Consider the following 70,398-nt stretch of genomic DNA (forward strand, 5'->3'; position numbering starts at 1 on the left):
GAGGGGTTGGGAACTGCTTGTACACCTTTGGGGCCTGCGTCTGCGCGGGGCGGTGGGGGTTGGGGGGTTGGAGCTGGTTTTAACCTTTCGGGCTTGCATCTGGAGGGGGTTGGGGCCTGCCTTTGGGGGGGTGGTTGTGAGCTGCTTGTATACTGTAGGGGCCTGCTTGTACACCTTTGGGGCCTGCGTCTGGGGGGGGGGGTTGGAGCTGCTTGTACACTGTTAGGGCCTGCCTTGGGGGAGGGGTTGAGGCATGTGCCTTGGGGGCATGGGGTTGGGAGCTGCTTCTACGCTGTCGGGGTCTGGGTCTTGGGGGGTTGGGGCTGTTTGTACACCTTTGGGGCGTGCCTCTGGGGAGGATGGGGAGTTGCTTGTACACCTTTGGGGCCTGTGTCCGGGGGGGGGTTGGGGCCTGTGCCGGGGGGGTTGGAAGCTGCTTGTACGCTCTAGGGTCCTCTGGCAGGCTTTGGGGCCTCCCTTTGAGGGGGGCAGTTGGGAGCTGGTTGTACACCTTTGGGGCCTGAGTCTGGGGTGTGGGGGCTGGGGCTGAGGCCTGGGGCCTGGGGCATGCATCTGGGTGGTGGTGGGGGGGGGTCCAGTTCATGGGGGGGGTGGGTTGGGAGCTGCTTGTGGACAGTTGGGGTCTGCATCCGGGTGTGGCTGGGGCCCGCTTGTAGACTTCTGCAGCCTGTGTCTGGTGTTTGGGGGCTTTTCTGTAGTGTTTGGGGATCGCATTTTGGCTTTGGGATGTGTCTAGAGCTTCTGGGGCCTAGCTGTAGTGCTTGGGGCCTGCGTCTGGGGCTTTTCTGTAGCATTTTGGTAGCGTGTTTGTGATTTGGGGTCTGTATCCAGGGTTTTGCCTTTTTTGTAGTTTTCAGCTTTGTGTCTGTTTCTTTGTTGGTTGCCTGGGGTTTGGGGTTTGGATCATTAGTCAGTGTCATTAGCGTCGGGGGGTTGATATGAAGGGTTAGGGTTGTGGTTAGAGTTGTTAGGGTTAAAGAGAATAAGGATTTTAGGGTAAGGGGATCAAGGTTGTGGGAATAAAAATGTTTTTGCACAGAGTTACATCGTTTAGAGGGAAGGAAGGTGGTATTGATATATGCTTGCAGTGATAAGAAAGCTTAACAGACAACCTTGTAAAATGCAGACAACCAGAATCCTTAGAGCAATTGGGTGGAAATCACGGTGTAAGAAACATTACCACCTCAAAGAGGAAAACAGTCAAGAAAAAAAATAAAATTGACTAGTAACAGGCCAGCAGCTGTGTATTTTCTGTGAAGCACTGGATAGATTGTGAACATGGATTACCCAGTCAATGGGGAAACTGGGGAGGGTCCTGGTCACCGAGAGGAAAAAAAAAAATTATATAAACTGTGTTATGGAACTAGTAGGTGGCTTGTGGGACGCCTGCCATTGCAATCGTGAATAAAAATGCTACCTCACTGAGATACTTGCCTGAGCCTATGGTATTGGTTACAGAGTGTTTCTAATAAGGTGTTAGGGTTTTAAGGTTTCAGGGCTAAGGCACTAGGGTTGGGTTTCAGGGTTAGGATTTCCAGGGTTTAGGGTTAGGATTTTAAGGTTGTTAGGGTTGGAGTTATAAGGGTTAGGGTTTGGGGGTTAGTGTGTTAAGGTTTTAAAGTATTTTGTGGTTTTAGTGTTGATAGGGTTTTTAGGGTTAGGGTCTTAGGGTTTTAGTTATGGTCAGGTATTTAGGGTTAGGGTTTTAAGGTCTTATTTTTTTTTTTTTAAGGTTAGGGTCTCCAGCGTTAGGGCTTTGAGAATCTTTACGTTTTGGGTTAGGGTTTAGAGGGTCTTAATTTTTAGGGTTAGGGCTTTTAGGCGTAGGTCTAGTGTGGTAAATTTTATCGGGTTAGGACTGTAAGGGTTTTTAGGGTTAGGGTTTCTAGGGTTTTTTGGGGTAGGGGTTAGGGTTAGATCCGTGGGAGCCGTAGTGTTAGGGGTCAGGGTTCTTAGGGGTAAGGCCCAATATTAGGGTGGAAGGCCAAACTAAGGGGGGAGCCCCCCCCAAAATTGAAGGGTCGAAGCCCCAATTTAGGGGAAGAAACGTCAAAATTGTGGGGTCCCCCAAAATTGGGCGGAAGAGCTCTTAATATTGGGGGAAACCCAAAAAAGGAGGGTGGAGGACTCTAAAATTGGGGGGACCCCCCCAAATTGGTTGTGTCCCCCCCCAAATTGGTTGTGTCCCCCCCAAAATTGGTTGTGTCCCCCCCAATTAGGGGAGGAACCCCCAAAATTGGGTGGGCGAACCCCCATATTGGGGGGGCAGAACACTTAAATGGAAGTGTGAAATTCCAGAATTGAATGTGGACCCCCCAGAACAGTCTTCAGGGGTTTAGTGTGGTAAATTTTATCGGGTTAGGGCTGTAAGGGTTTTTAGGGTTAGGGTTTCTAGGGTTTGTTGGGGTAGGGGTTAGGGTTAGATCCGTGGTTGCCATAGCGTTAGGGGTCAAGGTTCTTAGGGGTTAGGCCTAATATTAGGGCGGAAGGCCAAAATAAGAGGGTGGGAGCCCCCCCCAAAATTGAAGGGTTGAAGCCCAAAGTTAGGGGAAGGAACGGCCAAATTGTGGGGTCCCCCAAAATTGGGCGGAAGAACTTTTAATATTAGGGGGGAACCCAAAAAAGGAGGGTGGGGGACTCTAAAATCGGTTGTGTCCCCCCCAAATTAGGGGAGGAACCCCCAAAATTGGGTGGGAGAACCCCCAAATTGGGGGGAAGAAGACTTAAATGGAAGTGTGAAATTCCAGAATTGAATGTGGACCCCCCAGAACAGTCTTCAGGGGTTTAGTGTGGTAAATTTTATCGGGTTAGGGCTGCAAGGGTTTTTAGGGTTAGGGTTTCTAGGGTTTGTTGGGGTAGGGGTTAGGGTTAGATCCGTGGTTGCCATAGGCTTAGGGGTCAAGGTTCTTAGGGGTTAGGCCTAATATTAGGGCGGAAGGCCAAAATAAGAGGGGGGGAGCCCCCCCCAAAATCGAAGGGTTGAAGCCCAAAGTTAGGGGAAGGAACGGCCAAATTGTGGGGTCCCCCAAAATTGGGCAGAAGAACTCTTTAATATTAGGGGGGAACCCAAAAAAGGAGGGTGGGGGACTCTACAATTGGGGGGGACCCCCAAAATTGGTCGGGTCCCCCCAAATTAGGGGAGGAACCCCCAAAATTGGGTGGGTGAACCCCCAAATTGGGGGGAAGAAGACTTAAATGGAAGTGTGAAATTCCAGAATTGAATGTGGACCCCCCCCAGACCTGGGGAGGAATCCCCAAACTTGGGGGGGACCCCCAAAATTGGGGTTAAAGCCCCAGATCCCGGGGAGCTAAGCCCCAAATTAAGGGAAGGAACCTCAAACATGTGGTGAGAACCCCAACATTGGGGGAAAGAACCTTAATATTAGGGTGGCAGGCCAAGAAAGGATGGTGGGGGCCTCCAAAATTGTGGGGGGCTTGGAATTGGGGGGAATCCCCAAAATGGAGGGGGAACCCCAAAAGTGGGGGGGGGGCGAAGCACCAAATTAGGGGAAGGAACCCCAAAATTGCGGGGAAGAACTCTGAAATGGAGAGCTGAAAACCCGAAATTGAGGGGAAACCCCCCAAAACGGCGGGAAAACCCTCCATAAACACGAAACCGGTAATGTAACAGAGCAAAAAATGGCGTCCTACGGCAAGGTGCGAGGCTCAATTTTCTGGGGAGTGCTGGGAAATGTAGTTCTTGGCCACCGGGTTTCCGGGAGTCCATATTGTTTTCCCAGAGCATGCCGGGAGATGTAGTTCTCGGACACTGGGCTTCCGGGAGGCCATGTTGGTTTCCCATCTTTGCTAGACTCCGGGTGCTCTGGCTTCACAGAGAAACCCCCAAACTGAAAAATGTACCTGCTAATATATTGGGCTCTAAATGTAGCCCTGGGTTAATTGAATAACAATCCCTGGGTAAGATTGAAGTGCAGGAGGGGTTGGCTACGGTTTTAAGAGCCGGTTTGCAGAAAAGGGATTTCCCGTTAAGAAATGGCATATACTGATTGTTCTCTTCCTTGCTCTGCCAAGACCTCAAGCACATCTTGGAAGCCAGGCAGAATCCGTGGAGCCAATGGAGTTCTCAAGCTCGACTTCAGCTTCTTCCCAGCTAGAAGAAGCAAGGACACGCCGGCTGAGTTCCACAGGCAACGCGCCCGTATCTGTAGAGGAGGATTTAGAGATGCTACTTTGGGAACTCTCAGACGGCATACTGGAAGCCGAGCTCGACTTGGACCCAGGGAAGGATGAGGATGACCTCCTCCTTGAGCTTTCCAAGATGATTGATGATTGAACTGCATAGTCCTATGGTATATTAAAAAAAAAAAAAAAAAAAAAAACAACTCTTCTTCTTGTTGGATACCCTGAGGTGATCCTTTTTCTAACTGAGGCTTTGCAATGAGACTTAAAGCACAGTTGGAACTGGTAGAAATTGGCAGGATCTGCACTCAGTTGTCCTAAGTTTTCCTGCTGGTCAGAGTTAAGGTCTTGTGCATAGTTCCGTAAGTATAGGTGGCTACCTTTGATATCAAGAGGACAAAACACTTGTTTCTTTTGGCACAGAAAGATGTCCATCGGCACGCTGTGGTGGCTGTGAATTGACGTAGTGATGGAGCGATGCTCTGAAGGCTTAAACGGAAAGCTTCTTCCTTCCGCCCCCCCTTGGCACAGCTCGATGTTGGGCACATTGTGAAGCCTGGGTGTTCTGATTTCTCGGACAGTTGATACCCAAATCCCGGAGTTACTATGTCAACTCTTGACTTTTATTTGTGTATGCCATTGTTTTGACTGTAATCTTTTCAGATGATGAAGCTGTAAGGGCGGGAGGGAGCAAAATAATTATTCTAGCGTTGTGGACCAAACATGCTGCCAGGAGTGGTGGTGGTGGGGTCAGCCCACCCGGCCTTACTTTCAATTATCAGGGATGATAAAATGGTGTGAAAAGCAGCAGCTCTGCGATACGGCTACGCTACCCCCACTCCCTTCTCTTGTGCTGTACCAAAGTTCCCCCAAGCTTTGGTTGGTGCTTTTTGCTGGTGACAGTAGGACTCCAGGGCGAGTAGTCGGGACTCTCCTGCAGTAACTGGGTCAATTAAGGGTTGGTTTAAGTGCCTCCTGGTTTTTAAAATTGCTCCCCTGAGCTGCTGGCTCTGCTGCCTGCTACAGCAAATGTTCGGGTGCCATCAGCGTCGCACTTGGGCGTGGGCACTGACCCTGCGGAGGAGAGCTGAGACTCGCGTGTATTGTGTACCCTGCCGCCAGTGATCGTTTTCCCCTAGCAGATCTATTTTGAATCATTTCCCTAAATTTTAGAGGAACTTTAGGCTCTTTGTGCTATGATTTGTGAAGCTGTAGGGGCCCTCAGGCATTTGCTGCTGGCAGAGGAAAACCGCTTATCGAATTTGTTGTAAATACTTTCTGTTTGGACAACAACGCCTGTGTGTGTGTGTGTGTGTGTGTGTGTGTGTGTGTGCGTGCTTTGACGACCCCCTGCGACGCCCCAGCTCCGCGAGGGAAGCTTTGAAGCGGCTCTGGGAAAACCTCTGCGGAAGAAACCGCTGCTAGTGACTTGCGGAAAAGGGACTCCACAATCAGTGAGATTGTAAAGTCGGTATGTTTATTCAGCGCTGGGCAGCACGGGAGGTCGTGGGCATGAAGATTGATGACTCTTCCTCGTCACCGCTAGTTGACCTCTTGTCTTTGCGCAGACTCAGTTGCTCCTTGGCTCTTGTCCATCTGCAGGACCAGTTTCTCCCAGTTTCTTAAGACAGGCTCACTCTCTTATTAGGAGACTGACCTTGGTAAGGGGCCCAAGGCTTCTTGCTTTAGTTAATTGGCACAATGCACCATAGTTAGCAAAGACGCTAAGTAGCATCCTAGTTTAACGCCGTCAGCGCTCTATCTCTACTTGATAAGATTCTCCTAACTCCCTCTCTCACTGGAGCCCACGCAGCCCTCCGTCCTGCCGAAGGACTTCACGGGGACTTCTGCCGGCTCCGGGTGCCCGCACACAGACAGAAATGGCTTTGAGAGAAAACAATCAGGAGGAGGAGAGCTCAGAGACTGCGGCCGGCTTCGGCCACCTTCCCCTCGCTTTCCCTCTCCGTGTTCAAACCGAGCACTGTTCTGCCGTCAATAAAGCTGGCGCAGGGGCTAAGGGATTTGAAGGGCCTGCTTGTACACCTAATGGATTTGAGGGATTGCTTGTACACCTTTGGGGACTGCCTCTTTGGGGGGGGGGGGGGGTGTTAGGAGCTGCTTGTATACTTTTTTAGGCATTCCTCTGAGAGGGGGTTGGGAGCTTCGTGTATACTGGGGGGGGAGGGCCTCCCTCGAGATGGAAGCGGGGGGGGTTGGAGCGTTTCTACACTGTAGGGGCCTGCCTGTACACTTTTGGGGCCTGCCTTGGAGGGGTTGGGAACTGCTTGTACACCTTTGGGGCCTGCGTCTGCGCGGGGCGGGGGGGGTTGGGGGGTTGGAGCTGGTTTTAACCTTTCGGGCTTGCATCTGGAGGGGGTTGGGGCCTGCCTTTGGGGGGGTGGTTGTGAGCTGCTTGTATACTGTAGGGGCCTGCTTGTACACCTTTGGGGCCTGCGTCTGGGGGGGGGGTGGGAGCTGCTTGTACACTGTTAGGGCCTGCCTTGTGGGAGGGGTTGAGGCATGTGCCTTGGGGGCATGGGGTTGGGAGCTGCTTCTACGCTGTCGGGGTCTGGGTCTTGGGGGGTTGGGGCTGTTTGTACACCTTTGGGGCGTGCCTCTGGGGAGGATGGGGAGTTGCTTGTACACCTTTGGGGCCTGTGTCCGGGGGGGGGTTGGGGCCTGTGCCGGGGGGGTTGGGAGCTGCTTGTACGCTCTAGGGTCCTCTGGCAGGCTTTGGGGCCTCCCTTTGAGGGGGGCAGTTGGGAGCTGGTTGTACACCTTTGGGGCCTGAGTCTGGGGTGTGGGGGCTGGGGCTGAGGCCTGGGGCCTGGGGCATGCATCTGGGTGGTGGTGGGGGGGGGTCCAGTTCATGGGGGGGGTGGGTTGGGAGCTGCTTGTGGACAGTTGGGGTCTGCATCCGGGTGTGGCTGGGGCCCGCTTGTAGACTTCTGCAGCCTGTGTCTGGTGTTTGGGGGCTTTTCTGTAGTGTTTGGGGATCGCATTTTGGCTTTGGGATGTGTCTAGAGCTTCTGGGGCCTAGCTGTAGTGCTTGGGGCCTGCGTCTGGGGCTTTTCTGTAGCATTTTGGTAGCGTGTTTGTGATTTGGGGTCTGTATCCAGGGTTTTGCCTTTTTTGTAGTTTTCAGCTTTGTGTCTGTTTCTTTGTTGGTTGCCTGGGGTTTGGGGTTTGGATCATTAGTCAGTGTCATTAGCGTCGGGGGGTTGATATGAAGGGTTAGGGTTGTGGTTAGAGTTGTTAGGGTTAAAGAGAATAAGGATTTTAGGGTAAGGGGATCAAGGTTGTGGGAATAAAAATGTTTTTGCACAGAGTTACATCGTTTAGAGGGAAGGAAGGTGGTATTGATATATGCTTGCAGTGATAAGAAAGCTTAACAGACAACCTTGTAAAATGCAGACAACCAGAATCCTTAGAGCAATTGGGTGGAAATCACGGTGTAAGAAACATTACCACCTCAAAGAGGAAAACAGTCAAGAAAAAAAATAAAATTGACTAGTAACAGGCCAGCAGCTGTGTATTTTCTGTGAAGCACTGGATAGATTGTGAACATGGATTACCCAGTCAATGGGGAAACTGGGGAGGGTCCTGGTCACCGAGAGGAAAAAAAAATTATATAAACTGTGTTATGGAACTAGTAGGTGGCTTGTGGGACGCCTGCCATTGCAATCGTGAATAAAAATGCTACCTCACTGAGATACTTGCCTGAGCCTATGGTATTGGTTACAGAGTGTTTCTAATAAGGTGTTAGGGTTTTAAGGTTTCAGGGCTAAGGCACTAGGGTTGGGTTTCAGGGTTAGGGTTTCCAGGGTTTAGGGTTAGGATTTTAAGGTTGTTAGGGTTGGAGTTATAAGGGTTAGGGTTTGGGGGTTAGTGTGTTAAGGTTTTAAAGTATTTTGTGGTTTTAGTGTTGATAGGGTTTTTAGGGTTAGGGTCTTAGGGTTTTAGTTATGGTCAGGTATTTAGGGTTAGGGTTTTAAGGTCTTATTTTTTTTTTTTAAGGTTAGGGTCTCCAGCGTTAGGGCTTTGAGAATCTTTACGTTTTGGGTTAGGGTTTAGAGGGTCTTAATTTTTAGGGTTAGGGCTTTTAGGCGTAGGTCTAGTGTGGTAAATTTTATCGGGTTAGGACTGTAAGGGTTTTTAGGGTTAGGGTTTCTAGGGTTTTTTGGGGTAGGGGTTAGGGTTAGATCCGTGGGAGCCGTAGTGTTAGGGGTCAGGGTTCTTAGGGGTAAGGCCCAATATTAGGGTGGAAGGCCAAACTAAGGGGGGAGCCCCCCCCAAAATTGAAGGGTCGAAGCCCCAATTTAGGGGAAGAAACGTCAAAATTGTGGGGTCCCCCAAAATTGGGCGGAAGAGCTCTTAATATTGGGGGAAACCCAAAAAAGGAGGGTGGAGGACTCTAAAATTGGGGGGACCCCCCCAAATTGGTTGTGTCCCCCCCCAAATTGGTTGTGTCCCCCCCAAAATTGGTTGTGTCCCCCCCAATTAGGTGAGGAACCCCCAAAATTGGGTGGGCGAACCCCCATATTGGGGGGGAAGAACACTTAAATGGAAGTGTGAAATTCCAGAATTGAATGTGGACCCCCCAGAACAGTCTTCAGGGGTTTAGTGTGGTAAATTTTATCGGGTTAGGGCTGTAAGGGTTTTTAGGGTTAGGGTTTCTAGGGTTTGTTGGGGTAGGGGTTAGGGTTAGATCCGTGGTTGCCATAGGCTTAGGGGTCAAGGTTCTTAGGGGTTAGGCCTAATATTAGGGCGGAAGGCCAAAATAAGAGGGTGGGAGCCCCCCCCAAAATTGAAGGGTTGAAGCCCCAAGTTAGGGGAAGGAACGGCCAAATTGTGGGGTCCCCCAAAATTGGGCGGAAGAACTTTTAATATTAGGGGGGAACCCAAAAAAGGAGGGTGGGGGACTCTAAAATCGGTTGTGTCCCCCCCAAATTAGGGGAGGAACCCCCAAAATTGGGTGGGAGAACCCCCAAATTGGGGGGAAGAAGACTTAAATGGAAGTGTGAAATTCCAGAATTGAATGTGGACCCCCCAGAACAGTCTTCAGGGGTTTAGTGTGGTAAATTTTATCGGGTTAGGGCTGCAAGGGTTTTTAGGGTTAGGGTTTCTAGGGTTTGTTGGGGTAGGGGTTAGGGTTAGATCCGTGGTTGCCATAGGCTTAGGGGTCAAGGTTCTTAGGGGTTAGGCCTAATATTAGGGCGGAAGGCCAAAATAAGAGGGGGGGAGCCCCCCCCAAAATCGAAGGGTTGAAGCCCAAAGTTAGGGGAAGGAACGGCCAAATTGTGGGGTCCCCCAAAATTGGGCAGAAGAACTCTTTAATATTAGGGGGGAACCCAAAAAAGGAGGGTGGGGGACTCTACAATTGGGGGGGACCCCCAAAATTGGTCGGGTCCCCCCAAATTAGGGGAGGAACCCCCAAAATTGGGTGGGTGAACCCCCAAATTGGGGGGAAGAAGACTTAAATGGAAGTGTGAAATTCCAGAATTGAATGTGGACCCCCCCCAGACCTGGGGAGGAATCCCCAAACTTGGGGGGGACCCCCAAAATTGGGGTTAAAGCCCCAGATCCCGGGGAGCTAAGCCCCAAATTAAGGGAAGGAACCTCAAACATGTGGTGAGAACCCCAGCGTTGGGGGAAAGAACCTTAATATTAGGGTGGCAGGCCAAGAAAGGATGGTGGGGGCCTCCAAAATTGTGGGGGGCTTGGAATTGGGGGGAATCCCCAAAATGGAGGGGGAACCCCAAAAGTGGGGGGGGGGCGAAGCACCAAATTAGGGGAAGGAACCCCAAAATTGCGGGGAAGAACTCTGAAATGGAGAGCTGAAAACCCGAAATTGAGGGGAAACCCCCCAAAACGGCGGGAAAACCCTCCATAAACACGAAACCGGTAATGTAACAGAGCAAAAAATGGCGTCCTACGGCAAGGTGCGAGGCTCAATTTTCTGAGGGGTGCTGGGAAATGTAGTTCTTGGCCACCGGGTTTCCGGGAGTCCATATTGTTTTCCCAGAGCATGCCGGGAGATGTAGTTCTCGGACACTGGGCTTCCGGGAGGCCATGTTGGTTTCCCATCTTTGCTAGACTCCGGGTGCTCTGGCTTCACAGAGAAACCCCCAAACTGAAAAATGTACCTGCTAATATATTGGGCTCTAAATGTAGCCCTGGGTTAATTGAATAACAATCCCTGGGTAAGATTGAAGTGCAGGAGGGGTTGGCTACGGTTTTAAGAGCCGGTTTGCAGAAAAGGGATTTCCCGTTAAGAAATGGCATATACTGATTGTTCTCTTCCTTGCTCTGCCAAGACCTCAAGCACATCTTGGAAGCCAGGCAGAATCCGTGGAGCCAATGGAGTTCTCAAGCTCGACTTCAGCTTCTTCCCAGCTAGAAGAAGCAAGGACACACCGGCTGAGTTCCACAGGCAACGCGCCCGTATCTGTAGAGGAGGATTTAGAGATGCTACTTTGGGAACTCTCAGACGGCATACTGGAAGCCGAGCTCGACTTGGACCCAGGGAAGGATGAGGATGACCTCCTCCTTGAGCTTTCCAAGATGATTGATGATTGAACTGCATAGTCCTATGGTATATTAAAAAAAAAAAAAAAAAAAAAACAACTCTTCTTCTTGTTGGATACCCTGAGGTGATCCTTTTTCTAACTGAGGCTTTGCAATGAGACTTAAAGCACAGTTGGAACTGGTAGAAATTGGCAGGATCTGCACTCAGTTGTCCTAAGTTTTCCTGCTGGTCAGAGTTAAGGTCTTGTGCATAGTTCCGTAAGTATAGGTGGCTACCTTTGATATCAAGAGGACAAAACACTTGTTTCTTTTGGCACAGAAAGATGTCCATCGGCACGCTGTGGTGGCTGTGAATTGACGTAGTGATGGAGCGATGCTCTGAAGGCTTAAACGGAAAGCTTCTTCCTTCCGCCCCCCCTTGGCACAGCTCGATGTTGGGCACATTGTGAAGCCTGGGTGTTCTGATTTCTCGGACAGTTGATACCCAAATCCCGGAGTTACTATGTCAACTCTTGACTTTTATTTGTGTATGCCATTGTTTTGACTGTAATCTTTTCAGATGATGAAGCTGTAAGGGCGGGAGGGAGCAAAATAATTATTCTAGCGTTGTGGACCAAACATGCTGCCAGGAGTGGTGGTGGTGGGGTCAGCCCACCCGGCCTTACTTTCAATTATCAGGGATGATAAAATGGTGTGAAAAGCAGCAGCTCTGCGATACGGCTACGCTACCCCCACTCCCTTCTCTTGTGCTGTACCAAAGTTCCCCCAAGCTTTGGTTGGTGCTTTTTGCTGGTGACAGTAGGACTCCAGGGCGAGTAGTCGGGACTCTCCTGCAGTAACTGGGTCAATTAAGGGTTGGTTTAAGTGCCTCCTGGTTTTTAAAATTGCTCCCCTGAGCTGCTGGCTCTGCTGCCTGCTACAGCAAATGTTCGGGTGCCATCAGCGTCGCACTTGGGCGTGGGCAATGACCCTGCGGAGGAGAGCTGAGACTCGCGTGTATTGTGTACCCTGCCGCCAGTGATCGTTTTCCCCTAGCAGATCTATTTTGAATCATTTCCCTAAATTTTAGAGGAACTTTAGGCTCTTTGTGCTATGATTTGTGAAGCTGTAGGGGCCCTCAGGCATTTGCTGCTGGCAGAGGAAAACCGCTTATCGAATTTGTTGTAAATACTTTCTGTTTGGACAACAACGCCTGTGTGTGTGTGTGTGTGTGTGTGTGTGTGTGTGTGCGTGCTTTGACGACCCCCTGCGACGCCCCAGCTCCGCGAGGGAAGCTTTGAAGCGGCTCTGGGAAAACCTCTGCGGAAGAAACCGCTGCTAGTGACTTGCGGAAAAGGGACTCCACAATCAGTGAGATTGTAAAGTCGGTATGTTTATTCAGCGCTGGGCAGCACGGGAGGTCGTGGGCATGAAGATTGATGACTCTTCCTCGTCACCGCTAGTTGACCTCTTGTCTTTGCGCAGACTCAGTTGCTCCTTGGCTCTTGTCCATCTGCAGGACCAGTTTCTCCCAGTTTCTTAAGACAGGCTCACTCTCTTATTAGGAGACTGACCTTGGTAAGGGGCCCAAGGCTTCTTGCTTTAGTTAATTGGCACAATGCACCATAGTTAGCAAAGACGCTAAGTAGCATCCTAGTTTAACGCCGTCAGCGCTCTATCTCTACTTGATAAGATTCTCCTAACTCCCTCTCTCACTGGAGCCCACGCAGCCCTCCGTCCTGCCGAAGGACTTCACGGGGACTTCTGCCGGCTCCGGGTGCCCGCACACAGACAGAAATGGCTTTGAGAGAAAACAATCAGGAGGAGGAGAGCTCAGAGACTGCGGCCGGCTTCGGCCACCTTCCCCTCGCTTTCCCTCTCCGTGTTCAAACCGAGCACTGTTCTGCCGTCAATAAAGCTGGCGCAGGGGCTAAGGGATTTGAGGGCCTGCTTGTACACCTTTGGGGACTGCCTCTTTGGGGGGGGGGGGTGGTGTTAGGAGCTGCTTGTATACTTTTTTAGGCATTCCTCTGAGAGGGGGTTGGGAGCTTCGTGTATACTGGGGGGGGAGGGCCTCCCTTGAGGTGGAAGCGGGGGGCGTTGGAGCGTTTCTACACTGTAGGGGCCTGCCTGTACACTTTTGGGGCCTGCCTTGGAGGGGTTGGGAACTGCTTGTACACCTTTGGGGCCTGCGTCTGCGCGGGGCGGGGGGGGTTGGGGGGTTGGAGCTGGTTTTAACCTTTCGGGCTTGCATCTGGAGGGGTTTGGGGCCTGCCTTTGGGGGGGTGGTTGTGAGCTGCTTGTATACTGTAGGGGCCTGCTTGTACACCTTTGGGGCCTGCGTCTGGGGGGGGGTTGGAGCTGCTTGTACACTGTTAGGGCCTGCCTTGGGGGAGGGGTTGAGGCATGTGCCTTGGGGGCATGGGGTTGGGAGCTGCTTCTACGCTGTCGGGGTCTGGGTCTTGGGGGGTTGGGGCTGTTTGTACACCTTTGGGGCGTGCCTCTGGGGAGGATGGGGAGTTGCTTGTACACCTTTGGGGCCTGTGTCCGGGGGGGGGTTGGGGCCTGTGCCGGGGGGGTTGGGAGCTGCTTGTACGCTCTAGGGTCCTCTGGCAGGCTTTGGGGCCTCCCTTTGAGGGGGGCAGTTGGGAGCTGGTTGTACACCTTTGGGGCCTGAGTCTGGGGTGTGGGGGCTGGGGCTGAGGCCTGGGGCCTGGGGCATGCATCTGGGTGGTGGTGGGGGGGGGTCCAGTTCATGGGGGGGGTGGGTTGGGAGCTGCTTGTGGACAGTTGGGGTCTGCATCCGGGTGTGGCTGGGGCCCGCTTGTAGACTTCTGCAGCCTGTGTCTGGTGTTTGGGGGCTTTTCTGTAGTGTTTGGGGATCGCATTTTGGCTTTGGGATGTGTCTAGAGCTTCTGGGGCCTAGCTGTAGTGCTTGGGGCCTGCGTCTGGGGCTTTTCTGTAGCATTTTGGTAGCGTGTTTGTGATTTGGGGTCTGTATCCAGGGTTTTGCCTTTTTTGTAGTTTTCAGCTTTGTGTCTGTTTCTTTGTTGGTTGCCTGGGGTTTGGGGTTTGGATCATTAGTCAGTGTCATTAGCGTCGGGGGGTTGATATGAAGGGTTAGGGTTGTGGTTAGAGTTGTTAGGGTTAAAGAGAATAAGGATTTTAGGGTAAGGGGATCAAGGTTGTGGGAATAAAAATGTTTTTGCACAGAGTTACATCGTTTAGAGGGAAGGAAGGTGGTATTGATATATGCTTGCAGTGATAAGAAAGCTTAACAGACAACCTTGTAAAATGCAGACAACCAGAATCCTTAGAGCAATTGGGTGGAAATCACGGTGTAAGAAACATTACCACCTCAAAGAGGAAAACAGTCAAGAAAAAAAATAAAATTGACTAGTAACAGGCCAGCAGCTGTGTATTTTCTGTGAAGCACTGGATAGATTGTGAACATGGATTACCCAGTCAATGGGGAAACTGGGGAGGGTCCTGGTCACCGAGAGGAAAAAAAAATTATATAAACTGTGTTATGGAACTAGTAGGTGGCTTGTGGGACGCCTGCCATTGCAATCGTGAATAAAAATGCTACCTCACTGAGATACTTGCCTGAGCCTATGGTATTGGTTACAGAGTGTTTCTAATAAGGTGTTAGGGTTTTAAGGTTTCAGGGCTAAGGCACTAGGGTTGGGTTTCAGGGTTAGGGTTTCCAGGGTTTAGGGTTAGGATTTTAAGGTTGTTAGGGTTGGAGTTATAAGGGTTAGGGTTTGGGGGTTAGTGTGTTAAGGTTTTAAAGTATTTTGTGGTTTTAGTGTTGATAGGGTTTTTAGGGTTAGGGTCTTAGGGTTTTAGTTATGGTCAGGTATTTAGGGTTAGGGTTTTAAGGTCTTATTTTTTTTTTTTAAGGTTAGGGTCTCCAGCGTTAGGGCTTTGAGAATCTTTACGTTTTGGGTTAGGGTTTAGAGGGTCTTAATTTTTAGGGTTAGGGCTTTTAGGCGTAGGTCTAGTGTGGTAAATTTTATCGGGTTAGGACTGTAAGGGTTTTTAGGGTTAGGGTTTCTAGGGTTTTTTGGGGTAGGGGTTAGGGTTAGATCCGTGGGAGCCGTAGTGTTAGGGGTCAGGGTTCTTAGGGGTAAGGCCCAATATTAGGGTGGAAGGCCAAACTAAGGGGGGAGCCCCCCCCAAAATTGAAGGGTCGAAGCCCCAATTTAGGGGAAGAAACGTCAAAATTGTGGGGTCCCCCAAAATTGGGCGGAAGAGCTCTTAATATTGGGGGAAACCCAAAAAAGGAGGGTGGGGGACTCTAAAATTGGGGGGACCCCCCAAATTGGTTGTGCCCCCCCCCAAATTGGTTGTGTCCCCCCCAAAATTGGTTGTGTCCCCCCCAATTAGGGGAGGAACCCCCAAAATTGGGTGGGCGAACCCCCATATTGGGGGGGCAGAACACTTAAATGGAAGTGTGAAATTCCAGAATTGAATGTGGACCCCCCAGAACAGTCTTCAGGGGTTTAGTGTGGTAAATTTTATCGGGTTAGGGCTGCAAGGGTTTTTAGGGTTAGGGTTTCTAGGGTTTGTTGGGGTAGGGGTTAGGGTTAGATCCGTGGTTGCCATAGGCTTAGGGGTCAAGGTTCTTAGGGGTTAGGCCTAATATTAGGGCGGAAGGCCAAAATAAGAGGGGGGGAGCCCCCCCCAAAATCGAAGGGTTGAAGCCCAAAGTTAGGGGAAGGAACGGCCAAATTGTGGGGTCCCCCAAAATTGGGCGGAAGAACTCTTTAGTATTAGGGGGGAACCCAAAAAAGGAGGGTGGGGGACTCTACAATTGCGGGGGACCCCCAAAATTGGTCGGGTCCCCCCAAATTAGGGGAGGAACCCCCAAAATTGGGTGGGTGAACCCCCAAATTGGGGGGAAGAAGACTTAAATGGAAGTGTGAAATTCCAGAATTGAATGTGGACCCCCCCCCAGACCTGGGGAGGAATCCCCAAACTTGGGGGGGACCCCCAAAATTGGGGTTAAAGCCCCAGATCCCGGGGAGCTAAGCCCCAAATTAAGGGAAGGAACCTCAAACATGTGGTGAGAACCCCAACATTGGGGGAAAGAACCTTAATATTAGGGTGGCAGGCCAAGAAAGGATGGTGGGGGCCTCCAAAATTGTGGGGGGCTTGGAATTGGGGGGAATCCCCAAAATGGAGGGGGAACCCCAAAAGTGGGGGGGGGGCGAAGCACCAAATTAGGGGAAGGAACCCCAAAATTGCGGGGAAGAACTCTGAAATGGAGAGCTGAAAACCCGAAATTGAGGGGAAACCCCCCAAAACGGCGGGAAAACCCTCCATAAACACGAAACCGGTAATGTAACAGAGCAAAAAATGGCGTCCTACGGCATGGTGCGAGGCTCAATTTTCTGGGGAGTGCTGGGAAATGTAGTTCTTGGCCACCGGGTTTCCGGGAGTCCATATTGTTTTCCCAGAGCATGCCGGGAGATGTAGTTCTCGGACACTGGGCTTCCGGGAGGCCATGTTGGTTTCCCATCTTTGCTAGACTCCGGGTGCTCTGGCTTCACAGAGAAACCCCCAAACTGAAAAATGTACCTGCTAATATATTGGGCTCTAAATGTAGCCCTGGGTTAATTGAATAACAATCCCTGGGTAAGATTGAAGTGCAGGAGGGGTTGGCTACGGTTTTAAGAGCCGGTTTGCAGAAAAGGGATTTCCCGTTAGAAATGGCATATACTGATTGTTCTCTCCTTGCTCTGCCAAGACCTGAGGCACATCTTGGAAGCCAGGCAGAATCCGTGGAGCCAATAGGAGTTCTCAAGCTCGACTTCAGCTTCTTCCCAGCTAGAAGAAGCAAGGACACGCGGCTGAGTTCCACAGGCAACGCGCCCGTATCTGTAGACGAGGATTTAGAGATGCTACTTTGGGACTCTCAGACGGCATACTGGAAGCCGAGCTCGACTTGGACCCAGGGAAGGATGAGGATGACCTCCTCCTTGAGCTTTCCAAGATGATTGATGATTGAACTGCATAGTCCTATGGTATATTAAAAAAAAAAAAAAAAAAAAAAAAAAAAAAAAAAAAAGAAAACAACTCTTCTTCTTGTTGGATACCCTGAGGTGATCCTTTTTCTAACTGAGGCTTTGCAATGAGACTTAAAGCACAGTTGGAACTGGTAGAAATTGGCAGGATCTGCACTCAGTTGTCCTAAGTTTTCCTGCTGGTCAGAGTTAAGGTCTTGTGCATGGTTCCGTAACTATAGGTGGCTACCTTTGATATCAAGAGGACAAAGCACTTGTTTCTTTTGGCACAGAAAGATGTCCATCGGCACGCTGTGGTGGCTGTGAATTGACGTAGTGATGGAGCGATGCTCTGAAGGCTTAAACGGAAAGCTTCTTCCTTCCGCCCCCCTTGGCACAGCTCGATGTTGGGCACATTGTGAAGCCTGGGTGTTCTGATTTCTCGGACAGTTGATACCCAAATCCCGGAGTTACTACGTCAACTCTTGACTTTTATTTGTGTATGCCATTGTTTTGACTGTAATCTTTCAGATGATGAAGCTGTAAGGGCGGGAGGGAGCAAAATAATTATTCTAGCGTTGTGGACCAAACATGCTGCCAGGAGTGGTGGTGGTGGGTCAGCCCACCCGGCCTTACTTTCAATTATCGGGGATGATAAAATGGTGTGAAAAGCAGCAGCTCTGCGATACGGCTACGCTACCCCACTCCCTTCTCTTGTGCTGTACCAAAGTTCCCCCAAGCTTGGTTGGTGCTTTTGCTGGTGACAGTAGGACTCCAGGGCGAGTAGTCGGGACTCTCCTGCAGTAACTGGGTCAATTAAGGGTTGGTTTAAGTGCCTCCTGGTTATTAAAATAGCTCCCCTGAGCTGCTGGCTCTGCTGCCTGCTACAGCAAATGTTCGGGTGCATCAGCGTCGCACTTGGGCGTGGGCACTGACCCTGCGGAGGAGAGCTGAGACTCGCGTGTATTGTGTACCCTGCCGCCAGTGATCGTTTTCCCCTAGCAGATCTATTTTGAATCATTTCCCTAAATTTTAGAGGAACTTTAGCTCTTTGTGGTATGGTTTGTGAAGCTGTAGGGCCCTCAGGCATTTGCTGCTGGCAGAGGAAAACCGCTTGTCGAATTTGTTGTAAATACTTTCTGTTTGGACAACACGCCTGTGTGTGTGTGTGTGCGTGTGTGTGTGTGTGCGTGCTTTGACGACCCCCTGCGACGCCCCAGCTCCGCGAGGGAAGCTTTGAAGCGGCTCTGGGAAAACCTCTGCGGAAGAAACCGCTGCTAGTGACTTGCGGAAAAGGGACTCCACAATCAGTGAGATTGTAAAGTAGGTATGTTTATTCAGCGCTGGGCAGCACGGGACGTCATGGGCATGAAGATTGATGACTCTTCCTCGTCACCGCTAGTTGACCTCTTGTCTTTGCACAGACTCAGTGCTCCTTGGCTCTTGTCCATCTGCAGGACCAGTTTCTCCCAGTTTCTTAAGACAGGCTCACTCTCTTATTAGGAGACTGACTTGGTAAGGGGCCAAGGCTTCTTGCTTTAGTTAATTGGCACAATGCACCATAGTTAGCAAAGACGCTAAGTAGCATCCTAGTTTAACGCTGTCAGCGCTCTATCTCTACTTGATAAGATTCTCCTAACTCCCTCTCTCACTGGAGCCCACGCAGCCCTCCGTCCTGCCGAAGGACTTCACGGGGACTTCTGCCGCTCCGGGTGCCCGCACACAGACAGAAATGGCTTTGAGAGAAAACAATCAGGAGGAGGAGAGCTCAGAGACTGCGGCCGGCTTCGGCCACCTTCCCCTCGCTTTCCCTCTCGTGTTCAAACCGAGCACTGTTCTGCCGTCAACCTTCGCTGCCTCTGCCCGCGGCGCTGGCTTTCGCGTGTGCCATTGCTCCTCCGCGTGTGCCATTGCTCCTCTACATATTTTATCCTTCCTTTTGTAAGGAATGGTCCAGCAATTCGTGTCACTAAGGGATTTGAAGGGTTACCATCGAGGCCCGGGTCTAGGTGATAAGAGAACAAAGGGGTTTTAGGGAAAAGTGCTGACTACTGCAGGGGATGTTGCTAGAGTTTCTGAAATCCGGCGCAGAGGCTCCCAAACGAGGAGGAAGGGGGAGCTGAAGGACAATTGAAGGACAAAAGCCTGAGAGGAAGACAACCAGCATTCAGCCCGAGCAAGCCCCGAGAGACCACCAGAGACTGGTACGCAGGCGCCCCTGGGAGGGGTTTCGGATTCCGGAAACCAATTCTAATAACCCTGCCTCTTCTCGAAGTAGTAATGAATATGTATTAGCCTGGGAGCATCAAAACCAGCCGCCTTACGTAACAGGCGTGCGTCCTGGGGGAGCAGAGACTCCCGGCGCACCCAGCGCTGCTTGCTTGCCTCTATTCGTTTAATAAATTGTAAACTTTGATTGTAATCCTATTTGGATTTATAACAGCCATTTATAACACTTTTTATATTTGTATTTTATTTAAGGCTGTCTTGCCCCCCTCCCCCCCCAGCCTCGCTGCTCGCCAATAAAGCTGGCGCAGGGGCTAAGGGATTTGAAGGGCCTGCTTGTACACCTAAGGATTTGAGGGCCTGCTTGTACACCTTTGGGGACTGCCTCTTTTGGGGGGGGGGGGGGGTGTTAGGAGCTGCTTGTATACTTTTTTAGGCATTCCTCTGAGAGGGGGTTGGGAGCTTCGTGTATACTGGGGGGGGAGGGCCTCCCTCGAGGTGGAAGCGGGGGGGGTTGGAGCGTTTCTACACTGTAGGGGCCTGCCTGTACACTTTTGGGGCCTGCCTTGGAGGGGTTGGGAACTGCTTGTACACCTTTGGGGCCTGCGTCTGCGCGGGGCGGGGGGGGGGTTGGGGGGTTGGAGCTGGTTTTAACCTTTCGGGCTTGCATCTGGAGGGGGTTGGGGCCTGCCTTTGGGGGGGTGGTTGTGAGCTGCTTGTATACTGTAGGGGCCTGCTTGTACACCTTTGGGGCCTGCGTCTGGGGGGGGGTGGGAGCTGCTTGTACACTGTTAGGGCCTGCCTTGGGGGAGGGGTTGGGGCATGTGCCTTGGGGGCATGGGGTTGGGAGCTGCTTCTACGCTGTAGGGGTCTGGGTCTTGGGGGGTTGGGGCTGTTTGTACACCTTTGGGGCGTGCCTCTGGGGAGGATGGGGAGTTGCTTGTACACCTTTGGGGCCTGTGTCTGGGGTGTGGGCGCTGGGGTGAGGCCTGGGGCCTGGGGCATGCATCTGGGTGGTGGTGGTGGTGGGGGGTCCAGTTCATGGGGGGGGTGGGTTGGGAGCTGCTTGTGGACAGTTGGGGTCTGCATCCGGGTGTGGCTGGGGCCTGCTTGTAGACTTCTGCAGCCTGTGTCTGGTGTTTGGGGGCTTTTGTGTAGTGTTTGGGGATTGCATTTTGGCTTTGGGATGTGTCTAGAGCTTCTGGGGCCTAGCTGTAGTGCTTGGGGCCTGCGTCTGGGGCTTTTCTGTAGCATTTTGGTAGCGTGTTTGTGATTTGGGGTCTGTATCCAGGGTTTTGCCTTTTTTGTAGTTTTCAGCTTTGTGTCTGTTTCTTTGTTGGTTGCCTGGGGTTTGGGGTTTGGATCATTAGTCAGTGTCATTAGCGTCGGGGGGTTGATATGAAGGGTTAGGGTTGTGGTTAGAGTTGTTAGGGTTAAAGAGAATAAGGATTTTAGGGTAAGGGGATCAAGGTTGTGGGAATAAAAATGTTTTTGCACAGAGTTACATCGTTTAGAGGGAAGGAAGGTGGTATTGATATATGCTTGCAGTGATAAGAAAGCTTAACAGACAACCTTGTAAAATGCAGACAACCAGAATCCTTAGAGCAATTGGGTGGAAATCACGGTGTAAGAAACATTACCACCTCAAAGAGGAAAACAGTCAAGAAAAAAATAAAATTGACTAGTAACAGGCCAGCAGCTGTGTATTTTCTGTGAAGCACTGGATAGATTGTGAACATGGATTACCCAGTCAATGGGGAAACTGGGGAGGGTCCTGGTCACCGAGAGGAAAAAAAAAATTATATAAACTGTGTTATGGAACTAGTAGGTGGCTTGTGGGACGCCTGCCATTGCAATCGTGAATAAAAATGCTACCTCACTGAGATACTTGCCTGAGCCTATGGTATTGGTTACAGAGTGTTTCTAATAAGGTGTTAGGGTTTTAAGGTTTCAGGGCTAAGGCACTAGGGTTGGGTTTCAGGGTTAGGGTTTCCAGGGTTTAGGGTTAGGATTTTAAGGTTGTTAGGGTTGGAGTTATAAGGGTTAGGGTTTGGGGGTTAGTGTGTTAAGGTTTTAAAGTATTTTGTGGTTTTAGTGTTGATAGGGTTTTTAGGGTTAGGGTCTTAGGGTTTTAGTTATGGTCAGGTATTTAGGGTTAGGGTTTTAAGGTCTTATTTTTTTTTTTTTAAGGTTAGGGTCTCCAGCGTTAGGGCTTTGAGAATCTTTACGTTTTGGGTTAGGGTTTAGAGGGTCTTAATTTTTAGGGTTAGGGCTTTTAGGCGTAGGTCTAGTGTGGTAAATTTTATCGGGTTAGGACTGTAAGGGTTTTTAGGGTTAGGGTTTCTAGGGTTTTTTGGGGTAGGGGTTAGGGTTAGATCCGTGGGAGCCGTAGTGTTAGGGGTCAGGGTTCCTAGGGGTAAGGCCCAATATTAGGGTGGAAGGCCAAACTAAGGGGGGACCCCCCCCCAAAATTGAAGGGTCGAAGCCCCAGTTTAGGGGAAGAAACGTCAAAATTGTGGGGTCCCCCAAAATTGGGCGGAAGAGCTCTTAATATTGGGGGAAACCCAAAAAAGGAGGGTGGGGGACTCTAAAATTGGGGGGACCCCCCAAATTGGTTGTGTCCCCCCCCAAATTAGTTGTGTCCCCCCCAAAATTGGTTGTGTCCCCCCCAATTAGGGGAGGAACCCCCAAAATTGGGTGGGCGAACCCCCATATTGGGGGGGAAGAACACTTAAATGGAAGTGTGAAATTCCAGAATTGAATGTGGACCCCCCAGAACAGTCTTCAGGGGTTTAGTGTGGTAAATTTTATCGGGTTAGGGCTGTAAGGGTTTTTAGGGTTAGGGTTTCTAGGGTTTGTTGGGGTAGGGGTTAGGGTTAGATCCGTGGTTGCCATAGCGTTAGGGGTCAAGGTTCTTAGGGGTTAGGCCTAATATTAGGGCGGAAGGCCAAAATAAGAGGGTGGGAGCCCCCCCCAAAATTGAAGGGTTGAAGCCCCAAGTTAGGGGAAGGAACGTCAAAATTGTGGGGTCCCCCAAAATTGGGCGGAAGAACTTTTAATATTAGGGGGGAACCCAAAAAAGGAGGGTGGGGGACTCTAAAATCGGTTGTGTCCCCCCCAAATTAGGGGAGGAACCCCCAAAATTGGGTGGGCGAACCCCCAAATTGGGGGGAAGAAGACTTAAATGGAAGTGTGAAATTCCAGAATTGGATGTGGACCCCCCAGAACAGTCTTCAGGGGTTTAGTGTGGTAAATTTTATCGGGTTAGGGCTGTAAGGGTTTTTAGGGTTAGGGTTTCTAGGGTTTGTTGGGGTAGGGGTTAGGGTTAGATCCGTGGTTGCCATAGGGTTAGGGGTCAAGGTTCTTAGGGGTTAGGCCTAATATTAGGGCGGAAGGCCAAAATAAGAGGGGAGGAGCCCACCCAAAATTGAAGGGTTGAAGCCCAAAGTTAGGGGAAGGAACGTCAAAATTGTGGGGTCCCCCAAAATTGAGCGGAAGAGCTCTTAATATTGGGGGAAACCCAAAAAAGGAGGGTGGGGGACTCTAAAATTGGTTGTGTCCCCCCCAAAATTGGTTGTGTCCCCCCCAAAATTGGTTGTGTCCCCCCCAATTAGGGGAGGAACCCCCAAAATTGGGTGGGCGAACCCCCATATTGGGGGGGAAGAACACTTAAATGGAAGTGTGAAATTCCAGAATTGAATGTGGACCCCCCAGAACAGTCTTCAGGGGTTTAGTGTGGTAAATTTTATCGGGTTAGGGCTGCAAGGGTTTTTAGGGTTAGGGTTTCTAGGGTTTGTTGGGGTAGGGGTTAGGGTTAGATCCGTGGTTGCCATAGCGTTAGGGGTCAAGGTTCTTAGGGGTTAGGCCTAATATTAGGGCGGAAGGCCAAAATAAGAGGGGGGGAGCCCCCCCCAAAATCGAAGGGTTGAAGCCCAAAGTTAGGGGAAGGAACGGCCAAATTGTGGGGTCCCCCAAAATTGGGCGGAAGAACTCTTTAATATTAGGGGGGAACCCAAAAAAGGAGGGTGGGGGACTCTACAATTGGGGGGGACCCCCAAAATTGGTCGGGTCCCCCCAAATTAGGTGAGGAACCCCCAAAATTGGGTGGGTGAACCCCCAAATTGGGGGGAAGAAGACTTAAATGGAAGTGTGAAATTCCAGAATTGAATGTGGACCCCCCCCAGACCTGGGGAGGAATCCCCAAACTTGGGGGGGACCCCCAAAATTGGGGTTAAAGCCCCAGATCCCGGGGAGCTAAGCCCCAAATTAAGGGAAGGAACCTCAAACATGTGGTGAGAACCCCAACATTGGGGGAAAGAACCTTAATATTAGGGTGGCAGGCCAAGAAAGGATGGTGGGGGCCTCCAAAATTGTGGGGGGCTTGGAATTGGGGGGAATCCCCAAAATGGAGGGGGAACCCCAAAAGTGGGGGGGGGGCGAAGCACCAAATTAGGGGAAGGAACCCCAAAATTGCGGGGAAGAACTCTGAAATGGAGAGCTGAAAACCCGAAATTGAGGGGAAACCCCCCAAAACGGCGGGAAAACCCTCCATAAACACGAAACCGGTAATGTAACAGAGCAAAAAATGGCGTCCTACGGCAAGGTGCGAGGCTCAATTTTCTGGGGAGTGCTGGGAAATGTAGTTCTTGGCCACCGGGTTTCCGGGAGTCCATATTGTTTTCCCAGAGCATGCCGGGAGATGTAGTTCTCGGACACTGGGCTTCCGGGAGGCCATGTTGGTTTCCCATCTTTGCTAGACTCCGGGTGCTCTGGCTTCACAGAGAAACCCCCAAACTGAAAAATGTACCTGCTAATATATTGGGCTCTAAATGTAGCCCTGGGTTAATTGAATAACAATCCCTGGGTAAGATTGAAGTGCAGGAGGGGTTGGCTACGGTTTTAAGAGCCGGTTTGCAGAAAAGGGATTTCCCGTTAAGAAATGGCATATACTGATTGTTCTCTTCCTTGCTCTGCCAAGACCTGAAGCACATCTTGGAAGCCAGGCAGAATCCGTGGAGCCAATGGAGTTCTCAAGCTCGACTTCAGCTTCTTCCCAGCTAGAAGAAGCAAGGACACGCCGGCTGAGTTCCACAGGCAACGCGCCCGTATCTGTAGACGAGGATTTAGAGATGCTACTTTGGGAACTCTCAGACGGCATACTGGAAGCCGAGCTCGACTTGGACCCAGGGAAGGATGAGGATGACCTCCTCCTTGAGCTTTCCAAGATGATTGATGATTGAACTGCATAGTCCTATGGTATATTTAAAAAAAAAAAAAAAAAAGAAAAAAAAGAAAACAACTCTTCTTCTTGTTGGATACCCTGAGGTGATCCTTTTTCTAACTGAGGCTTTGCAATGAGACTTAAAGCACAGTTGGAACTGGTAGAAATTGGCAGGATCTGCACTCAGTTGTCCTAAGTTTTCCTGCTGGTCAGAGTTAAGGTCTTGTGCATGGTTCCGTAACTATAGGTGGCTACCTTTGATATCAAGAGGACAAAGCACTTGTTTCTTTTGGCACAGAAAGATGTCCATCGGCACGCTGTGGTGGCTGTGAATTGACGTAGTGATGGAGCGATGCTCTGAAGGCTTAAACGGAAAGCTTCTTCCTTCCGCCCCCCTTGGCACAGCTCGATGTTGGGCACATTGTGAAGCCTGGGTGTTCTGATTTCTCGGACAGTTGATACCCAAATCCCGGAGTTACTATGTCAACTCTTGACTTTTATTTGTGTATGCCATTGTTTTGACTGTAATCTTTTCAGATGATGAAGCTGTAGGGACGGGAGGGAGCAAAATAATTATTCTAGCGTTGTGGACCAAACATGCTGCCAGGAGTGGTGGTGGTGGGGTCAGCCCACCCGGCCTTACTTTCAATTATCAGGGATGATAAAATGGTGTGAAAAGCAGCAGCTCTGCGATACGGCTACGCTACCCCCACTCCCTTCTCTTGTGCTGTACCAAAGTTCCCCCAAGCTTTGGTTGGTGCTTTTTGCTGGTGACAGTAGGACTCCAGGGCGAGTAGTCGGGACTCTCCTGCAGTAACTGGGTCAATTAAGGGTTGGTTTAAGTGCCTCCTGGTTTTTAAAATTGCTCCCCTGAGCTGCTGGCTCTGCTGCCTGCTACAGCAAATGTTCGGGTGCCATCAGCGTCGCACTTGGGCGTGGGCACTGACCCTGCGGAGGAGAGCTGAGACTCGCGTGTATTGTGTACCCTGCCGCCAGTGATCGTTTTCCCCTAGCAGATCTATTTTGAATCATTTCCCTAAATTTTAGAGGAACTTTAGGCTCTTTGTGCTATGATTTGTGAAGCTGTAGGGGCCCTCAGGCATTTGCTGCTGGCAGAGGAAAACCGCTTGTCGAATTTGTTGTAAATACTTTCTGTTTGGACAACAACGCCTGTGTGTGTGTGTGTGTGTGTGTGTGTGTGTGTGTGCACGCGTGCGTGCTTTGACGACCCCCTGCGACGCCCCAGCTCCGCGAGGGAAGCTTTGAAGCGGCTCTGGGAAAACCTCTGCGGAAGAAACCGCTGCTAGTGACTTGCGGAAAAGGGACTCCACAATCAGTGAGATTGTAAAGTAGGTATGTTTATTCAGCGCTGGGCAGCACGGGAGGTCGTGGGCATGAAGATTGATGACTCTTCCTCGTCACCGCTAGTTGACCTCTTGTCTTTGCGCAGACTCAGTTGCTCCTTGGCTCTTGTCCATCTGCAGGACCAGTTTCTCCCAGTTTCTTAAGACAGGCTCACTCTCTTATTAGGAGACTGACCTTGGTAAGGGGCCCAAGGCTTTTTGCTTTAGTTAATTGGCACAATGCACCATAGTTAGCAAAGACACTAAGTAGCATCCTAGTTTAACGCTGTCAGCGCTCTATCTCTACTTGATAAGATTCTCCTAACTCCCTCTCTCACTGGAGCCCACGCAGCCCTCCGTCCTGCCGAAGGACTTCACGGGGACTTCTGCCGGCTCCGGGTGCCCGCACACAGACAGAAATGGCTTTGAGAGAAAACAATCAGGAGGAGGAGAGCTCAGAGACTGCGGCCGGCTTCGGCCACCTTCCCCTCGCTTTCCCTCTCCGTGTTCAAACCGAGCACTGTTCTGCCGTCAACCTTCGCTGCCTCTGCCCGCGGCGCCGGGCTTTCGCGTGTGCCATTGCTCCTCTACATATTTTATCCTTCCTTTTGTAAGGAATGGTCCAGCAATTCGTGTCACTAAGGGATTTGAAGGGTTACCATCGAGGCCCGGGTCTAGGTGATAAGAGAACAAAGGGGTTTTTAGGGAAAAGTGCTGACTACTGCAGGGGATGTTGCTAGAGTTTCTGAAATCCGGCGCAGAGGCTCCCAAACGAGGAGGAAGGGGGAGCTGAAGGACAATTGAAGGACAAAAGCCTGAGAGGAAGACAACCAGCATTCAGCCCGAGCAAGCCCCGAGAGACCACCAGAGACTGGTACGCAGGCGCCCCTGGGAGGGGTTTCGGATTCCGGAAACCAATTCTAATAACCCTGCCTCTTCTCGAAGTAGTAATGAATATGTATTAGCCTGGGAGCATCAAAACCAGCCGCCTTACGTAACAGGCGTGCGTCCTGGGGGAGCAGAGACTCCCGGCGCACCCAGCGCTGCTTGCTTGCCTCTATTCGTTTAATAAATTGTAAACTTTGATTGTAATCCTATTTGGATTTATAACAGCCATTTATAACACTTTTTATATTTGTATTTTATTTAAGGCTGTCTTGCCCCCCTCCCCCCCCAGCCTCGCTGCTCGCCAATAAAGCTGGCGCAGGGGCTAAGGGATTTGAAGGGCCTGCTTGTACACCTAAGGGATTTGAGGGCCTGCTTGTACACCTTTGGGGACTGCCTCTTTTGGGGGGGGGGGGGGGGGGGGTGTTAGGAGCTGCTTGTATACTTTTTTAGGCATTCCTCTGAGAGGGGGTTGGGAGCTTCGTGTATACTGGGGGGGGAGGGCCTCCCTCGAGGTGGAAGCGGGGGGGGTTGGAGCGTTTCTACACTGTAGGGGCCTGCCTGTACACTTTTGGGGCCTGCCTTGGAGGGGTTGGGAACTGCTTGTACACCTTTGGGGCCTGCGTCTGCGCGGGGCGGGGGGGGTTAGGGGGTTGGAGCTGGTTTTAACCTTTCGGGCTTGCATCTGGAGGGGCTTGGGGCCTGCCTTTGGGGGGGTGGTTGTGAGCTGCTTGTATACTGTAGGGGCCTGCTTGTACACCTTTGGGGCCTGCGTCTGGGGGGGGGTGGGAGCTGCTTGTACACTGTTAGGGCCTGCCTTGGGGGAGGGGTTGGGGCATGTGCCTTGGGGGCATGGGGTTGGGAGCTGCTTCTACGCTGTAGGGGTCTGGGTCTTGGGGGGTTGGGGCTGTTTGTACACCTTTGGGGCGTGCCTCTGGGGAGGATGGGGAGTTGCTTGTACACCTTTGGGGCCTGTGTCTGGGGGGGGGTTGGGGCCTGTGCCGGGGGGGTTGGGAGCTGCTTGTACGCTCTAGGGTCCTCTGGCAGGCTTTGGGGCCTCCCTTTGAGGGGGGCAGTTGGGAGCTGGTTGTACACCTTTGGGGCCTGAGTCTGGGGTGTGGGGGCTGGGGCTGAGGCCTGGGGCCTGGGGCATGCATCTGGGTGGTGGTGGTGGGGGGGGTCCAGTTCATGGGGGGGGGTGGGTTGGGAGCTGCTTGTGGACAGTTGGGGTCTGCATCCGGGTGTGGCTGGGGCCTGCTTGTAGACTTCTGCAGCCTGTGTCTGGTGTTTGGGGGCTTTTCTGTAGTGTTTGGGGATCGCATTTTGGCTTTGGGATGTGTCTAGAGCTTCTGGGGCCTAGCTGTAGTGCTTGGGGCCTGCGTCTGGGGCTTTTCTGTAGCATTTTGGTAGCGTGTTTGTGATTTGGGGTCTGTATCCAGGGTTTTGCCTTTTTTGTAGTTTTCAGCTTTGTGTCTGTTTCTTTGTTGGTTGCCTGGGGCTTGGGGTTTGGATCATTAGTCAGTGTCATTAGCGTCGGGGGGTTGATATGAAGGGTTAGGGTTGTGGTTAGAGTTGTTAGGGTTAAAGAGAATAAGGATTTTAGGGTAAGGGGATCAAGGTTGTGGGAATAAAAATGTTTTTGCACAGAGTTACATCGTTTAGAGGGAAGGAGGGTGGTATTGATATATGCTTGCAGTGATAAGAAAGCTTAACAGACAACCTTGTAAAATGCAGACAACCAGAATCCTTAGAGCAATTGGGTGGAAATCACGGCGTAAGAAACATTACCACCTCAAAGAGGAAAACAGTCAAGAAAAAAATAAAATTGACTAGTAACAGGCCAGCAGCTGTGTATTTTCTGTGAAGCACTGGATAGATCGTGAACATGGATTACCCAGTCAATGGGGAAACTGGGGAGGGTCCTGGTCACCGAGAGGAAAAAAAAAATTATATAAACTGTGTTATGGAACTAGTAGGTGGCTTGTGGGACGCCTGCCATTGCAATCGTGAATAAAAATGCTACCTCACTGAGATACTTGCCTGAGCCTATGGTATTGGTTACAGAGTGTTTCTAATAAGGTGTTAGGGTTTTAAGGTTTCAGGGCTAAGGCACTAGGGTTGGGTTTCAGGGTTAGGGTTTCCAGGGTTTAGGGTTAGGATTTTAAGGTTGTTAGGGTTGGAGTTATAAGGGTTAGGGTTTGGGGGTTAGTGTGTTAAGGTTTTAAAGTATTTTGTGGTTTTAGTGTTGATAGGGTTTTTAGGGTTAGGGTCTTAGGGTTTTAGTTATGGTCAGGTATTTAGGGTTAGGGTTTTAAGGTCTTATTTTTTTTTTTTTAAGGTTAGGGTCTCCAGCGTTAGGGCTTTGAGAATCTTTACGTTTTGGGTTAGGGTTTAGAGGGTCTTAATTTTTAGGGTTAGGGATTTTAGGCGTAGGTCTAGTGTGGTAAATTTTATCGGGTTAGGACTGTAAGGGTTTTTAGGGTTAGGGTTTCTAGGGTTTGTTGGGGTAGGGGTTAGGGTTAGATCCGTGGGAGCCGTAGTGTTAGGGGTCAGGGTTCTTAGGGGTAAGGCCCAATATTAGGGTGGAAGGCCAAACTAAGGGGGGAGCCCCCCCCAAAATTGAAGGGTCGAAGCCCCAATTTAGGGGAAGAAACGTCAAAATTGTGGGGTCCCCCAAAATAGGGCGGAAGAGCTCTTAATATTGGGGGAAACCCAAAAAAGGAGGGTGGGGGACTCTAAAATTGGGGGGACCCCCCCAAATTGGTTGTGTCCCCCCCAAAATTGGTTGTGTCCCCCCCAATTAAGGGAGGAACCCCCAAAATTGGGTGGGCGAACCCCCATATTGGGGGGGCAGAACACTTAAATGGAAGTGTGAAATTCCAGAATTGAATGTGGACCCCCCAGAACAGTCTTCAGGGGTTTAGTGTGGTAAATTTTATCGGGTTAGGGCTGTAAGGGTTTTTAGGGTTAGGGTTTCTAGGGTTTGTTGGGGTAGGGGTTAGGGTTAGATCCGTGGTTGCCATAGCGTTAGGGGTCAAGGTTCTTAGGGGTTAGGCCTAATATTAGGGCGGAAGGCCAAAATAAGAGGGTGGGAGCCCCCCCCAAAATTGAAGGGTTGAAGCCCCAAGTTAGGGGAAGGAACGTCAAAATTGTGGGGTCCCCCAAAATTGGGCGGAAGAACTTTTAATATTAGGGGGGAACCCAAAAAAGGAGGGTGGGGGACTCTAAAATCGGTTGTGTCCCCCCCAAATTAGGGGAGGAACCCCCAAAATTGGGTGGGCGAACCCCCAAATTGGGGGGAAGAAGACTTAAATGGAAGTGTGAAATTCCAGAATTGGATGTGGACCCCCCAGAACAGTCTTCAGGGGTTTAGTGTGGTAAATTTTATCGGGTTAGGGCTGCAAGGGTTTTTAGGGTTAGGGTTTCTAGGGTTTGTTGGGGTAGGGGTTAGGGTTAGATCCGTGGTTGCCATAGGGTTAGGGGTCAAGGTTCTTAGGGGTTAGGCCTAATATTAGGGCGGAAGGCCAAAATAAGAGGGGAGGAGCCCACCCAAAATTGAAGGGTTGAAGCCCAAAGTTAGGGGAAGGAACGTCAAAATTGTGGGGTCCCCCAAAATTGAGCGGAAGAGCTCTTAATATTGGGGGAAACCCAAAAAAGGAGGGTGGGGGACTCTAAAATTGGTTGTGTCCCCCCCAAAATTGGTTGTGTCCCCCCCAATTAGGGGAGGAACCCCCAAAATTGGGTGGGTGAACCCCCAAATTGGGGGGAAGAAGACTTAAATGGAAGTGTGAAATTCCAGAATTGAATGTGGACCCCCCCCAGACCTGGGGAGGAATCCCCAAACTTGGGGGGGACCCCCAAAATTGGGGTTAAAGCCCCAGATCCCGGGGAGCTAAGCCCCAAATTAAGGGAAGGAACCTCAAACATGTGGTGAGAACCCCAACACTGGGGGAAAGAACCTTAATATTAGGGTGGCAGGCCAAGAAAGGATGGTGGGGGCCTCCAAAATTGTGGGGGGCTTGGAATTGGGGGGAATCCCCAAAATGGAGGGGGAACCCCAAAAGTGGGGGGGGGGCGAAGCACCAAATTAGGGGAAGGAACCCCAAAATTGCGGGGAAGAACTCTGAAATGGAGAGCTGAAAACCCGAAATTGAGGGGAAACCCCCCAAAACGGCGGGAAAACCCTCCATAAACACGAAACCGGTAATGTAACAGAGCAAAAAATGGCGTCCTACGGCAAGGTGCGAGGCTCAATTTTCTGGGGAGTGCTGGGAAATGTAGTTCTTGGCCACCGGGTTTCCGGGAGTCCATATTGTTTTCCCAGAGCATGCCGGGAGATGTAGTTCTCGGACACTGGGCTTCCGGGAGGCCATGTTGGTTTCCCATCTTTGCTAGACTCCGGGTGCTCTGGCTTCACAGAGAAACCCCCAAACTGAAAAATGTACCTGCTAATATATTGGGCTCTAAATGTAGCCCTGGGTTAATTGAATAACAATCCCTGGGTAAGATTGAAGTGCAGGAGGGGTTGGCTACGGTTTTAAGAGCCGGTTTGCAGAAAAGGGATTTCCCGTTAAGAAATGGCATATACTGATTGTTCTCTTCCTTGCTCTGCCAAGACCTGAAGCACATCTTGGAAGCCAGGCAGAATCCGTGGAGCCAATGGAGTTCTCAAGCTCGACTTCAGCTTCTTCCCAGCTAGAAGAAGCAAGGACACGCCGGCTGAGTTCCACAGGCAACGCGCCCGTATCTGTAGACGAGGATTTAGAGATGCTACTTTGGGAACTCTCAGACGGCATACTGGAAGCCGAGCTCGACTTGGACCCAGGGAAGGATGAGGATGACCTCCTCCTTGAGCTTTCCAAGATGATTGATGATTGAACTGCATAGTCCTATGGTATATTAAAAAAAAAAAAAAAAAAAAGAAAAAAAAGAAAACAACTCTTCTTCTTGTTGGATACCCTGAGGTGATCCTTTTTCTAACTGAGGCTTTGCAATGAGACTTAAAGCACAGTTGGAACTGGTAGAAATTGGCAGGATCTGCACTCAGTTGTCCTAAGTTTTCCTGCTGGTCAGAGTTAAGGTCTTGTGCATGGTTCCGTAACTATAGGTGGCTACCTTTGATATCAAGAGGACAAAGCACTTGTTTCTTTTGGCACAGAAAGATGTCCATCGGCACGCTGTGGTGGCTGTGAATTGACGTAGTGATGGAGCGATGCTCTGAAGGCTTAAACGGAAAGCTTCTTCCTTCCGCCCCCCTTGGCACAGCTCGATGTTGGGCACATTGTGAAGCCTGGGTGTTCTGATTTCTCGGACAGTTGATACCCAAATCCCGGAGTTACTATGTCAACTCTTGACTTTTATTTGTGTATGCCATTGTTTTGACTGTAATCTTTTCAGATGATGAAGCTGTAAGGGCGGGAGGGAGCAAAATAATTATTCTAGCGTTGTGGACCAAACATGCTGCCAGGAGTGGTGGTGGTGGGGTCAGCCCACCCGGCCTTACTTTCAATTATCAGGGATGATAAAATGGTGTGAAAAGCAGCAGCTCTGCGATACGGCTACGCTACCCCCACTCCCTTCTCTTGTGCTGTACCAAAGTTCCCCCAAGCTTTGGTTGGTGCTTTTTGCTGGTGACAGTAGGACTCCAGGGCGAGTAGTCGGGACTCTCCTGCAGTAACTGGGTCAATTAAGGGTTGGTTTAAGTGCCTCCTGGTTTTTAAAATTGCTCCCCTGAGCTGCTGGCTCTGCTGCCTGCTACAGCAAATGTTCGGGTGCCATCAGCGTCGCACTTGGGCGTGGGCACTGACCCTGCGGAAGAGAGCTGAGACTCGCGTGTATTGTGTACCCTGCCGCCAGTGATCGTTTTCCCCTAGCAGATCTATTTTGAATCATTTCCCTAAATTTTAGAGGAACTTTAGGCTCTTTGTGCTATGATTTGTGAAGCTGTAGGGGCCCTCAGGCATTTGCTGCTGGCAGAGGAAAACCGCTTGTCGAATTTGTTGTAAATACTTTCTGTTTGGACAACAACGCCTGTGTGTGTGTGTGTGTGTGTGTGTGTGTGTGCGTGCTTTGACGACCCCCTGCGACGCCCCAGCTCCGCGAGGGAAGCTTTGAAGCGGCTCTGGGAAAACCTCTGCGGAAGAAACCGCTGCTAGTGACTTGCGGAAAAGGGACTCCACAATCAGTGAGATTGTAAAGTAGGTATGTTTATTCAGCGCTGGGCAGCACGGGAGGTCGTGGGCATGAAGATTGATGACTCTTCCTCGTCACCGCTAGTTGACCTCTTGTCTTTGCGCAGACTCAGTTGCTCCTTGGCTCTTGTCCATCTGCAGGACCAGTTTCTCCCAGTTTCTTAAGACAGGCTCACTCTCTTATTAGGAGACTGACCTTGGTAAGGGGCCCAAGGCTTCTTGCTTTAGTTAATTGGCACAATGCACCATAGTTAGCAAAGATGCTAAGTAGCATCCTAGTTTAACGCTGTCAGCGCTCTATCTCTACTTGATAAGATTCTCCTAACTCCCTCTCTCACTGGAGCCCACGCAGCCCTCCGTCCTGCCGAAGGACTTCACGGGGACTTCTGCCGGCTCCGGGTGCCCGCACACAGACAGAAATGGCTTTGAGAGAAAACAATCAGGAGGAGGAGAGCTCAGAGACTGCGGCCGGCTTCGGCCACCTTCCCCTCGCTTTCCCTCTCCGTGTTCAAACCGAGCACTGTTCTGCCGTCAACCTTCGCTGCCTCTGCCCGCGGCGCCGGGCTTTCGCGGGTGCCATTGCTCCTCTACATATTTTATCCTTCCTTTTGTAAGGAATGGTCCAGCAATTCGTGTCACTAAGGGATTTGAAGGGTTACCATCGAGGCCCGGGTCTAGGTGATAAGAGAACAAAGGGGTTTTTAGGGAAAAGTGCTGACTACTGCAGGGGATGTTGCTAGAGTTTCTGAAATCCGGCGCAGAGGCTCCCAAACGAGGAGGAAGGGGGAGCTGAAGGACAATTGAAGGACAAAAGCCTGAGAGGAAGACAACCAGCATTCAGCCCGAGCAAGCCCCGAGAGACCACCAGAGACTGGTACGCAGGCGCCCCTGGGAGGGGTTTCGGATTCCGGAAACCAATTCTAATAACCCTGCCTCTTCTCGAAGTAGTAATGAATATGTATTAGCCTGGGAGCATCAAAACCAGCCGCCTTACGTAACAGGCGTGCGTCCTGGGGGAGCAGAGACTCCCGGCGCACCCAGCGCTGCTTGCTTGCCTCTATTCGTTTAATAAATTGTAAACTTTGATTGTAATCCTATTTGGATTTATAACAGCCATTTATAACACTTTTTATATTTGTATTTTATTTAAGGCTGTCTTGCCCCCCTCCCCCCCCAGCCTCGCTGCTCGCCAATAAAGCTGGCGCAGGGGCTAAGGGATTTGAAGGGCCTGCTTGTACACCTAAGGGATTTGAGGGCCTGCTTGTACACCTTTGGGGACTGCCTCTTTTGGGGGGGGGGGGGGGTGTTAGGAGCTGCTTGTATACTTTTTTAGGCATTCCTCTGAGAGGGGGTTGGGAGCTTCGTGTATACTGGGGGGGGAGGGCCTCCCTCGAGGTGGAAGCGGGGGGGGTTGGAGCGTTTCTACACTGTAGGGGCCTGCCTGTACACTTTTGGGGCCTGCCTTGGAGGGGTTGGGAACTGCTTGTACACCTTTGGGGCCTGCGTCTGCGCGGGGCGGGGGGGGGGGGGGGGCGTGGTTGGAGCTGGTTTTAACCTTTCGGGCTTGCATCTGGAGGGGGTTGGGGCCTGCCTTTGGGGGGGTGGTTGTGAGCTGCTTGTATACTGTAGGGGCCTGCTTGTACACCTTTGGGGCCTGCGTCTGGGGGGGGGTGGGAGCTGCTTGTACACTGTTAGGGCCTGCCTTGGGGGAGGGGTTGAGGCATGTGCCTTGGGGGCATGGGGTTGGGAGCTGCTTCTACGCTGTAGGGGTCTGGGTCTTGGGGGGTTGGGGCTGTTTGTACACCTTTGGGGCGTGCCTCTGGGGAGGATGGGGAGTTGCTTGTACACCTTTGGGGCCTGTGTCTGGGGGGGGGTTGGGGCCTGTGCCGGGGGGGTTGGGAGCTGCTTGTACGCTCTAGGGTCCTCTGGCAGGCTTTGGGGCCTCCCTTTGAGGGGGGCAGTTGGGAGCTGGTTGTACACCTTTGGGGCCTGAGTCTGGGGTGTGGGGGCTGGGGCTGAGGCCTGGGGCCTGGGGCATGCATCTGGGTGGTGGTGGGGGGGGGTCCAGTTCATGGGGGGGGTGGGTTGGGAGCTGCTTGTGGACAGTTGGGGTCTGCATCCGGGTGTGGCTGGGGCCCGCTTGTAGACTTCTGCAGCCTATGTCTGGTGTTTGGGGGCTTTTCTGTAGTGTTTGGGGATCGCATTTTGGCTTTGGGATGTGTCTAGAGCTTCTGGGGCCTAGCTGTAGTGCTTGGGGCCTGCGTCTGGGGCTTTTCTGTAGCATTTTGGTAGCGTGTTTGTGATTTGGGGTCTGTATCCAGGGTTTTGCCTTTTTTGTAGTTTTCAGCTTTGTGTCTGTTTCTTTGTTGGTTGCCTGGGGTTTGGGGTTTGGATCATTAGTCAGTGTCATTAGCGTCAGGGGGTTGATCTGAAGGGTTAGGGTTGTGGTTAGAGTTGTTAGGGTTAAAGAGAATAAGGATTTTAGGGTAAGGGGATCAAGGTTGTGGGAATAAAAATGTTTTTGCACAGAGTTACATCGTTTAGAGGGAAGGAAGGTGGTATTGATATATGCTTGCAGTGATAAGAAAGCTTAACAGACAACCTTGTAAAATGCAGACAACCAGAATCCTTAGAGCAATTGGGTGGAAATCACGGTGTAAGAAACATTACCACCTCAAAGAGGAAAACAGTCAAGAAAAAAATAAAATTGACTGGTAACAGGCCAGCAGCTGTGTATTTTCTGTGAAGCACTGGATAGATTGTGAACATGGATTACCCAGTCAATGGGGAAACTGGGGAGGGTCCTGGTCACCGAGAGGAAAAAAAAAATTATATAAACTGTGTTATGGAACTAGTAGGTGGCTTGTGGGACGCCTGCCATTGCAATCGTGAATAAAAATGCTACCTCACTGAGATACTTGCCTGAGCCTATGGTATTGGTTACAGAGTGTTTCTAATAAGGTGTTAGGGTTTTAAGGTTTCAGGGCTAAGGCACTAGGGTTGGGTTTCAGGGTTAGGGTTTCCAGGGTTTAGGGTTAGGATTTTAAGGTTGTTAGGGTTGGAGTTATAAGGGTTAGGGTTTGGGGGTTAGTGTGTTAAGGTTTTAAAGTATTTTGTGGTTTTAGTGTTGATAGGGTTTTTAGGGTTAGGGTCTTAGGGTTTTAGTTATGGTCAGGTATTTAGGGTTAGGGTTTTAAGGTCTTATTTTTTTTTTTTTTAAGGTTAGGGTCTCCAGCGTTAGGGCTTTGAGAATCTTTACGTTTTGGGTTAGGGTTTAGAGGGTCTTAATTTTTAGGGTTAGGGATTTTAGGCGTAGGTCTAGTGTGGTAAATTTTATCGGGTTAGGACTGTAAGGGTTTTTAGGGTTAGGGTTTCTAGGGTTTGTTGGGGTAGGGGTTAGGGTTAGATCCGTGGGAGCCGTAGTGTTAGGGGTCAGGGTTCTTAGGGGTAAGGCCCAATATTAGGGTGGAAGGCCAAACTAAGGGGGGAGCCCCCCCCAAAATTGAAGGGTCGAAGCCCCAATTTAGGGGAAGAAACGTCAAAATTGTGGGGTCCCCCAAAATAGGGCGGAAGAGCTCTTAATATTGGGGGAAACCCAAAAAAGGAGGGTGGGGGACTCTAAAATTGGGGGGACCCCCCCAAATTGGTTGTGTCCCCCCCAAAATTGGTTGTGTCCCCCCCAATTAAGGGAGGAACCCCCAAAATTGGGTGGGCGAACCCCCATATTGGGGGGGCAGAACACTTAAATGGAAGTGTGAAATTCCAGAATTGAATGTGGACCCCCCAGAACAGTCTTCAGGGGTTTAGTGTGGTAAATTTTATCGGGTTAGGGCTGTAAGGGTTTTTAGGGTTAGGGTTTCTAGGGTTTGTTGGGGTAGGGGTTAGGTTTAGATCCGTGGTTGCCATAGCGTTAGGGGTCAAGGTTCTTAGGGGTTAGGCCTAATATTAGGGCGGAAGGCCAAAATAAGAGGGTGGGAGCCCCCCCCAAAATTGAAGGGTTGAAGCCCCAAGTTAGGGGAAGGAACGGCCAAATTGTGGGGTCCCCCAAAATTGGGCGGAAGAACTTTTAATATTAGGGGGGAACCCAAAAAAGGAGGGTGGGGGACTCTAAAATCGGTTGTGTCCCCCCCAAATTAGGGGAGGAACCCCCAAAATTGGGTGGGCGAACCCCCAAATTGGGGGGAAGAAGACTTAAATGGAAGTGTGAAATTCCAGAATTGGATGTGGACCCCCCAGAACAGTCTTCAGGGGTTTAGTGTGGTAAATTTTATCGGGTTAGGGCTGTAAGGGTTTTTAGGGTTAGGGTTTCTAGGGTTTGTTGGGGTAGGGGTTAGGGTTAGATCCGTGGTTGCCATAGGGTTAGGGGTCAAGGTTCTTAGGGGTTAGGCCTAATATTAGGGCGGAAGGCCAAAATAAGAGGGGAGGAGCCCACCCAAAATTGAAGGGTTGAAGCCCAAAGTTAGGGGAAGGAACGTCAAAATTGTGGGGTCCCCCAAAATTGAGCGGAAGAGCTCTTAATATTGGGGGAAACCCAAAAAAGGAGGGTGCGGGACTCTAAAATTGGTTGTGTCCCCCCCAAAATTGGTTGTGTCCCCCCCAAAAAAGTGCACTCTCTGCTGGGGTCAGAGAATAAAGTCTCTGACTCCAGAGAGTGCACTGGCACCACTGGGGATGCACTGCAGTGATTCCAGAGAGTGCACTGGCACCACTGGGGATGCAGAGCAGTGAGTCCAGAGAGTGCACTGGCACCACTGGGGATACAGTGCAGTGAGTCCAGAGAGTGCACTGGCACCACTGGGGATGCACTGCACTGAGCCCAGAGAGTGCACTGGCACCACTGGGGATGCAGTGCACTGAGCCAAGAGAGTGCACTGGCACCACTGGCGATGCAGTGCAGTGAGTCCAGAGAGTGCACTGGCACCACTGGGGAGGCAGTGCAGTGAGTCCAGAGAGTGCACTGGCACCACTGGGAATGCCGCGCAGTGACTACAGAGAGTGCACTGGCACCACTGGGGATACAGTGCAGTGAGTCCAGAGAGTGCACAGGCACCAGTTGGGATGCAGTGCAGTGAGTCCAGAGAGTGCACTGGCACCACTGGAGATGCACTGCAGTGAGTGCAGAGACTGCACTGGCACCACTGGGAATGCACTGCAGTGAGTCCAGAGAGTGCACTGGCACCACTGGGGATGCACCCCGGTGAGTCCAGAGAGTGCACTGGCACCACTGGGGATGCAGTGCAGTGAGTCCAGAGAGTGCACTGGCACCACTGGGGATGCATTGTAGTGAGTCCAGAGACTGTATAGGCACCACGGGGGATTCAGTGCAGTTGAGTCCAGAGAGTGCACTGGCACCTTGGGGATGCAGTGCAGTGAGTCCAGAGAGTGCACTGGCACCACTGGGGATGCAGTGCAGTGAGTCCAGAGAGTGCACTGGCACCAGTGGGGGTGCACTGCAGTGAGTCCAGAGAGTGCACTGGCACCACTGGGGTTGCAGTGCAGTGAGTCCAGAGAGTGCACTGGCACCACTGGGGATGCACTGCAGTGAGTCCAGAGAGGGCACTGGCACCACTGGCGATGCACTGCAGTGAGTCCAGAGAATGCACTGTCACCACTGGGGATGCAGTGCAGTGAGTCTGGAGAGTGCACTGGGACCACTAGGGATGCAGCGCAGTGAGTCCAGAGAGTGCACTGGCACCACTGGGGATGCAGCGCAGTGAGTCCAGAGAGTACACTGGCACCACTGGGGATGTACTGCCGTGAGTCCAGAGAGTGCACTGGCACCACTGGGGATGCAGTGCCGTGACTCCACAGAGTGCACTGGCATCACTGGGTATGCACTGCCGTGCTTCCAGAGAGTGCACTGGCACCACTGGGGATGCAGTGCAGTGAGTCCAGAGAGTGCAGTGGCACTACTGGGGATGCAGTGCAGTGAGTCCAGAGAGTGCACTGGTACGATTGGGGATGCAGTGCAGTGAGTCCAGAGAGTGCACTGGCACCACTGGGGATGCACTGCAGTGACTCAAGAGAGCGCACTGGCACCACTGGGGATGCACTGCAGTGAGTCCAGAGAGTGCACTGGCACCACTGGGGATGCAGTGCACTGAGTCCAGAGAGTGCACTGGTACGATTGGGGATGCAATGCAGTGAGTCCAGAGAGTGCACTGGCACCACTGGGGATGCACTGCAGTGACTCAAGAGAGTGCACTGGCACCACTGGGGATGCAGTGCAGTGAGTACACAGAGTGCACTGGCACCACTGGGGATGCAGCGCAGTGAGTCCAGAGAGTGCACTGGCACCACTGGGGGTGCAGTGCAGTGAGTCCAGAGAGTGCGCTGGCACCACTGGGGATGCAGTGCAGTGAGTCCAGAGAGTGCACTGGCACCACTGGTGATGCACTGCAGTAAGTGCAGAGAGTGCACTGGCACCACTGGGGATGCAGTTCAGTGACTCCAGAGAGTGCAGTGGCACTACTGGGGATGCAGTGCAGTGAGTCCAGAGAGTGCACTGGTACGATTGGGGATGCAGTGCAGTGAGTCCAGAGAGTGCACTGGCACCACTGGGGATGCACCCCGGTGAGTCCAGAGAGTGCACTGGCACCACTGGCGATGCACCCCGGCAAGTCCAGAGAGTGCACTGACACCACTGGGGATGCACTGCAGTGAGTCCAGAGAGTGCACTGGCACCACTGGGGATGCACTGCAGTGAGTCCAGAGAGTGCACTGGCACCACTGGGGATGTGGTGCAATGAGTCAAGAGAGTGCACAGGCACCACTGGGGATGCACTGCAGTGAGACGAGAGATTGCAGTGGCACCACTGGGGATGCAGTGCAGTGAGTCCAGAGAGTGCACTGGAACGATTGGGGATGCACTGCAGGGAGTCCAGAGAGTGCACTGGCACCACCTGGGATGCAATGCAGTGAGTCCAGGGAGTGCACTGGCACCACTGGGGATGCACTGCAGTGACTCAAGAGAGCGCACTGGCACCACTGGGGATGCAGTGCATTGAGTAGAGAGAGTGCTCTGGCACCACTGGGGATGCAGTGCAGTGAGTCCAGAGAGTGCACTGGTACGATTGGGGATGCAATGCAGTGAGTCCAGAGAGTGCACTGGCACCACTGGGGATGCACTGCAGTGACTCAAGAGATTGCACTGGCACCACTGGGGATGCAGTGCAGTGAGTACACAGGGTGCACTGGCACCACTGGGGATGCAGCGCAGTGAGTCCAGAGAGTGCACTGGCACCACTGGGGGTGCAGTGCAGTGAGTCCTGAGAGTGCACTGGCACCACTGGGGATGCAGTGCAGTGAGTCCAGAGAGTGCACTGGCACCACTGGGGATGTGCTGCAGTGAGTCCAGAGAGTGCACTTGCACCACTGGGGATGCAGTGCAGTGACTCCAGAGAGTGCACTGGCACCACTGGGGATGCACTGCAGTGAGTCCAGAGACTGCACTGGCACCACTGGGCATGCAGTGCAGTGAGTCCAGAGAGGGCACTGGCACCACTGGGGATGCAGTGCAGTGAGTCCAGAGAGTGCACTGGCACCACTGGCGATGCACTGCAGTGAGTCCAGAGAGGGCACTGTCACCACTGGTGATGCAGTGCAGTGAGTCCAGAGAGTGCACTGGCACCACTAGGGATGCAGCGCAGTGAGTCCAGAGAGTGCACTGGCACCACTGGGGATGCAGCGCAGTGAGTCCAGAGAGTACACTGGCACCACTGGGGATGCACTGCCGTGAGTCCAGAGAGTGCACTGGCACCACTGGGGATGCACTGCCGTGAGTCCACAGAGTGCACTGGCATCACTGGGTATGCACTGCCGTGCTTCCAGAGAGTGCACTGGCACCACTGGGGATGCAGTGCAGTGAGTCCAGAGAGTGCACTGGCACCACTGGGGATGTGCTGCAGTGAGTCCAGAGAGTGCACTTGCACCACTGGGGATGCAGTGCAGTGACTCCAGAGAGTGCACTGGCACCACTGGGGATGCACTGCAGTGAGTCCAGAGACTGCACTGGCACCACTGGGCATGCAGTGCAGTGAGTCCAGAGAGGGCACTGGCACCACTGGGGATGCAGTGCAGTGAGTCCAGAGAGTGCACTGGCACCACTGGCGATGCACTGCAGTGAGTCCAGAGAGGGCACTGTCACCACTGGTGATGCAGTGCAGTGAGTCCAGAGAGTGCACTGGCACCACTAGGGATGCAGCGCAGTGAGTCCAGAGAGTGCACTGGCACCACTGGGGATGCAGCGCAGTGAGTCCAGAGAGTACACTGGCACCACTGGGGATGCACTGCCGTGAGTCCAGAGAGTGCACTGGCACCACTGGGGATGCACTGCCGTGAGTCCACAGAGTGCACTGGCATCACTGGGTATGCACTGCCGTGCTTCCAGAGAGTGCACTGGCACCACTGGGGATGCAGTGCAGTGAGTCCAGAGAGTGCACTGGCACCACTGGGGATGCAGTGCAGTAAGTGCAGAGAGTGCACTGGCACCACTGGGGATGCAGTTCAGTGACTCCAGAGAGTGCAGTGGCACTACTGGGGATGCAGTGCAGTGAGTCCAGAGAGTGCACTGGTACGATTGGGGATGCACTGCAGTGAGTCCAGAGAGTGCACTGGCACCACTGGGGATGCAATGCAGTGAGTCCAGAGAGTGCACTGGCACCACTGGGGATGCACTGCAGTGAGTCCAGAGAGTGCACTGGAACCACTGGGGATGCACCCCGGTGAGTCCAGAGAGTGCACTGGCACCACTGGCGATGCACCCCGGCAAGTCCAGAGAGTGCACTGGCTCCACAGGGGATGCAGTGCAGTGAGTCCAGAGAGTGCACTGGCACCACTGGGGATGCACCTCGGTGAGTCCAGAGAGTGCTCTGGGAACACTGGGGATGCAGTGCAATGAGTCCAGAGAGTGCACTGTCACCTTTGGGGATGCAGGGCAGTGAGTCCAGAGAGTGCACTGGCACCACTGGGGATGCACTGCAGTGAGTCCAGAGAGTGCACTGGCACCACTGGGGATGCAGTGCGGTGAGTCCAGAGAGTGCAGTGTCACCACTGGGGATGCAGTGCAGTGACTCAAGAGAGTGCATTGGCACCACTGGGGATGCAGTGCGGTGAGTCCAGAGAGTGCACTGGCACCACTGGGGATGCAGTGCAGTGACTCAAGAGAGTGCACTGGCACCACTGGGGATGCAGTGCAGTGAGTCCAGAGAGTTCACTGGCACCACTGGGGATGCAGTACAGTGAGTGCAGAGAGTGCACTGGCACCACTGGGGATGCAGTGCAGTGAGCTCAGAGAGTGCACTGGCACCACTGGGGATGCAGTGCAGTGAGTCCAGAGAGTGCACTGGCACCACTGGGGATGCAGGGCAGTGAGTCCAGAGAGTGCACTGGCACCACTGGGGATGCAGTGCAGTGAGTCCACAGAGTGCATTGGCACCACTGGGGATGCAGTGCAGTGAGCTCAGAGAGTGCACTGCCACCACTGGGGATGCACTGCAGTGAGACCAGAGATTGCAGTGGCATTACTGGGGATGCAGTGCAGTGAGTCCAGAGAGTGCACTGGAACGATTGGGGATGCACTGCAGGGAGTCCAGAGAGTGCAATGGCACCACCAGGGATGCAATGCAGTGAGTCCAGGGAGTGCACTGGCACCACTGGGGATGCAATGCAGTGACTCAAGAGAGCGCACTGGCACCACTGGGGATGAAGTGCAGTGAGTCCAGAGAGTTCACTGGCACCACTGGGGATGCAGTGCCGTGAGTCCATAGAGTGCATTGGCACCACTGGGGATGCACTGCAGTGAGACCAGAGATTGCACTGGTACGATTGGGGATGCAGTGCAGTGAGTCCAGAGAGGTCACAGGCACCACTGGGGATGCAGTGCAGTGAGTCCAGAGAGTGCACTGGCACCACTGGGGATGCAGTGCAGTGAGTCCAGAGAGTGCACTGGCACCACTGGGGATGCAGTGCAGTGAGTCCAGAGAGTTCACTGGCACCACTGGGGATGCAGTGCAGTGAGTGCAGAGAGTGCACTGGCCCCACTGGGGATGTAGTGCAGTGAGTCCAGAGAGTGCATTGGTACGATTGGGGATGCAGTGCAGAGAGTCCATAGAGTGCATTGGCACCACTGGGGATGCAGTGCAGTGAGTCCAGAGAGTGCAGTTGCACCACTGGGGATGCAGTGCTGTGAGTCCAGAGAGTGCACTGGCACCACTGGGGATGCACCCCAGTGAGTCCAGAGAGTGCACTGGCACCACTGGGGATGCACCCCGGCAAGTCCAGAGAGTGCATTGTCTCCATTGGGGATGCAGTGCAGTGAGTCCAGAGAGTGCACTGGCACCATTGGGGATGCACTGCAGTGAGTCCAGAGAGTGCACTGGCAATCGTGGAGATGCATTGCAGTGAGTCCAGAGAGTGCACTGGCACCACTGGGGATGCAGTGCAGTGAGTCCAGAGAGTGCACTGGCACCACTGGGGATGAACTGCAGTGAGTCCAGAGAGTGCACTTGTACCAATAGGGATGCACTGCAGTGAGTCCAGAGAGTGCACTGGCACCACTGGGGATGCACTGCAGTGAGTCCAGAGAGTACCCTGGCACCACTGGGGATGCAGTGCAATGAGTTCAGAGAGTTCACTGTCACCACTGGGGATGCACTGCAGTGAGACCAGAGATTGCAGTGGCACCACTGGGGATGCCGTGCAGTGAGTCCAGAGAGTGCACTGGTACGATTGGGGATGCACTGCAGTGACTCAAGAGAGTGCACTGGCACCACTGGGGATGCAGTGCAGTGAGTCCAGAGAGTGCACTGGTACGATTGGGGATGCAGTGCAGTGAGTCCAGAGAGTGCACTGGCACCACTGGTGATGCACTGCGGTGACTCCAGAGAGTGCACTGGCACCACTGGGGATGCACTGCAGTGAGTCCAGAGAGTGCACTGGCACCACTGGGGATGCAGTGCAGTGAGTCCAGAGAGTGCACTGGCACCACTGGGGATGCAGTGCCGTGAGTCCAGAGAGTGCACTGGCACCACTGGGGATGCACTGCAGTGAGTCCAGAGAGTGCACTGGCACCACTGGGGATGCACTGCAGTGAGTCCGGAGAATGCACTGGCACCACTGGGGATGCACTGCAGTGAGTCCAGAGAGTGCCTTGGCACCACTGGGGATGTGCTGCAGTGAGTCCAGAGAGTGCACTTGCACCACTGGGGATGCAGTGCAGTGACTCCAGAGAGTGCACTGGCACCACTGGGGATGCACTGCAGTGAATCCAGAGACTGCACTGGCACCACTGGGCATGCAGTGCAGTGAGTCCAGAGAGGGCACTGGCACCACTGGGGATGCAGTGCAGTGAGTCCAGAGAGTGCACTGGCACCACTGGGGATGCACTGCAGTGAGTCCAGAGAATGCACTGTCACCACTGGTGATGCAGTGCAGTGAGTCCAGAGAGTGCACTGGCACCACTAGGGATGCAGGGCAGTGAGTCCAGAGAGTGCACTGGCACCACTGGGGATGCAGCGCAGTGAGTCCAGAGAGTACACTGGCACCACTGGGGATGCACTGCCGTGAGTCCAGAGAGTGCACTTGCACCACTGGGGATGCACTGCCGTGAGTCCACAGAGTGCACTGGCATCACTGGGTATGCACTGCCATGCTTCCAGAGAGTGCACTGGCACCACTGGGGATGCAGTGCAGTGAGTCCAGAGAGTGCACTGGTACGATTGGGGATGCACTGCAGTGACTCAAGAGAGTGCACTGGCACCACTGGGGATGCAGTGCAGTGAGTCCAGAGAGTGCACTGGTACGATTGGGGATGCACTGCAGTGAGTCCAGAGAGTGCACTGGCACCACTGGGGATGCACTGCGGTGACTCCAGAGAGTGCACTGGCACCACTGGGGATGCACTGCAGTGAGTCCAGAGAGTGCACTGGCACCACTGGGGTTGCACTGCAGTGAGTCCAGAGAGTGCACTGGCACCACTGGGGATGCACCCCGGTGAGTCCAGAGAGTGCACTGGCACCACTGGCGATGCACCCCGGGAAATCCAGAGAGTGCACTGGCACCACAGGGGATGCAGTGCAGTGAGTCCAGAGAGTGCACTGGCACCAGTGGGGATGCACTGCAGTGAGTCCAGAGAGTGCACTGGCACCACTGGGGATGCAGTGCAGTGAGTCCAGAGAGTGCACTGTCACCACTGGGGATGCACTGCACTGAGACCAGAGATTGCAGTGGCACCACTGGGGATGCAGTGCAGTGAGTCCAGAGAGTGGCACTGGTACGATTGGGGATGCAGTGCAGTGAGTCCAGAGAGTGCACTGGCACCACTGGGGATGCAATGCAGTGAGTCCAGAGAGTGCACTGGCACCACTGGGGATGCACTGCAGTGACGCAAGAGAGTGCACTGACACCACTCGCGATGCAGTGCAATGAGTCCAGAGAGTGCACTGGCACCACTGGGGATGCCGTGCAGTGAGCTCAGAGAGTGCACTGGCACCACTGGGGATGTAGTGCAGAGAGTCCAGAGAGTGCACTGGCACCACTGGGGATGCACTGCAGTGAGTCCAGAGAGTGCACTGGCACACTGGGGATGCAATGCAGTGAGTCCAGAGAGTGCACTGGCACCACTGGGGATGCAGTGCAGTGAGTCCAGAGAGTGCACTGGCACCACTGGGGATGCAGTGCAGTGAGTCCAGAGAGTGCACTGGCACCACTGGGGATGCAGTGTAGTGACTCCAGAGTGTGCACTGGCACCACTGGGGATGCACCCCGGCAAGTCCAGAGAGTGCACTGTCACCACTGGGGATGCAGTGCAGTGAGTCCAGAGAGTGCACTGGCACCACTGGGGATGCAGCGCAGTGAGTCCAGAGAGTACACTGGCACCACTGGGGATGCACTGCCGTGAGTCCAGAGAGTGCACTGGCACCACTGGGGATGCACTGCCGTGAGTCCACAGAGTGCACTGGCATCACTGGGTATGCACTGCCGTGCTTCCAGAGAGTGCACTGGCACCACTGGGGATGCAGTGCAGTGAGTCCAGAGAGTGCACTGGCACCACTGGGGATGCCGTGCAGTGAGCTCAGAGAGTGCACTGGCACCACTGGGGTGCAGTGCAGTGAGTCCAGAGAGTGCACTGGCACCACTGGGGATGCACTGCAGTGAGTCCAGAGAGTGCACTGGCACACTGGGGATGCAATGCAGTGAGTCCAGAGAGTGCACTGGCACCACTGGGGATGCAGTGCAGTGAGTCCAGAGAGTGCACTGGCACCACTGGGGATGCAGTGCAGTGAGTCCAGAGAGTGCACTGGCACCACTGGGGATGCAGTGCAGTGAGTCCAGAGTGTGCACTGGCACCACTGGGGATGCACCCCGGCAAGTCCAGAGAGTGCACTGGCACCACTGGGGATGCAGCACAGTGAGTCCAGAGAGTACACTGGCACCACTGGGGATGCACTGCCGTGAGTCCAGAGAGTGCACTGGCACCACTGGGGATGCACTGCCGTGAGTCCACAGAGTGCACTGGCATCACTGGGTATGCACTGCCGTGCTTCCAGAGAGTGCACTGGCACCACTGGGGATGCAGTGCAGTGAGTCCAGAGAGTGCACTGGCACCACTGGGGATGCACTGCAGTAAGTGCAGAGAGTGCACTGGCACCACTGGGGATGCAGTTCAGTGACTCCAGAGAGTGCAGTGGCACTACTGGGGACGCAGTGCAGTGAGTCCAGAGAGTGTACTGGTACGATTGGGGATGCACTGCAGTGAGTCCAGAGAGTGCACTGGCACCACTGGGGATGCAATGCAGTGAGTCCAGAGAGTGCACTGGCACCACTGGGGATGCAGTGCAGTGAGTCCAGAGAGTGCACTGGCACCACTGGGGATGCACCCCGGTGAGTCCAGAGAGTGCACTGGCACCACTGGCGATGCACCCCGGCAAGTCCAGAGAGTGCACTGGCTCCACAGGGGATGCAGTGCAGTGAGTCCAGAGAGTGCACTGGCACCACTGTGGATGCAGTGCAGTGAGTCCAGAGAGTGCTCTGGCACCACTGGGGATGCAGTGCAATGAGTCCAGAGAGTGCACTGTCACCTTTGGGAATGCAGTGCAGTGAGTCCAGAGAGTGCACTGGCACCACTGGGGATGCACTGCAGTGAGTCCAGAGAGTGCACTGGCACCACTGGGGATGCAGTGCGGTGAGTCCAGAGAGTGCAGTGTCACCACTGGGGATGCAGTGCAGTGACTCAAGAGAGTGCATTGGCACCACTGGGGATGCAGTGCGGTGAGTCCAGAGAGTGCACTGGCACCACTCGGGATGCAGTGCAGTGACTCAAGAGAGTGCACTGGCACCACTGGTGATGCAGTGCAGTCAGTCCAGAGAGTTCACTGGCACCACTGGGGATGCAGTGCAGTGAGTGCAGAGAGTGCTCTGGCACCACTGGGGATGCAGTGCAGTGAGCTCAGAGAGTGCACTGGCACCACTGGGGATGCAGTGCAGTGAGTCCAGAGAGTGCACTGGCACCACTGGGGATGCACTGCAGTGAGTCCAGAGAGTGCACTGGCACCACTGGGGATGCAGTGCGGTGAGTCCAGAGAGTGCAGTGTCACCACTGGGGATGCAGTGCAGTGACTCAAGAGAGTGCATTGGCACCACTGGGGATGCAGTGCGGTGAGTCCAGAGAGTGCACTGGCACCACTGGGGATGCAGTGCAGTGACTCAAGAGAGTGCACTGGCACCACTGGGGATGCAGTGCAGTGAGTCCAGAGAGTTCACTGGCACCACTGGGGATGCAGTACAGTGAGTGCAGAGAGTGCACTGGCACCACTGGGGATGCAGTGCAGTGAGCTCAGAGAGTGCACTGGCACCACTGCGGATGCAGTGCAGTGAGTCCAGAGAGTGCACTGGCACCACTGGGGATGCAGGGCAGTGAGTCCAGAGAGTGCACTGGCACCACTGGGGATGCAGTGCAGTGAGTCCACAGAGTGCATTGGCACCACTGGGGATGCAGTGCAGTGAGCTCAGAGAGTGCACTGGCACCACTGGGGATGCACTGCAGTGAGACCAGAGATTGCAGTGGCATTACTGGGGATGCAGTGCAGTGAGTCCAGAGAGTGCACTGGAACGATTGGGGATGCACTGCAGGGAGTCCAGAGAGTGCAATGGCACCACCAGGGATGCAATGCAGTGAGTCCAGGGAGTGCACTGGCACCACTGGGGATGCAATGCAGTGACTCAAGAGAGCGCACTGGCACCACTGGGGATGAAGTGCAGTGAGTCCAGAGAGTTCACTGGCACCACTGGGGATGCAGTGCCGTGAGTCCATAGAGTGCATTGGCACCACTGGGGATGCACTGCAGTGAGACCAGAGATTGCACTGGTACGATTGGGGATGCAGTGCAGTGAGTCCAGAGAGGTCACAGGCACCACTGGGGATGCAGTGCAGTGAGTCCAGAGAGTGCACTGGCACCACTGGGGATGCAGTGCAGTGAGTCCAGAGAGTGCACTGGCACCACTGGGGATGCAGTGCAGAGAGTCCATAGAGTTCACTGGCACCACTGGGTATGCAGTGCAGTGAGTGCAGAGAGTGCACTGGCCCCACTGGGGATGTAGTGCAGTGAGTCCAGAGAGTGCATTGGTACGATTGGGGATGCAGTGCAGAGAGTCCATAGAGTGCATTGGCACCACTGGGGATGCAGTGCAGTGAGTCCAGAGAGTGCAGTTGCACCACTGGGGATGCAGTGCAGTGAGTCCAGAGAGTGCACTGGCACCACTGGGGATGCACCCCAGTGAGTCCAGAGAGTGCACTGGCACCACTGGGGATGCACCCCGGCAAGTCCAGAGAGTGCACTGTCGCCATTGGGGATGCAGTGCAGTGAGTCCAGAGAGTGCACTGGCACCATTGGGGATGCACTGCAGTGAGTCCAGAGAGTGCACTGGCAATCGTGGAGATGCATTGCAGTGAGTCCAGAGAGTGCACTGGCACCACTGGGGATGCAGTGCAGTGAGTCCAGAGAGTGCACTGGCACCACTGGGGATGAACTGCAGTGAGTCCAGAGAGTGCACTTGTACCAATAGGGATGCACTGCAGTGAGTCCAGAGAGTGCACTGGCACCACTGGGGATGCACTGCAGTGAGTCCAGAGAGTACCCTGGCACCACTGGGGATGCAGTGCAATGAGTTCAGAGAGTTCACTGTCACCACTGGGGATGCACTGCAGTGAGACCAGAGATTGCAGTGGCACCACTGGGGATGCCGTGCAGTGAGTCCAGAGAGTGCACTGGTACGATTGGGGATGCACTGCAGTGACTCAAGAGAGTGCACTGGCACCACTGGGGATGCAGTGCAGTGAGTCCAGAGAGTGCACTGGTACGATTGGGGATGCAGTGCAGTGAGTCCAGAGAGTGCACTGGCACCACTGGTGATGCACTGCGGTGACTCCAGAGAGTGCACTGGCACCACTGGGGATGCACTGCAGTGAGTCCAGAGAGTGCACTGGCACCACTGGGGATGCAGTGCAGTGAGTCCAGAGAGTGCACTGGCACCACTGGGGATGCAGTGCCGTGAGTCCAGAGAGTGCACTGGCACCACTGGGGATGCACTGCAGTGAGTCCAGAGAGTGCACTGGCACCACTGGGGATGCACTGCAGTGAGTCCGGAGAATGCACTGGCACCACTGGGGATGCACTGCAGTGAGTCCAGAGAGTGCCTTGGCACCACTGGGGATGTGCTGCAGTGAGTCCAGAGAGTGCACTTGCACCACTGGGGATGCAGTGCAGTGACTCCAGAGAGTGCACTGGCACCACTGGGGATGCACTGCAGTGAATCCAGAGACTGCACTGGCACCACTGGGCATGCAGTGCAGTGAGTCCAGAGAGGGCACTGGCACCACTGGGGATGCAGTGCAGTGAGTCCAGAGAGTGCACTGGCACCACTGGGGATGCACTGCAGTGAGTCCAGAGAATGCACTGTCACCACTGGTGATGCAGTGCAGTGAGTCCAGAGAGTGCACTGGCACCACTAGGGATGCAGGGCAGTGAGTCCAGAGAGTGCACTGGCACCACTGGGGATGCAGCGCAGTGAGTCCAGAGAGTACACTGGCACCACTGGGGATGCACTGCCGTGAGTCCAGAGAGTGCACTTGCACCACTGGGGATGCACTGCCGTGAGTCCACAGAGTGCACTGGCATCACTGGGTATGCACTGCCATGCTTCCAGAGAGTGCACTGGCACCACTGGGGATGCAGTGCAGTGAGTCCAGAGAGTGCACTGGTACGATTGGGGATGCACTGCAGTGACTCAAGAGAGTGCACTGGCACCACTGGGGATGCAGTGCAGTGAGTCCAGAGAGTGCACTGGTACGATTGGGGATGCACTGCAGTGAGTCCAGAGAGTGCACTGGCACCACTGGGGATGCACTGCGGTGACTCCAGAGAGTGCACTGGCACCACTGGGGATGCACTGCAGTGAGTCCAGAGAGTGCACTGGCACCACTGGGGTTGCACTGCAGTGAGTCCAGAGAGTGCACTGGCACCACTGGGGATGCACCCCGGTGAGTCCAGAGAGTGCACTGGCACCACTGGCGATGCACCCCGGGAAATCCAGAGAGTGCACTGGCACCACAGGGGATGCAGTGCAGTGAGTCCAGAGAGTGCACTGGCACCAGTGGGGATGCACTGCAGTGAGTCCAGAGAGTGCACTGGCACCACTGGGGATGCAGTGCAGTGAGTCCAGAGAGTGCACTGTCACCACTGGGGATGCACTGCACTGAGACCAGAGATTGCAGTGGCACCACTGGGGATGCAGTGCAGTGAGTCCAGAGAGTGGCACTGGTACGATTGGGGATGCAGTGCAGTGAGTCCAGAGAGTGCACTGGCACCACTGGGGATGCAATGCAGTGAGTCCAGAGAGTGCACTGGCACCACTGGGGATGCACTGCAGTGACGCAAGAGAGTGCACTGACACCACTCGCGATGCAGTGCAATGAGTCCAGAGAGTGCACTGGCACCACTGGGGATGCCGTGCAGTGAGCTCAGAGAGTGCACTGGCACCACTGGGGATGTAGTGCAGAGAGTCCAGAGAGTGCACTGGCACCACTGGGGATGCACTGCAGTGAGTCCAGAGAGTGCACTGGCACACTGGGGATGCAATGCAGTGAGTCCAGAGAGTGCACTGGCACCACTGGGGATGCAGTGCAGTGAGTCCAGAGAGTGCACTGGCACCACTGGGGATGCAGTGCAGTGAGTCCAGAGAGTGCACTGGCACCACTGGGGATGCAGTGTAGTGACTCCAGAGTGTGCACTGGCACCACTGGGGATGCACCCCGGCAAGTCCAGAGAGTGCACTGTCACCACTGGGGATGCAGTGCAGTGAGTCCAGAGAGTGCACTGGCACCACTGGGGATGCAGCGCAGTGAGTCCAGAGAGTACACTGGCACCACTGGGGATGCACTGCCGTGAGTCCAGAGAGTGCACTGGCACCACTGGGGATGCACTGCCGTGAGTCCACAGAGTGCACTGGCATCACTGGGTATGCACTGCCGTGCTTACAGAGAGTGCACTGGCACCACTGGGGATGCAGTGCAGTGAGTCCAGAGAGTGCACTGGCACCACTGGGGATGCCGTGCAGTGAGCTCAGAGAGTGCACTGGCACCACTGGGGTGCAGTGCAGTGAGTCCAGAGAGTGCACTGGCACCACTGGGGATGCACTGCAGTGAGTCCAGAGAGTGCACTGGCACACTGGGGATGCAATGCAGTGAGTCCAGAGAGTGCACTGGCACCACTGGGGATGCAGTGCAGTGAGTCCAGAGAGTGCACTGGCACCACTGGGGATGCAGTGCAGTGAGTCCAGAGTGTGCACTGGCACCACTGGGGATGCACCCCGGCAAGTCCAGAGAGTGCACTGGCACCACTGGGGATGCAGCACAGTGAGTCCAGAGAGTACACTGGCACCACTGGGGATGCACTGCCGTGAGTCCAGAGAGTGCACTGGCACCACTGGGGATGCACTGCCGTTAGTCCACAGAGTGCACTGGCATCACTGGGTATGCACTGCCGTGCTTCCAGAGAGTGCACTGGCACCACTGGGGATGCAGTGCAGTGAGTCCAGAGAGTGCACTGGCACCACTGGGGATGCACTGCAGTAAGTGCAGAGAGTGCACTGGCACCACTGGGGATGCAGTTCAGTGACTCCAGAGAGTGCAGTGGCACTACTGGGGACGCAGTGCAGTGAGTCCAGAGAGTGCACTGGTACGATTGGGGATGCACTGCAGTGAGTCCAGAGAGTGCACTGGCACCACTGGGGATGCAATGCAGTGAGTCCAGAGAGTGCACTGGCACCACTGGGGATGCAGTGCAGTGAGTCCAGAGAGTGCACTGGCACCACTGGGGATGCACCCCGGTGAGTCCAGAGAGTGCACTGGCACCACTGGCGATGCACCCCGGCAAGTCCAGAGAGTGCACTGGCTCCACAGGGGATGCAGTGCAGTGAGTCCAGAGAGTGCACTGGCACCACTGTGGATGCAGTGCAGTGAGTCCAGAGAGTGCTCTGGCACCACTGGGGATGCAGTGCAATGAGTCCAGAGAGTGCACTGTCACCTTTGGGAATGCAGTGCAGTGAGTCCAGAGAGTGCACTGGCACCACTGGGGATGCACTGCAGTGAGTCCAGAGAGTGCACTGGCACCACTGGGGATGCAGTGCGGTGAGTCCAGAGAGTGCAGTGTCACCACTGGGGATGCAGTGCAGTGACTCAAGAGAGTGCATTGGCACCACTGGGGATGCAGTGCGGTGAGTCCAGAGAGTGCACTGGCACCACTGGGGATGCAGTGCAGTGACTCAAGAGAGTGCACTGGCACCACTGGTGATGCAGTGCAGTCAGTCCAGAGAGTTCACTGGCACCACTGGGGATGCAGTGCAGTGAGTGCAGAGAGTGCTCTGGCACCACTGGGGATGCAGTGCAGTGAGCTCAGAGAGTGCACTGGCACCACTGGGGATGCAGTGCAGTGAGTCCAGAGAGTGCACTGGCACCACTGGGGATGCAGGGCAGTGAGTCCAGAGAGTGCACTGGCACCACTGGGGATGCACTGCAGTGAGTCCAGAGAGTGCACTGGCACCACTGGGGATGCACTGCGGTGACTCCAGAGAGTGCACTGGCACCACTGGGGATGCACTGCAGTGAGTCCAGAGAGTGCACTGGCACCACTGGGGTTGCACTGCAGTGAGTCCAGAGAGTGCACTGGCACCACTGGGGATGCACCCCGGTGAGTCCAGAGAGTGCACTGGCACCACTGGCGATGCACCCCGGGAAATCCAGAGAGTGCACTGGCACCACAGGGGATGCAGTGCAGTGAGTCCAGAGAGTGCACTGGCACCAGTGGGGATGCACTGCAGTGAGTCCAGAGAGTGCACTGGCACCACTGGGGATGCAGTGCAGTGAGTCCAGAGAGTGCACTGTCACCACTGGGGATGCACTGCACTGAGACCAGAGATTGCAGTGGCACCACTGGGGATGCAGTGCAGTGAGTCCAGAGAGTGGCACTGGTACGATTGGGGATGCAGTGCAGTGAGTCCAGAGAGTGCACTGGCACCACTGGGGATGCAATGCAGTGAGTCCAGAGAGTGCACTGGCACCACTGGGGATGCACTGCAGTGACGCAAGAGAGTGCACTGACACCACTCGCGATGCAGTGCAATGAGTCCAGAGAGTGCACTGGCACCACTGGGGATGCCGTGCAGTGAGCTCAGAGAGTGCACTGGCACCACTGGGGATGCAGTGCAGTGAGTCCAGAGAGTGCACTGGCACCACTGGGGATGCACTGCAGTGAGTCCAGAGAGTGCACTGGCACACTGGGGATGCAATGCAGTGAGTCCAGAGAGTGCACTGGCACCACTGGGGATGCAGTGCAGTGAGTCCAGAGAGTGCACTGGCACCACTGGGGATGCAGTGCAGTGAGTCCAGAGAGTGCACTGGCACCACTGGGGATGCAGTGTAGTGACTCCAGAGTGTGCACTGGCACCACTGGGGATGCACCCCGGCAAGTCCAGAGAGTGCACTGTCACCACTGGGGATGCAGTGCAGTGAGTCCAGAGAGTGCACTGGCACCACTGGGGATGCAGCGCAGTGAGTCCAGAGAGTACACTGGCACCACTGGGGATGCACTGCCGTGAGTCCAGAGAGTGCACTGGCACCACTGGGGATGCACTGCCGTGAGTCCACAGAGTGCACTGGCATCACTGGGTATGCACTGCCGTGCTTCCAGAGAGTGCACTGGCACCACTGGGGATGCAGTGCAGTGAGTCCAGAGAGTGCACTGGCACCACTGGGGATGCCGTGCAGTGAGCTCAGAGAGTGCACTGGCACCACTGGGGTGCAGTGCAGTGAGTCCAGAGAGTGCACTGGCACCACTGGGGATGCACTGCAGTGAGTCCAGAGAGTGCACTGGCACACTGGGGATGCAATGCAGTGAGTCCAGAGAGTGCACTGGCACCACTGGGGATGCAGTGCAGTGAGTCCAGAGAGTGCACTGGCACCACTGGGGATGCAGTGCAGTGAGTCCAGAGAGTGCACTGGCACCACTGGGGATGCAGTGCAGTGAGTCCAGAGTGTGCACTGGCACCACTGGGGATGCACCCCGGCAAGTCCAGAGAGTGCACTGGCACCACTGGGGATGCAGCACAGTGAGTCCAGAGAGTACACTGGCACCACTGGGGATGCACTGCCGTGAGTCCAGAGAGTGCACTGGCACCACTGGGGATGCACTGCCGTGAGTCCACAGAGTGCACTGGCATCACTGGGTATGCACTGCCGTGCTTCCAGAGAGTGCACTGGCACCACTGGGGATGCAGTGCAGTGAGTCCAGAGAGTGCACTGGCACCACTGGGGATGCACTGCAGTAAGTGCAGAGAGTGCACTGGCACCACTGGGGATGCAGTGCAGTGACTCCAGAGAGTGCAGTGGCACTACTGGGGACGCAGTGCAGTGAGTCCAGAGAGTGCACTGGTACGATTGGGGATGCACTGCAGTGAGTCCAGAGAGTGCACTGGCACCACTGGGGATGCAATGCAGTGAGTCCAGAGAGTGCACTGGCACCACTGGGGATGCAGTGCAGTGAGTCCAGAGAGTGCACTGGCACCACTGGGGATGCACCCCGGTGAGTCCAGAGAGTGCACTGGCACCACTGGCGATGCACCCCGGCAAGTCCAGAGAGTGCACTGGCTCCACAGGGGATGCAGTGCAGTGAGTCCAGAGAGTGCACTGGCACCACTGTGGATGCAGTGCAGTGAGTCCAGAGAGTGCTCTGGCACCACTGGGGATGCAGTGCAATGAGTCCAGAGAGTGCACTGTCACCTTTGGGAATGCAGTGCAGTGAGTCCAGAGAGTGCACTGGCACCACTGGGGATGCACTGCAGTGAGTCCAGAGAGTGCACTGGCACCACTGGGGATGCAGTGCGGTGAGTCCAGAGAGTGCAGTGTCACCACTGGGGATGCAGTGCAGTGACTCAAGAGAGTGCATTGGCACCACTGGGGATGCAGTGCGGTGAGTCCAGAGAGTGCACTGGCACCACTGGGGATGCAGTGCAGTGACTCAAGAGAGTGCACTGGCACCACTGGTGATGCAGTGCAGTCAGTCCAGAGAGTTCACTGGCACCACTGGGGATGCAGTGCAGTGAGTGCAGAGAGTGCTCTGGCACCACTGGGGATGCAGTGCAGTGAGCTCAGAGAGTGCACTGGCACCACTGGGGATGCAGTGCAGTGAGTCCAGAGAGTGCACTGGCACCACTGGGGATGCAGGGCAGTGAGTCCAGAGAGTGCACTGGCACCACTGGGGATGCAGTGCAGTGAGCTCAGAGAGTGCACTGTCACCACTGGGGATGCAGTGCAGTGAATCCAGAGAGTGCACTGGCACCACTGGGGATGCACTGCAGTGAGTCCAGAGAGTGCACTGGCACCACTGGGGATGCAGTGCGGTGAGTCCAGAGAGTGCACTGGCACCACTGGGGATGCAGTGCAGTGATTCCAGAGAGGTGCACTGGCACCACTGGGGATGCAGTGCACTGAGTCCAGAGAGTGCACTGGCACCACTGGGGATGCACCCCGGTGAGTCCAGAGAGTGCACTGGCACCACTGGGGATGCACCCCGGCAGGTCCAGAGAGTGCACTGGCACCACTGGGAATGCAGTGCAGTGAGTCCAGAGAGTGCACTGGCACCACTGGGGATGCAGTGCAGTGAGTCCAGAGAGTGCACTGGCACCACTGGGGATGCACTGCAGTGAGTCCAGAGAGTGCACTGGTACCACTGGGAATGCACTGCAGTGAGTCCAGAGAGTGCACTGGCACCACTGGGGATGCACTACAGTGAGTCCAGAGAGTGCACTGGCACCACTGGGGATGTGGTGCAATGAGTCCAGAGGGTGCACTGGCACCACTGGAGATGCACTGCAGTGAGACCAGAGATTGCAGTGGCATTACTGGGGATGCAGTGCAGTGAGTCCAGAGAGTGCACTGGAACGATTGGGGATGCACTGCAGGGAGTCCAGAGAGTGCAATGGCACCACCAGGGATGCAATGCAGTGAGTCCAGGGAGTGCACTGGCACCACTGGGGATGCAATGCAGTGACTCAAGAGAGCGCACTGGCACCACTGGGGATGCAGTGCAGTGAGTCCAGAGAGTTCACTGGCACCACTGGGGATGCAGTGCCGTGAGTCCATAGAGTGCATTGGCACCACTGGGGATGCACTGCAGTGAGACCAGAGATTGCACTGGTACGATTGGGGATGCACTGCAGTGAGTCCAGAGAGTGCACTGGCACCACTGGGGATGCAGTGCAGTGAGTCCAGAGAGTGCACTGGCACCACTGGGGATGCAGTGCAGTGAGTCCAGAGAGTGCACTGGCACCACTGGGGATGCAGTGCAGTGAGTCCAGAGAGTTCACTGGCACCACTGGGGATGCAGTGCAGTGAGTGCAGAGAGTCCACTGGCCCCACTGGGGATGTAGTGCAGTGAGTCCACAGAGGGCACTGGTACCACTGGGGATGCAGTGCAGAGAGTCCATAGAGTGCATTGGCACCACTGGGGATGCACTGCAGTGACTCCAGAGTGTGCACAGGCACCACTGGGGATGCAGTGCAGTGAGTCCAGAGAGTGCACTGGCACCACTGGGGATGCAATGCAGTGAGTCCAGAGAGTGCACTGGCACCACTGGGGATGCACTGCAGTGACGCAAGAGAGTGCACTGGCACCACTGGGGATGCAGTGCAGTGAGTCCAGAGAGTGCACTGGCACCACTGGGGATGCACTGCAGTGAGTCCAGAGAGTGCACTGGCACACTGGGGATGCAATGCAGTGAGTCCAGAGAGTGCACTGGCACCACTGGGGATGCAGTGCAGTGAGTCCAGAGAGTGCACTGGCACCACTGGGGATGCAGTGCAGTGAGTCCAGAGAGTGCACTGGCACCACTGGGGATGCAGTGTAGTGACTCCAGAGTGTGCACTGGCACCACTGGGGATGCACCCCGGCAAGTCCAGAGAGTGCACTGTCACCACTGGGGATGCAGTGCAGTGAGTCCAGAGAGTGCACTGGCACCACTGGGGATGCAGCGCAGTGAGTCCAGAGAGTACACTGGCACCACTGGGGATGCACTGCCGTGAGTCCAGAGAGTGCACTGGCACCACTGGGGATGCACTGCCGTGTGTCCACAGAGTGCACTGGCATCACTGGGTATGCACTGCCGTGCTTCCAGAGAGTGCACTGGCACCACTGGGGATGCAGTGCAGTGAGTCCAGAGAGTGCACTGGCACCACTGGGGATGCACTGCAGTAAGTGCAGAGAGTGCACTGGCACCACTGGGGATGCAGTTCAGTGACTCCAGAGAGTGCAGTGGCACTACTGGGGATGCAGTGCAGTGAGTCCAGAGAGTGCACTGGTACGATTGGGGATGCACTGCAGTGAGTCCAGAGAGTGCATTGGCACCACTGGGGATGCAATGCAGTGAGTCCAGAGAGTGCACTGGCACCACTGGGGATGCAGTGCAGTGAGTCCAGAGAGTGCACTGGCACCACTGGGGATGCACCCCGGTGAGTCCAGAGAGTGCACTGGCACCACTGGCGATGCACCCCGGCAAGTCCAGAGAGTGCACTGGCTCCACAGGGGATGCAGTGCAGTGAGTCCAGAGAGTGCACTGGCACCACTGTGGATGCAGTGCAGTGAGTCCAGAGAGTGCTCTGGCACCACTGGGGATGCAGTGCAATGAGTCCAGAGAGTGCACTGTCACCTTTGGGGATGCAGTGCAGTGAGTCCAGAGAGTGCACTGGCACCACTGGGGATGCACTGCAGTGAGTCCAGAGAGTGCACTGGCACCACTGGGGATGCAGTGCGGTGAGTCCAGAGAGTGCAGTGTCACCACTGGGGATGCAGTGCAGTGACTCAAGAGAGTGCATTGGCACCACTGGGGATGCAATGCGGTGAGTCCAGAGAGTGCACTGGCACCACTGGGGATGCAGTGCAGTGACTCAAGAGAGTGCACTGGCACCACTGGTGATGCAGTGCAGTCAGTCCAGAGAGTTCACTGGCACCACTGGGGATGCAGTGCAGTGAGTGCAGAGTGTGCACTGGCACCACTGGGGATGCACCCGGGCAAGTCCAGAGAGTGCACTGGCACCACTGGGGATGCAGCACAGTGAGTCCAGAGAGTACACTGGCACCACTGGGGATGCACTGCCGTGAGTCCAGAGAGTGCACTGGCACCACTGGGGATGCACTGCCGTGAGTCCACAGAGTGCACTGGCATCACTGGGTATGCACTGCCGTGCTTCCAGAGAGTGCACTGGCACCACTGGGGATGCACTGCAGTGAGCCAAGAGAGTGCACTGGCACCACTGGGGATGCACTGCAGTAAGTGCAGAGAGTGCACTGGCACCACTGGGGATGCAGTTCAGTGACTCCAGAGAGTGCAGTGGCACTACTGGGGACGCAGTGCAGTGAGTCCAGAGAGTGCACTGGTACGATTGGGGATGCACTGCAGTGAGTCCAGAGAGTGCACTGGCACCACTGGGGATGCAATGCAGTGAGTCCAGAGAGTGCACTGGCACCACTGGGGATGCAGTGCAGTGAGTCCAGAGAGTGCACTGGCACCACTGGGGATGCACCCCGGTGAGTCCAGAGAGTGCACTGGCACCACTGGCGATGCACCTCGGCAAGTCCAGAGAGTGCACTGGCTCCACAGGGGATGCAGTGCAGTGAGTCCAGAGAGTGCACTGGCACCACTGTGGATGCAGTGCAGTGAGTCCAGAGAGTGCTCTGGCACCACTGGGGATGCAGTGCAATGAGTCCAGAGAGTGCACTGTCACCTTTGGGAATGCAGTGCAGTGAGTCCAGAGAGTGCACTGGCACCACTGGGGATGCACTGCAGTGAGTCCAGAGAGTGCACTGGCACCACTGGGGATGCAGTGCGGTGAGTCCAGAGAGTGCAGTGTCACCACTGGGGATGCAGTGCAGTGACTCAAGAGAGTGCATTGGCACCACTGGGGATGCAGTGCGGTGAGTCCAGAGAGTGCACTGGCACCACTGGGGATGCAGTGCAGTGACTCAAGAGAGTGCACTGGCACCACTGGTGATGCAGTGCAGTCAGTCCAGAGAGTTCACTGGCACCACTGGGGATGCAGTGCAGTGAGTGCAGAGAGTGCTCTGGCACCACTGGGGATGCAGTGCAGTGAGCTCAGAGAGTGCACTGGCACCACTGGGGATGCAGTGCAGTGAGTCCAGAGAGTGCACTGGCACCACTGGGGATGCAGGGCAGTGAGTCCAGAGAGTGCACTGGCACGACTGGGGATGCAGTGCAGTGAGCTCAGAGAGTGCACTGTCACCACTGGGGATGCAGTGCAGTGAATCCAGAGAGTGCACTGGCACCACTGGGGATGCACTGCAGTGAGTCCAGAGAGTGCACTGGCACCACTGGGGATGCAGTGCGGTGAGTCCAGAGAGTGCACTGGCACCACTGGGGGTGCAGTGCAGTGATTCCAGAGAGGTGCACTGGCACCACTGGGGATGCAGTGCACTGAGTCCAGAGAGTGCACTGGCACCACTGGGGATGCACCCCGGTGAGTCCAGAGAGTGCACTGGCACCACTGGGGATGCACCCCGGCAGGTCCAGAGAGTGCACTGTCACCACTGGGAATGCAGTGCAGTGAGTCCAGAGAGTGCACTGGCACCACTGGGGATGCAGTGCAGTGAGTCCAGAGAGTGCACTGGCACCACTGGGGATGCACTGCAGTGAGTCCAGAGAGTGCACTGGTACCACTGGGAATGCACTGCAGTGAGTCCAGAGAGTGCACTGGCACCACTGGGGATGCACTACAGTGAGTCCAGAGAGTGCACTGGCACCACTGGGGATGTGGTGCAATGAGTCCAGAGGGTGCACTGGCACCACTGGGGATGCACTGCAGTGAGACCAGAGATTGCAGTGGCATTACTGGGGATGCAGTGCAGTGAGTCCAGAGAGTGCACTGGAACGATTGGGGATGCACTGCAGGGAGTCCAGAGAGTGCAATGGCACCACCAGGGATGCAATGCAGTGAGTCCAGGGAGTGCACTGGCACCACTGGGGATGCAATGCAGTGACTCAAGAGAGCGCACTGGCACCACTGGGGATGCAGTGCAGTGAGTCCAGAGAGTTCACTGGCACCACTGGGGATGCAGTGCCGTGAGTCCATAGAGTGCATTGGCACCACTGGGGATGCACTGCAGTGAGACCAGAGATTGCACTGGTACGATTGGGGATGCACTGCAGTGAGTCCAGAGAGTGCACTGGCACCACTGGGGATGCAGTGCAGTGAGTCCAGAGAGTGCACTGGCACCACTGGGGATGCAGTGCAGTGAGTCCAGAGAGTGCACTGGCACCACTGGGGATGCAGTGCAGTGAGTCCAGAGAGTTCACTGGCACCACTGGGGATGCAGTGCAGTGAGTGCAGAGAGTCCACTGGCCCCACTGGGGATGTAGTGCAGTGAGTCCACAGAGGGCACTGGTACCACTGGGGATGCAGTGCAGAGAGTCCATAGAGTGCATTGGCACCACTGGGGATGCACTGCAGTGACTCCAGAGTGAGTACAGGCACCACTGGGGATGCAGTGCAGTGAGTCCAGAGAGTGCACTGGCACCACTGGGGATGCAATGCAGTGAGTCCAGAGAGTGCACTGGCACCACTGGGGATGCACTGCAGTGACGCAAGAGAGTGCACTGGCACCACTGGGGATGCAGTGCAGTGAGTCCAGAGAGTGCACTGGCACCACTGGGGATGCACTGCAGTGAGTCCAGAGAGTGCACTGGCACACTGGGGATGCAATGCAGTGAGTCCAGAGAGTGCACTGGCACCACTGGGGATGCAGTGCAGTGAGTCCAGAGAGTGCACTGGCACCACTGGGGATGCAGTGCAGTGAGTCCAGAGAGTGCACTGGCACCACTGGGGATGCAGTGTAGTGACTCCAGAGTGTGCACTGGCACCACTGGGGATGCACCCCGGCAAGTCCAGAGAGTGCACTGTCACCACTGGGGATGCAGTGCAGTGAGTCCAGAGAGTGCACTGGCACCACTGGGGATGCAGCGCAGTGAGTCCAGAGAGTACACTGGCACCACTGGGGATGCACTGCCGTGAGTCCAGAGAGTGCACTGGCACCACTGGGGATGCACTGCCGTGTGTCCACAGAGTGCACTGGCATCACTGGGTATGCACTGCCGTGCTTCCAGAGAGTGCACTGGCACCACTGGGGATGCAGTGCAGTGAGTCCAGAGAGTGCACTGGCACCACTGGGGATGCAGTGCAGTGACTCCAGAGTGTGCACTGGCACCACTGGGGATGCACCCCGGCAAGTCCAGAGAGTGTACTGTCACCACTGGGGATGCAGCACAGTGAGTCCAGAGAGTACACTGGCACCACTGGGGATGCACTGCCGTGAGTCCAGAGAGTGCACTGGCACCACTGGGGATGCACTGCCGTGAGTCCACAGAGTGCACTGGCATCACTGGGTATGCACTGCCGTGCTTCCAGAGAGTGCACTGGCACCACTGGGGATGCAGTGCAGTGAGTCCAGAGAGTGCACTGGCACCACTGGGGATGCAGTTCAGTGACTCCAGAGAGTGCAGTGGCACTACTGGGGATGCAGTGCAGTGAGTCCAGAGAGTGCACTGGTACGATTGGGGATGCACTGCAGTGAGTCCAGAGAGTGCATTGGCACCACTGGGGATGCAATGCAGTGAGTCCAGAGAGTGCACTGGCACCACTGGGGATGCAGTGCAGTGAGTCCAGAGAGTGCACTGGCACCACTGGGGATGCACCCCGGTGAGTCCAGAGAGTGCACTGGCACCACTGGCGATGCACCCCGGCAAGTCCAGAGAGTGCACTGGCTCCACAGGGGATGCAGTGCAGTGAGTCCAGAGAGTGCACTGGCACCACTGTGGATGCAGTGCAGTGAGTCCAGAGAGTGCTCTGGCACCACTGGGGATGCAGTGCAATGAGTCCAGAGAGTGCACTGTCACCTTTGGGGATGCAGTGCAGTGAGTCCAGAGAGTGCACTGGCACCACTGGGGATGCACTGCAGTGAGTCCAGAGAGTGCACTGGCACCACTGGGGATGCAGTGCGGTGAGTCCAGAGAGTGCAGTGTCACCACTGGGGATGCAGTGCAGTGACTCAAGAGAGTGCATTGGCACCACTGGGGATGCAATGCGGTGAGTCCAGAGAGTGCACTGGCACCACTGGGGATGCAGTGCAGTGACTCAAGAGAGTGCACTGGCACCACTGGGGATGCACTGCAGTGAGTCCAGAGAGTGCACTGGCACCACTGGGGATGCAGTGCGGTGAGTCCAGAGAGTGCACTGGCACCACTGGGGATGCAGTGCAGTGATTCCAGAGAGGTGCACTGGCACCACTGGGGATGCAGTGCACTGAGTCCAGAGAGTGCACTGGCACCACTGGGGATGCACCCCGGTGAGTCCAGAGAGTGCACTGGCACCACTGGGGATGCACCCCGGCAGGTCCAGAGAGTGCACTGGCACCACTGGGAATGCAGTGCAGTGAGTCCAGAGAGTGCACTGGCACCACTGGGGATGCAGTGCAGTGAGTCCAGAGAGTGCACTGGCACCACTGGGGATGCACTGCAGTGAGTCCAGAGAGTGCACTGGTACCACTGGGAATGCACTGCAGTGAGTCCAGAGAGTGCACTGGCACCACTGGGGATGCACTACAGTGAGTCCAGAGAGTGCACTGGCACCACTGGGGATGTGGTGCAATGAGTCCAGAGGGTGCACTGGCACCACTGGAGATGCACTGCAGTGAGACCAGAGATTGCAGTGGCATTACTGGGGATGCAGTGCAGTGAGTCCAGAGAGTGCACTGGAACGATTGGGGATGCACTGCAGGGAGTCCAGAGAGTGCAATGGCACCACCAGGGATGCAATGCAGTGAGTCCAGGGAGTGCACTGGCACCACTGGGGATGCAATGCAGTGACTCAAGAGAGCGCACTGGCACCACTGGGGATGCAGTGCAGTGAGTCCAGAGAGTTCACTGGCACCACTGGGGATGCAGTGCCGTGAGTCCATAGAGTGCATTGGCACCACTGGGGATGCACTGCAGTGAGACCAGAGATTGCACTGGTACGATTGGGGATGCACTGCAGTGAGTCCAGAGAGTGCACTGGCACCACTGGGGATGCAGTGCAGTGAGTCCAGAGAGTGCACTGGCACCACTGGGGATGCAGTGCAGTGAGTCCAGAGAGTGCACTGGCACCACTGGGGATGCAGTGCAGTGAGTCCAGAGAGTTCACTGGCACCACTGGGGATGCAGTGCAGTGAGTGCAGAGAGTCCACTGGCCCCACTGGGGATGTAGTGCAGTGAGTCCACAGAGGGCACTGGTACCACTGGGGATGCAGTGCAGAGAGTCCATAGAGTGCATTGGCACCACTGGGGATGCACTGCAGTGACTCCAGAGTGTGCACAGGCACCACTGGGGATGCAGTGCAGTGAGTCCAGAGAGTGCACTGGCACCACTGGGGATGCAATGCAGTGAGTCCAGAGAGTGCACTGGCACCACTGGGGATGCACTGCAGTGACGCAAGAGAGTGCACTGGCACCACTGGGGATGCAGTGCAGTGAGTCCAGAGAGTGCACTGGCACCACTGGGGATGCACTGCAGTGAGTCCAGAGAGTGCACTGGCACACTGGGGATGCAATGCAGTGAGTCCAGAGAGTGCACTGGCACCACTGGGGATGCAGTGCAGTGAGTCCAGAGAGTGCACTGGCACCACTGGGGATGCAGTGCAGTGAGTCCAGAGAGTGCACTGGCACCACTGGGGATGCAGTGTAGTGACTCCAGAGTGTGCACTGGCACCACTGGGGATGCACCCCGGCAAGTCCAGAGAGTGCACTGTCACCACTGGGGATGCAGTGCAGTGAGTCCAGAGAGTGCACTGGCACCACTGGGGATGCAGCGCAGTGAGTCCAGAGAGTACACTGGCACCACTGGGGATGCACTGCCGTGAGTCCAGAGAGTGCACTGGCACCACTGGGGATGCACTGCCGTGTGTCCACAGAGTGCACTGGCATCACTGGGTATGCACTGCCGTGCTTCCAGAGAGTGCACTGGCACCACTGGGGATGCAGTGCAGTGAGTCCAGAGAGTGCACTGGCACCACTGGGGATGCACTGCAGTAAGTGCAGAGAGTGCACTGGCACCACTGGGGATGCAGTTCAGTGACTCCAGAGAGTGCAGTGGCACTACTGGGGATGCAGTGCAGTGAGTCCAGAGAGTGCACTGGTACGATTGGGGATGCACTGCAGTGAGTCCAGAGAGTGCATTGGCACCACTGGGGATGCAATGCAGTGAGTCCAGAGAGTGCACTGGCACCACTGGGGATGCAGTGCAGTGAGTCCAGAGAGTGCACTGGCACCACTGGGGATGCACCCCGGTGAGTCCAGAGAGTGCACTGGCACCACTGGCGATGCACCCCGGCAAGTCCAGAGAGTGCACTGGCTCCACAGGGGATGCAGTGCAGTGAGTCCAGAGAGTGCACTGGCACCACTGTGGATGCAGTGCAGTGAGTCCAGAGAGTGCTCTGGCACCACTGGGGATGCAGTGCAATGAGTCCAGAGAGTGCACTGTCACCTTTGGGGATGCAGTGCAGTGAGTCCAGAGAGTGCACTGGCACCACTGGGGATGCACTGCAGTGAGTCCAGAGAGTGCACTGGCACCACTGGGGATGCAGTGCGGTGAGTCCAGAGAGTGCAGTGTCACCACTGGGGATGCAGTGCAGTGACTCAAGAGAGTGCATTGGCACCACTGGGGATGCAATGCGGTGAGTCCAGAGAGTGCACTGGCACCACTGGGGATGCAGTGCAGTGACTCAAGAGAGTGCACTGGCACCACTGGTGATGCAGTGCAGTCAGTCCAGAGAGTTCACTGGCACCACTGGGGATGCAGTGCAGTGAGTGCAGAGTGTGCACTGGCACCACTGGGGATGCACCCGGGCAAGTCCAGAGAGTGCACTGGCACCACTGGGGATGCAGCACAGTGAGTCCAGAGAGTACACTGGCACCACTGGGGATGCACTGCCGTGAGTCCAGAGAGTGCACTGGCACCACTGGGGATGCACTGCCGTGAGTCCACAGAGTGCACTGGAATCACTGGGTATGCACTGCCGTGCTTCCAGAGAGTGCACTGGCACCACTGGGGATGCACTGCAGTGAGCCAAGAGAGTGCACTGGCACCACTGGGGATGCACTGCAGTAAGTGCAGAGAGTGCACTGGCACCACTGGGGATGCAGTTCAGTGACTCCAGAGAGTGCAGTGGCACTACTGGGGACGCAGTGCAGTGAGTCCAGAGAGTGCACTGGTACGATTGGGGATGCACTGCAGTGAGTCCAGAGAGTGCACTGGCACCACTGGGGATGCAATGCAGTGAGTCCAGAGAGTGCACTGGCACCACTGGGGATGCAGTGCAGTGAGTCCAGAGAGTGCACTGGCACCACTGGGGATGCACCCCGGTGAGTCCAGAGAGTGCACTGGCACCACTGGCGATGCACCCCGGCAAGTCCAGAGAGTGCACTGGCTCCACAGGGGATGCAGTGCAGTGAGTCCAGAGAGTGCACTGGCACCACTGTGGATGCAGTGCAGTGAGTCCAGAGAGTGCTCTGGCACCACTGGGGATGCAGTGCAATGAGTCCAGAGAGTGCACTGTCACCTTTGGGAATGCAGTGCAGTGAGTCCAGAGAGTGCACTGGCACCACTGGGGATGCACTGCAGTGAGTCCAGAGAGTGCACTGGCACCACTGGGGATGCAGTGCGGTGAGTCCAGAGAGTGCAGTGTCACCACTGGGGATGCAGTGCAGTGACTCAAGAGAGTGCATTGGCACCACTGGGGATGCAGTGCGGTGAGTCCAGAGAGTGCACTGGCACCACTGGGGATGCAGTGCAGTGACTCAAGAGAGTGCACTGGCACCACTGGTGATGCAGTGCAGTCAGTCCAGAGAGTTCACTGGCACCACTGGGGATGCAGTGCAGTGAGTGCAGAGAGTGCTCTGGCACCACTGGGGATGCAGTGCAGTGAGCTCAGAGAGTGCACTGGCACCACTGGGGATGCAGTGCAGTGAGTCCAGAGAGTGCACTGGCACCACTGGGGATGCAGGGCAGTGAGTCCAGAGAGTGCACTGGCACGACTGGGGATGCAGTGCAGTGAGCTCAGAGAGTGCACTGTCACCACTGGGGATGCAGTGCAGTGAATCCAGAGAGTGCACTGGCACCACTGGGGATGCACTGCAGTGAGTCCAGAGAGTGCACTGGCACCACTGGGGATGCAGTGCGGTGAGTCCAGAGAGTGCACTGGCACCACTGGGGGTGCAGTGCAGTGATTCCAGAGAGGTGCACTGGCACCACTGGGGATGCAGTGCACTGAGTCCAGAGAGTGCACTGGCACCACTGGGGATGCACCCCGGTGAGTCCAGAGAGTGCACTGGCACCACTGGGGATGCACCCCGGCAGGTCCAGAGAGTGCACTGTCACCACTGGGAATGCAGTGCAGTGAGTCCAGAGAGTGCACTGGCACCACTGGGGATGCAGTGCAGTGAGTCCAGAGAGTGCACTGGCACCACTGGGGATGCACTGCAGTGAGTCCAGAGAGTGCACTGGTACCACTGGGAATGCACTGCAGTGAGTCCAGAGAGTGCACTGGCACCACTGGGGATGCACTACAGTGAGTCCAGAGAGTGCACTGGCACCACTGGGGATGTGGTGCAATGAGTCCAGAGGGTGCACTGGCACCACTGGGGATGCACTGCAGTGAGACCAGAGATTGCAGTGGCATTACTGGGGATGCAGTGCAGTGAGTCCAGAGAGTGCACTGGAACGATTGGGGATGCACTGCAGGGAGTCCAGAGAGTGCAATGGCACCACCAGGGATGCAATGCAGTGAGTCCAGGGAGTGCACTGGCACCACTGGGGATGCAATGCAGTGACTCAAGAGAGCGCACTGGCACCACTGGGGATGCAGTGCAGTGAGTCCAGAGAGTTCACTGGCACCACTGGGGATGCAGTGCCGTGAGTCCATAGAGTGCATTGGCACCACTGGGGATGCACTGCAGTGAGACCAGAGATTGCACTGGTACGATTGGGGATGCACTGCAGTGAGTCCAGAGAGTGCACTGGCACCACTGGGGATGCAGTGCAGTGAGTCCAGAGAGTGCACTGGCACCACTGGGGATGCAGTGCAGTGAGTCCAGAGAGTGCACTGGCACCACTGGGGATGCAGTGCAGTGAGTCCAGAGAGTTCACTGGCACCACTGGGGATGCAGTGCAGTGAGTGCAGAGAGTCCACTGGCCCCACTGGGGATGTAGTGCAGTGAGTCCACAGAGGGCACTGGTACCACTGGGGATGCAGTGCAGAGAGTCCATAGAGTGCATTGGCACCACTGGGGATGCACTGCAGTGACTCCAGAGTGTGCACAGGCACCACTGGGGATGCAGTGCAGTGAGTCCAGAGAGTGCACTGGCACCACTGGGGATGCAATGCAGTGAGTCCAGAGAGTGCACTGGCACCACTGGGGATGCACTGCAGTGACGCAAGAGAGTGCACTGGCACCACTGGGGATGCAGTGCAGTGAGTCCAGAGAGTGCACTGGCACCACTGGGGATGCACTGCAGTGAGTCCAGAGAGTGCACTGGCACACTGGGGATGCAATGCAGTGAGTCCAGAGAGTGCACTGGCACCACTGGGGATGCAGTGCAGTGAGTCCAGAGAGTGCACTGGCACCACTGGGGATGCAGTGCAGTGAGTCCAGAGAGTGCACTGGCACCACTGGGGATGCAGTGTAGTGACTCCAGAGTGTGCACTGGCACCACTGGGGATGCACCCCGGCAAGTCCAGAGAGTGCACTGTCACCACTGGGGATGCAGTGCAGTGAGTCCAGAGAGTGCACTGGCACCACTGGGGATGCAGCGCAGTGAGTCCAGAGAGTACACTGGCACCACTGGGGATGCACTGCCGTGAGTCCAGAGAGTGCACTGGCACCACTGGGGATGCACTGCCGTGTGTCCACAGAGTGCACTGGCATCACTGGGTATGCACTGCCGTGCTTCCAGAGAGTGCACTGGCACCACTGGGGATGCAGTGCAGTGAGTCCAGAGAGTGCACTGGCACCACTGGGGATGCAGTGCAGTGACTCCAGAGTGTGCACTGGCACCACTGGGGATGCACCCCGGCAAGTCCAGAGAGTGTACTGTCACCACTGGGGATGCAGCACAGTGAGTCCAGAGAGTACACTGGCACCACTGGGGATGCACTGCCGTGAGTCCAGAGAGTGCACTGGCACCACTGGGGATGCACTGCCGTGAGTCCACAGAGTGCACTGGCATCACTGGGTATGCACTGCCGTGCTTCCAGAGAGTGCACTGGCACCACTGGGGATGCAGTGCAGTGAGTCCAGAGAGTGCACTGGCACCACTGGGGATGCACTGCAGTAAGTGCAGAGAGTGCACTGGCACCACTGGGGATGCAGTTCAGTGACTCCAGAGAGTGCAGTGGCACTACTGGGGATGCAGTGCAGTGAGTCCAGAGAGTGCACTGGTACGATTGGGGATGCACTGCAGTGAGTCCAGAGAGTGCATTGGCACCACTGGGGATGCAATGCAGTGAGTCCAGAGAGTGCACTGGCACCACTGGGGATGCAGTGCAGTGAGTCCAGAGAGTGCACTGGCACCACTGGGGATGCACCCCGGTGAGTCCAGAGAGTGCACTGGCACCACTGGCGATGCACCCCGGCAAGTCCAGAGAGTGCACTGGCTCCACAGGGGATGCAGTGCAGTGAGTCCAGAGAGTGCACTGGCACCACTGTGGATGCAGTGCAGTGAGTCCAGAGAGTGCTCTGGCACCACTGGGGATGCAGTGCAATGAGTCCAGAGAGTGCACTGTCACCTTTGGGGATGCAGTGCAGTGAGTCCAGAGAGTGCACTGGCACCACTGGGGATGCACTGCAGTGAGTCCAGAGAGTGCACTGGCACCACTGGGGATGCAGTGCGGTGAGTCCAGAGAGTGCAGTGTCACCACTGGGGATGCAGTGCAGTGACTCAAGAGAGTGCATTGGCACCACTGGGGATGCAATGCGGTGAGTCCAGAGAGTGCACTGGCACCACTGGGGATGCAGTGCAGTGACTCAAGAGAGTGCACTGGCACCACTGGTGATGCAGTGCAGTCAGTCCAGAGAGTTCACTGGCACCACTGGGGATGCAGTGCAGTGAGTGCAGAGAGTGCACTGGCACCACTGGGGATGCAGTGCAGTGAGCTCAGAGAGTGCACTGGCACCACTGGGGATGCAGTGCAGTGAGTCCAGAGAGTGCAGTGGCAGCATTGGAGATGTAGTGCAGTGAGTCCAGAGAGTGCACTGGCACCACTGGGGATGCAGTGCAGTGAGTCCACAGAGTGCACTGGCACGACTGGGGATGCAGTGCAGTGAGCTCAGAGAGTGCACTGTCACCACTGGGGATGCAGTGCAGTGAGACCAGAGAGTGCACTGGCACCACTGGGGATGCACTGCAGTGAGTCCAGAGAGTGCACTGGCACCACTGGGGATGCAGTGCGGTGAGTCCAGAGAGTGTACTGGCACCACTGGGGGTGCAGTGCAGTGATTCCAGAGAGGTGCACTGGCACCACTGGGGATGCAGTGCACTGACTCCAGAGAGTGCACTGGCACCACTGGGGATGCACCCCGGTGAGTCCAGAGAGTGCACTGGCACCACTGGGGATGCACCCCGGCAGGTCCAGAGAGTGCACTGTCACCACTGGGAATGCAGTGCAGTGAGTCCAGAGAGTGCACTGGCACCACTGGGGATGCAGTGCAGTGAGTCCAGAGAGTGCACTGGCACCACTGGGGATGCACTGCAGTGAGTCCAGAGAGTGCACTGGTACCACTGGGAATGCACTGCAGTGAGTCCAGAGAGTGCACTGGCACCACTGGGGATGCACTGCAGTGAGTCCAGAGAGTGCACTGGCACCACTGGGGATGTGGTGCAATGAGTCCAGAGGGTGCACTGGCACCACTGGGGATGCACTGCAGTGAGACCAGAGATTGCAGTGGCATTACTGGGGATGCAGTGCAGTGAGTCCAGAGAGTGCACTGGAACGATTGGGGATGCACTGCAGGGAGTCCAGAGAGTGCAATGGCACCACCAGGGATGCAATGCAGTGAGTCCAGGGAGTGCACTGGCACCACTGGGGATGCAATGCAGTGACTCAAGAGAGCGCACTGGCACCACAGGGGATGCAGTGCAGTGAGTCCAGAGAGTTCACTGGCACCACTGGGGATGCACTGCAGTGAGACCAGAGAGTGCACTGGAACGA

The 70,398-nt window shown here is 55.0% G+C and overlaps 3 long non-coding RNA genes across 3 annotated transcripts; all 3 read left to right on the forward strand.

Annotated features, from left to right (window-relative positions):
* The first annotated feature begins 16,149 nt into the window (after positions 1 to 16,149).
* On the forward strand, positions 16,150 to 16,749 carry LOC308186876. The gene is made up of 2 exons (XR_013944357.1): positions 16,150 to 16,308; positions 16,421 to 16,749. It is a non-coding gene; the product is annotated as an uncharacterized lncRNA (long non-coding RNA).
* Positions 16,750 to 19,933: 3,184 nt separating this feature from the next.
* LOC308186874 lies at positions 19,934 to 24,260 on the forward strand. The gene is made up of 2 exons (XR_013944355.1): positions 19,934 to 23,766; positions 23,881 to 24,260. It is a non-coding gene; the product is annotated as an uncharacterized lncRNA (long non-coding RNA).
* A 5,713-nt stretch (positions 24,261 to 29,973) lies between these two features.
* On the forward strand, positions 29,974 to 31,327 carry LOC308186875. Its single transcript, XR_013944356.1, has 2 exons — positions 29,974 to 30,853; positions 30,968 to 31,327. It is a non-coding gene; the product is annotated as an uncharacterized lncRNA (long non-coding RNA).
* Positions 31,328 to 70,398: the final 39,071 nt, after the last annotated feature.

The sequence above is a fragment of the Anser brachyrhynchus genome, assembly GCF_964034855.1.
Source record: "Anser brachyrhynchus genome assembly, contig: SCAFFOLD_237, whole genome shotgun sequence".
Taxonomy (NCBI): Eukaryota; Metazoa; Chordata; class Aves; order Anseriformes; family Anatidae; genus Anser; species Anser brachyrhynchus.